The sequence below is a fragment of the Panthera tigris genome, chromosome B2, assembly GCF_018350195.1.
Source record: "Panthera tigris isolate Pti1 chromosome B2, P.tigris_Pti1_mat1.1, whole genome shotgun sequence".
Taxonomy (NCBI): Eukaryota; Metazoa; Chordata; class Mammalia; order Carnivora; family Felidae; genus Panthera; species Panthera tigris.
The window spans coordinates 123392951-123465039 of record NC_056664.1 but is presented as its reverse complement, the minus strand read 5'-3'; the positions used below and the strand labels follow the sequence as shown (position 1 = coordinate 123465039).

The following is a 72089-nucleotide window of genomic DNA, read 5'->3' as shown; positions in this document are numbered from 1 at the left end:
CTTGCGGTTCATGGGTTCGAGCCCCACGTAGGTAGGGGTCTGGGCTGACAGCTCAGAGCCTGGAGCCTGCTTCTGATTCTGTGTCTCCTTCTTTCTCTCTGCCCCTCCCCTGCTCATGCTCTGTTTCTCTTTAATTTTTTTTTTTTTATTTTTACGTTTATTTATTTTTGAGACAGAGAGAGCTAGAGCATGAATGGGGGAGGGTCAGAGAGAGAGAGGGAGACACAGAATCTGAAACAGGCTCCGGGCTCCGGGCTCTGAGCTGTCAGCACAGGGGCCCAATGCGGGGCTCGAACTCACAGACCGCGAGATCGTGACCTGAGCCAAAGTCGGCGCTCAACCAACTGAGCCACCCAGGCGCCCCGCTCTGTTTCTCTTTAAATAAACATTAAAAAAAATTTAAAAAACCCTCCTGACAGCGCAAGACCATTTGCAGTGTGCACTCTTGCAAAAGTACGCTCACCTAGTCTGATCAAGAAAGAAACATCAAATACCCCCCACTGAGGGACATTCAAGGACACATCTGAGCAGTAATCCTCCAAATTGTGAAGGTCATCAGAAACAAGGAAAGCTTGAGAACCTGTCATAGCCAAAAGAAGCATAAGTGGACGTGGATACAAAATTGTGGTTATCTTGGGTGGGATCCTGGTACAGAAGAAAGACACTGGGGAACAACTGAGAAAAGAATGTATCCATATTGGTTCATTGGCTGTGACAAATGTACCATACTTACGTAATAGGATAACAATAGGGAAACCTGGGTGTGGTGTAGATGGGAATTCTCTATAATATTACTGTGCTAATTACAATAGTTCTGTAAATCTAAAACTGCTCTAAGATAAACAGAGTTTATTAAAGCAGGGCAGGGAGCGGGTGGAGGGGGGTGGGGGTGCTTCCTGGCTGTTATAACGCAAACCATTCCTGATGGCAGACGTAGAGTTGTTGTCTTTGAAAAGCACCAAGGAAAAAGAAATAATTTTTAGTTGAATGAATCCCTGTTCTTAATAAATTACGTAACAGATCTTTGCTTCCTTTTATTTATAGTTTTGTGACTTTCAAATGATTTTTAGAGCTGCACTTTAAATATATATGTATATACATATATAAAAATAAACACACACACAACAGCATATTTACAGCTAAAAGACAAGGTAACTGATTCCTCTTACTTTATTATACTGGAGCCATGCAATGGGAATACAATCCTAGATAAGAAAGTCACCTGTTGTAATGACTTACAATTCTTAATGGAAATTTTCGACATTTTGGATATAGTTACCTGGACACCATTTCAATGGTTCTCTCTCCCTCTTCCTGTTTTTTTTTTTTTTGTTTGTTTGTTTTGTTTTGTTTTTTTGTTTTGTTTTTTGTTTTTTCTGTTCTAACAGAATCTGCTCAAGGTGGTCTGGATAAAGCAGAGTGCCCCAGGCAATATTTTGCTGCTGGTTTGTAGTTATGGATTACCTTATATCATTGGCTTCAAGAGCGAACTGACTGGGGCACCTGGGCGGCTCACCTCGGGTTATGATCTCATGGTTCCTGAGATGGGACCCCCGTGTTGGGATCTGTGCTGACAGGTCGTGATCTTATGGGTCATGGGTTCGAACCCCGTGCTGGGCTCTGTGCTGACAGTGTAGAGCCTGCTTGGGATCCTCTCTCTCCCTTTGCCTCTGTCCCCTCCTGCTCACACTGCGCGCTCTCTCTCTCTCTCTGGGTCTCTTTAAATAAATTGATTAACATTAAAAAAAGAACCTTATCAAAATCCCCATATTCACTTGAGTTTTCTGTGGGCTCACAGTGTGTGTGTATGTGTGTGTGTGTGCAGGTGCGTGCTGGGGGAACAACCTGACTGACCACTCTCTGGTTAGGTAAGTATATTAACTTTAATTACCTAATATTGATGTTATTTCCCTAACTTGCCTTTAGGTCTTCTCAGCCTTTATTATCAACTCTTCATAGTCCCGACTGTAGCACCTGGCAAGGTGCTTTCACACCTGGAAATGAAACCATAATAATTCAAGGGCAACCTAAACGCCCCATATGCAGGCACCATTTATCTTTCGGTGTCAGGTTTGGACCATTTATCTTTTCTTATCAAGTGGCTTAACTATACATTTGGGGAAGTTAAGTGAGGAAATGAGAAGCACTCTTTGAGACTGGCAGTGGTCTAAATAATAGCTTTAAAGTGAAAGTTCAGCCACCTGATTCATCTTCCAACCGGGCAGGGGCTCCTAGGGAATAAGAGGGCAAAGTTAAATGTGAAACTCAAGGGGCGCCTGGGTGGCACAGTCAGTTAAGCGTCCGACTTCAGCCAGGTCACGATCTCGCGGTCCGTGAGTTCGAGCCCCGAGTCAGGCTCTGGGCTGATGGCTCGGAGCCTGGAGCCTGTTTCCGATTCTGTGTCTCCCTCTCTCTCTGCCCCTCCCCCGTTCATGCTCTGTCTCTCTCTGTCCCAAAAATAAATAAAAAACGTTGAAAAAAAAAATCTAAAAAAAAAAAAATGTGAAACTCAAAATCTGAGGCAAAGGACTCTCATCATCTGGACTTTCCTTCTCCCTAAATGGGGCAGCAGTACTGGAAATAGTGGTAATTAAACTTTAGAGAGTTTTTCTGGGGTACTAGGCACCAATGTAATGAACTCATTTCATCCTCACAGAGGCACAGGGAAGGGAACCACGTTGCCAACATTCACACAGCTTGGAGTAAAGCCAGGATTCTAATCTGGGTGATCTGGCGTCAAAGCCCATGTTCTCAACAGGCTCTCCTGCCTCTCTTGGGGAGGACACCACGAGAGGTCCCACTCTTGACTAGACTCGCTAGAGGGCCTCCTCCGGGATCTGGACTGGAACATCCCAGGGACCTCCACAACCGCCTAAGGCCTAGGAAAGAGAATGTCTCATCAGTGAGCTGTATACTTCTGTCCATTCTGGTTCCTCCACAACTGTCACCGTCACCACCAGCAACTAGTAAATATTGATCGAGCTTCTCTTCTATGCCAGGTACTATGGATACCAAAATGAAAAGGAGACTGTGATCCTGCCCTCAATAGACACCTAAGCCAACAAGATCGCAAACAGCCTCTGGTAACGTCCAAAAGAAAGCCGTGGGAGTCCAGATGGGCGGGGTCCCACCTTGCCTGGATTCGCAGTGCCATGATTTCCTTCCTCTCTCACTGAGTTTCTGTTACTTCCTTGATTTCTTCTACTTACAACTCACAAGCCCAAATGGCACAGATTTGAAGTTCTCTCTACCAGGTGTTGAGCTGTTCAGGAGGAAGATGTTCTGTTCATTTAATAAATAGCTTCTGGATGAATAGAGGCTCCGACTCAGCATATGTTTATCTGCTCACTGCCCCCCCCCCCAGGAAACAGAGAACATTTATATCTGAGTTCCTCCTTATCCGAGGTTCGCTTTCCAGGGTTTCAGGTGCCTGCAGTCAACTGTGGTCTGGAAACAGATGATCCTCCTGACGTATGATCAGAAGGTCTCTACTAGTCAATACGACGTCACAGTGCCCACGTCATTCACCTCATTTCATCTCGTCATATAGGCATTTTATCATCTCACATCATCAGTGAGGAAGAAGGGTGAGTACCGTACAATATTTTGAGAGAGAGACCACATTTACATAAATTTTATGACAGTATGTCATAATTGCTATTTTACTGTTGGTGGTTTTTAAAAAATTTTTTAATGTTTTATTTTTGAAGGAGAAACAGAGAGACAGAGAGAGAGACAGGGCACCAGTAGGGGAGGGACAGAGAGAGAAGGAGACACAGAATCCGAAGCAGGCTCCAGGCTCTGAGCTGTCAGCACAGAGCCCGACGCAGGACCTGAACTCATGAACCTCGAGATCATGACCTGAGCTGAAGTCGGACGCTTAGCCGAACGTGCCACCCAGGTGCCTCTGTCGGTGTTTGTTGTTAATCTCTTCTGGTGCCTAATTTATAAATTAAACTTTGTCATAGGTATGTGTGTAGAGGAAAAACATCATTATGTGTGGGCTTCAGTCCTCTCTGTGGTTTCAGGCATCCACTAGGGGATCTTGGAATGGATCCTCAGTGGACAAGGGGGACGACTGTACTCTCCCTTCTTCCAGGACAGGCACCTTTTCTGTTCCACGTGCAAGCTATGCTAGCAGCCTGGCCCACTCTTTGTATCCCTATCTACCACAATAACAAACAGTGTTGCTGAGGCATTGTTGTTGATGTGTTGCCTTTAAAAAACACCCTCTTGTCATGGGATAAGCCTCTTCCTGACGATGGACCATCCTTATCTGGCCTGCCAAGCAGCCCTGTTGCCATGGAGGGCCGATGGGATGAGGTGTGTTTTTCGCCTGCATCACTCCCACCGGGGTGTAACAAGGACTCTAGTGCACGTCATGTGTGGCTGGCCTGTGGCAGCCCGAGGCCAGGCTCTTCCGGTAGGTAAAACCCAATCAACTGATCAGCTGCAGATAATATCAAGACCTCTGTTTGATACGTTAACAGTGACAGACATGCTTCCACAATTCACAGCCCAGTACCCTTTGGCAACAGAGTCGTTGTGGGTGAAGAAAACACTCTAGTCACCAGCTTTGGGATGAGAGGGCTCGGGTTCATATAAACACAACCTCACGTCACTGCTCGTCACCACAGACTGTTTTGGGTCTTTGCACTCACCCTCTGATCTTGATTTCCTACATGACAACGTTCTCGGTTTATATGCCCTTTGGCAAGTGCAGCAAGCCTGTTTCCTGTTTCTAAACTTGTAGACAGCCATTCATGTGTCTCGCACTTGTCAATTTTAACCAGAAAACACCGGCCCCTTCTTGTCGCATTTTTACCTTTAGCCCAGGTTAAGAGGACCATAGGAGTAAAGCTGTTGATTCATTCGATAGAAAATTCTTAATTAATTTAAATTAACTTCCATAGGACTTGCAATTGCAAGAAGGAAGTAAGGGGAAATACACGCCTCCTTTCCTAAAGCCTAAAAAAATAAGTGGTGACAAGGCTAACGATTTGAAAGCATTGAAACAATACACGATTTAGTTTTTTTCTTCTGTCAAGAGTGAAGGAAAGAAGAAATGGTCGATGTACTTGTAACTGGCAGATGACCACCAAAATAAGAAAACTCTCAATACAGCAAGTAGGTCATTCGTCAGAATCAACAGGACCCGTGCACGCTTTGTAGGTCCAACACATTTTAATTACCCTAACGATTTGTGTATACCCTTACAATAAAGTTGATTAACCTCCTTCACTGGTGAATGTTACCTAAGTAGTGCTACTATGTGCGAGACCTTGAACTTTTTCGATCTTAAGAGAATCTTTAAAAAACTCTTTAAAAATCTTTAAAAAAAAAAAAAAGCCTAGGCTTTTTCTCTTAAGATGCTAACATTCTGTGGGCACCTGGGTGGCTCAGTCGGTTGAGCATCCCAACTCTTGATTTCGGCTCAGACCATGATCCCAGGGTCATGGGATTGAGCCCTGTGTTGGGCTCCATGCACACTTAAAGATTCTCTCTCCTTCTGCCCCTCTCCCCTGCTCATGCTCTCTCTTTCTAAAAGTAAAAAAAAAAAAAAAAAAGATGTTAACTTTCTGAAACCTTTGCAATGTACAATAAGCATTTACAAAAGCAAAGTATGCCCATCCAACAATTTGAAAAATACATTAAAGCAGAGGAAAAAAATGTTACTCAGAGGTAACCTCCATTAACAGAGTAGGGCATATTCTTGCTTTTTGCTGACTGAGTTTGTGTGGGTGTTTTAAGCAAAGCTGACAATATACCATTTATATAATTATCATTTACTTTTTCTTTTGCTTGGTTTTTGTTTTTTACAAACTCTTCATAAATAAACGTATTGGTTATGTGACAGTTATCTTTTTTTGTAATAAATATTCTTTTTTCCTATAAACATGTTGCATAGATCACAGATTTCTTAATTTCTAAGTCAAAAGTTTGTCTTGACTGCACTAAGATTCTTTGGAAAAGTTAATCTCATTCATGTTTGGGGATGACTCTACCATTCTTCGGGAGATATAAACACATACGCGCGCGCACACACACACACACACACATCCTGGAACCTGACGCTAACTAAAACTGGAGATATGGGGTTCTTCTGGTCTTCCGTCCAACATGACTGCCATGCCCCAAGCTCCCTGCTGTGCCCTTGTGGTGCCTCCAGAAGTAGGGGGGTGATCCTCCTGATGAGCAAGGCTTCCATGTCTTTTCTGGTGAATTCAAGACATGGTACCTAATGTTTAACTTCCCTCAGTTAAGGGAAGAGGAGAGCAGGTGAGGGAGAGGGGGCACACTGGACACTTCCTAACATCTCCCCCCTCCAATTTGGTGCCTGCTAGGTCCTTATCTTCCAGGTAGAGGCTTTGACTCTCTTTATTGCCACTTGGATATACAAAGACACTCTTACTTGAGTTGGGAAGGGTGAGAATTGCCTGAGTGGGGTTAGAAAGCAAAGCCTGGATCTGTGGACTCCCATGTCCTTGAGTAAGTCAAGAGAGTAAAATTACCTTTTTTACTCTTGGGAGTCTCCTCAGATGATAGAACAAAATAGAAACTATTCTCCTAATAGCTTGTGTTTTCATGTAATAGATGTGGCCTAATTTATCAAACCATTGCTCCCAGAGTAAAATCCGAAGTTCTAATACAATGTACAGAGCTGTTCCCCATTTTGGCTCCTGTACCCAGTTGGCTCCTTGCTCCAGCCCTGCTGAACTTCCAAGTTCTCCAGCCAATATTTATCTCCAGGTCTTTGCATGTACTGTTCCTTTTTGCTGGAACACTCTTCCCTTCTGATTAATGTTTTCCCATTTCGGTTTAAACATCACTTCCTTTGATCAGGTTCCCTCTGCCCTTGGTTTCTGTAGCAAATGTCACAATTGCTTGCTTAACTGCTTATCTTCTCCCGAACTGAAAGTTCTGCAAGGGTAAGGATCAGGTCTGTGTCGTATTTGACTTCTGTTCTAGCTCAGTTTTTCACACATAGTAGATACTCAATGAAATATTGAACTGAGTAGTGGACATTTAGGACACATCCCGTTTTTATAAGCAATGCTGAAATGAGCAGATATTATGCATGATTATTTGTCCATGTTTTTGGAAATTTTAAATTACTGACGATAAATTCTTGGAAGTAGGATTAGTAGGTCAAAGGATATAAACATCTTTGAGGCCTCTTGAGAAACAACAGATTGCTTTCCAGAAAGTTTTACACTCCTGCCAGCAGTGAATGAGATTTCCTGTTGCATTGTACTCTTATCAGCACTATTAGGAAAAGAAATTATTTTTGCTAACTTGATAGTAAAAAATTTTTCCTTCTGTTTGCCTCAATTTTGCTGTGGTTAAGTGGTGAGATGGATATTTTTCATCTATTTTAAAATTCATTTTTATCTGCTCTATTGTGAATTATCTGGTGTCTTTTGCCCATTCTTATTCTGAAATTTTCATGTTTTTCTAACCGATTTTTATAAGCTCTTTAAGGTTTTTTTTTAAATTTTTTAATGTTTATTTATTTTTTTTCAACTTTTTAAAAATTTTTTTATTTATTTTTGGGACAGAGAGAGACAGAGCATGAATGGGGGAGGGGCAGAGAGAGAGGGAGACACAGAATCGGAAACAGGCTCCAGGCTCCGAGCCATCAGCCCAGAGCCCGACGCGGGGCTCGAACTCACGGACCGCGAGATCGTGACCTGGCTGAAGTCGGACGCCCAACCGACTGCGCCACCCAGGCGCCCCTGTGTTTATTTATTTTTGATAGAGAGAGAGAGAGAGCGTGAGCAGAGGAGGAGCAGAGAAAGGGGGGAGACATAGAATCTGAAGCAGGCTCCAGGCTCTGAGCTGTCAGCACAGAGCCCAATGCGGGGCTTGTACTCACAGACCATGAGATCAAGACCTGAACTGAAGTGGGATGCTTAACTGACTGGGCTGCCCACGTGCTCCAAAGCTCTTTATGTTTTAAAGAGGTTAGGTTATGGGGTGTCTGTGTGGCTCAGTCGGTTAAGCGTCCGACTCTTGGTTTCGGCTCAGGTCATGATCTCACGGTTCCGTGAGTTGGAGTCCCTTGTCGGGCTCTGCACTGACAACTGCAGAGCCTCCTTGGGATTCTCTCTCTGCCTCTCTCTCTCTCTCTCTCTTTCTCTCTGTCTCAAAATAAATAAATAAACTTAAAAAAAAGATGTTAGGTTATAATCATTATATTCATCATAGACCTTCCTCTGTATTTAAATGTTCATGTTTTCATCTCATATCCTTCAGTTCAGTGTTTTGATGTGCTTGGGCTCTCATCATTTCCCTTGAGATTTCTTACATGACTCCGACTTAGGGTGCCCTTCACCATTAGTGATAAAATAAATATTCTGCTATTTTTTCTTCGCTTGTATGTAGTTAGATTCCTTTGCCTGTGTGTGTGAGTACTTGTGGGTGTGCATTTATGTGCATGTGTTTCACCATTGAGAATTTAATGGGGAGGTGGGAAGGATCTTCTTTTACCAAAAGGACTCACCAATGGTCTCAACATGATTTGTTAGATAACCTTTTCTTTCCTAATGAGTTAAGGTGTCTCTTGTCACTAATTTAAAAACAATTTTACTTAGGGGTGACTGGGTGGCTCAGTCGCTTGAGTGTTTGACTCTTGGTTTCAGCTCAGGCCGTGATTTCAAGGTTTGTGGGTTCGAACCCCGCATCGGGCTCTGCTCTGACAGTGTAGAGTCTGCTTGGAATACTCTTTCCCTCCTCTCTCTCTCTCTCTCTCTCTCTCTCTGTTCCTCCTGTGTGCTCTCTTCCTCTCTCTCTCTCTCAAAAATAATTAAGTAAACTTAAAAAAAAACCACCAATTTTATTTCACTTCAGTGTATCTTCCTGTAGTGAGTCGGGTTCTTCTTCACCCTGCTAGGACTCAGAGAGAGACTTTGAGGGGCAGGGTAACCTTCTCCTGCATTTGTTCTCTCCTGGGCTCTGCTATTCTCTCTTGTCTGCCTACTGGGAGCAGACTCACTGAGGCTCGACTCTGAGGCATTTAGGGAAAGTTGGACTCAATATCTGAAACTGGTCAAGGAACAATGCATTGGCATGAAAACCTACCAGGCTAATTTAGTCACATTAATAAATGTCTTCCTAGCATTATCAGAGTATAGCTTTCTTTGGTTTGTCTGGCATTAGATCTAAAAACACACAGCTTCTGAACAGATGCTCACTTAAAAAGTAAATACTCTGACAAGGACAGAATATCTGCAGCCTAGTATCCTAGTATTTAGAGACCTGAGTCTCTATGGTGATGGTTTCTTCTTTTACACAACACCGTGCATTTGTACAAAGGGGGGAATGCCAGTCTTAACTAACTAAGACAAGAGTCGACAAAATGTTTCCTTTACAGGAAGCCACTAGCCACACACTCAGAAAGGTGGTTGGGAGTAGACATCTCTATATTTAGTTAATGTGCTCTTTCTCTCTCTTTCATTCTTTCTTCCTTGCTTTTTTGCTTCCTACCTTTCTTGCTTGTTGGCATTCAACTCAGTTACACAGTGTCATAGTTCTTGCCAGTTGGTCCCTGACAAATTAGTCACAGAATTTAACATCTCAAGTTATGAAGCATTGTCAATATTAATTTTCTGCATTTTCCATAAATTGAGCATTGGAAATAGACACGAGATTATTTTTAAATTTTAAGAGGCAATGGGAGGAAAGGACTCTTGCTGCTTCAGGAAAGTGTTGTAATTTATACCAAAATGCTGTAGGATTTATTTTTTAAGAGTTTTTTTAATATTTATTTTTGAGAGAGAGAGACGAGCAGGGGAGGGGCAGAGAGAGAGAGAGAGGGAGACACAGAATCCAATGCAGGCTCCAGGCTCTGAGCTGTCCACACAGAGTCCAATGCAGGTTCAAACTCACCAACCGTGAAATCCTGACCTGAGCTGAAGTAGGATGCTCAACCAACTGAGCCACCCCGGTGCCCCAAAATGCTATGGGATTTAGATGGAAGCATTTAAAGACCTGCTCAAACCCTGCCCAAAAGTGTGGTCTGTGTTTTAAAATAAATTAGTTCAATATTTATCCTGAATTCAAATGCAACATTTTTTTCCTCCTTAGGCAAATCAAATTGACATTCCTTTTCTTTGTTATTTATTTATATATTTATGTATGTGTGTATTTTAGTCTATTATAATTTCTGCTTCTGGATGTGTATTTGGATGGTGTGGAGGTGTTACAAATATTCAAAATGTTCTAAAGTGTTGTAGTTTTATTTGCAAGTAGTAGACAGCAAGTAACAGAAAAACCAACTCATACCGGCTTACATGATAGAGAACCTGTCCCCCAGCTCCTACTCCCCCATCCTCTACCTCCTTACCTTGTACTTCTTTTCCTTTTTCCCACAGCACTTATCACTGTCAAACATACTATCACTTTACTTGTTATACTTATTGCCTATTGTTTGTCTCCTTCTCCACAAGGACAGGGATTTGTGGATTTGGATTGGTTTCATGCATTAGTGTATTCTAAAGGTCTTGTACTGTGTCCGGCACATAAGTAGATACTCAATAAATATTTGTTGAACTCAATTTCACCAACTGAAATCCCTGAAAGGTCCAGGTGTCTGGTGAGGTGGAGTCCTTTAGCTCAATGATGTCATCCAGGACCTAGTTCTTCATTGTTTTCATGGTCTACTTTGTGTTCCTTAGTGTTGACTCTATCCTAAGTCAGGCTCTTCCTGTGATCCACAGATAGCTCTATCTCTGAGGATTGTCATTCAAATACAGCAAGGGGGTACAGAAAAGGTTTATCTTGCATCCTCAGCAGGAGGCCTGAGAGTTACTCTGAAGTAACTGGCTTAGGTCACAGTCACAGTGGCCAGGAGAAAAGATGTGCTGATGGCTTAGCATCAGCTACATGTTCCCTCTTTACCACCAAGATGGAATTAGCCTTTCAGGAAACACATGGGTCCCCAAGCAGAAATTGAAGGGCTGCTGGAGAGGGGAAAGTGCAGAATGGATGTCCATGCTAGTCAGCAAGAAGCACGTTAACCAGTAAGGGTTTACCATTACAAGCAAACAGAATTTGGGAAATCCCCTCTCTGTGACTTCTTCTTAGTTTATGTGACCGGAGCTGAGATTAGTCTCAGTTTATGTGGTTAGACTGAGTTTATTTTCTCATTTTTTGGCGAGTTTGAGATTTCCTGAGTTGAAGGAATCTTCTAAAGGGATTCAGGAGAGTGAACAAAAAAAAAAAGCCGACTTTAAGGATTAAAAAAAAATGTTGCTTCTTCATTCTTTAAATTGATAGAACTTGACAGTGTTGTAAAAGAAGCAGTCACGTCACCCCTTTTCATTCTTATTCTGCATTGGCTCACCAGATGCTGGTACTTCTTCTTCTCCATCTTGGATTTATCATCCAAGTCAGGTAGTGTAGAGAGAGGTCCCAGGTTTGTAGCCAATGGCCATGAAAAGTGTGTCACCCAGAGCTGCTCCTGGCAAGACCAAACTCATTGCTGCCTGGAGAGGACCAGCTCACTGTGATAATGACTCCTTCCTTACCCTTCTGTGTCCCTGTATTTACTAACTCAGTATCCAACCACAAGTACAATGCTGTTTGATTTGGCTACCCATAATTCTTTAACACAGGTGCAGGTTACTACAGGGAGGTGCTGGATATGGTGTAATTTCCTAAGTTATGTACCAGGTCAGCATATGTGCCAGAAGGTGTAATTCAGTCTCCGGGATCTTGATCTCCTATCTTATTCATGAGGGAAGCACCCTCACTTTCTAATACCTCAGCTTACAGAAGTAATATATAGAAATATATATTACAGAAATATTACTTTCTAATACCTCAGCTTACAGAAATAATATATAGAAATATATATTACAGAAATAATATATAGAAAAAAAAATATATATATATAGAAATAATATAAGTGATCATTGTCTTCATTACTCCAGCTGGCTCCTCAGGACAATATTGTTCCTGTGGAGTAGTGTTAATCAAACATGAATTACGTGAGGACGAAATATGGCCACTTACCTGTGCGTGGTCCAGTCCCTGCCGGCCTCAACAACTCCATCTCACGCTGATTTCCCCTTTGTCATTCTATTTCAAACACACTAGCCTTTAAGTTGCTGAAATAATCCAACATCTTTCCTTCTTTAGGGTCTTACACTGCCTGGAGTCAAGTTCTGCCTTCATCACTTGCTAGCTGTGTGACGAAGGTATTATTTATCCTGTCTATGTTTCGTTTTACTCATCTGTGACGTGGAGCTAACAATAGTTCTACTTCACAGGACACTGTGTTAGCATTAAAGGGTATATATGAAGTTCCTAGAATGTTCCTAGTTCATAGTAACTAAAAATGTTAACTCTTCTCCCTCCTCTTCCTATTCCTTCACCATCTTCTCTTTCTTCTAGAAACTCCTTCCCTTCCTTTTTCCAAGTCTGTTTTTTTTTTACTGAAGTATAGTTGACACAAAATGTTACATTAGTTTCAGGTGTACAACATAGTGATTCAACAAGTCTACACGTTATGCTATGCTCACTGCCAGTGTAGCTACTATCTGTCACTGTACAACACTATTATAATACCATTGCCCATATGCCCTATGCTGTGCCTTTAATCTCTGTGCCCAAATCTGGATTTTCAGTGACTTAGTTGTTATATGAACTGTCACTACTTCAGAGGCCTTTTCTGACCACCCCATCAGAAGTGGTTCTTTTGTTCCTTTCTTGCACACCCCTCTGTCTTCACTGCATCTGTTTCAATTTGCAGTTATACATTTATTTGCTTTTATGTACTTGTCTGTTACCTTTCTCCATGAATAGACTGAAAATTCCATGATAGCAGCGTCCTTAGCTGTTTCATTCGTTGCTGCGTATATTACATGTGTCTGCACAGAGCAGGGAGTCAATACATATTTAGAAATGAAAGCCTGATTCCTCTGAATGGTAGAGGAACTGCAAGGGGAAACTGAAATTCTGAATTACGAGTAATTCTGTAATATACTGGGCCAGAAGCCACGCTGCTGAGTAACCTCCATGGGGTTGGGCATGGGGTTGGGGAAAGGAAGCATCCCTCCTATCGAAAAGAGAATGCCATGCAGGCTGAACATCTCCAATTTCCAGGGCCTCAGCTGCGGAAGTAGAAGGAAGTGCCAAGCAAGTGACAGTGTGATGGCCAGCAAATGGCCGGGAGAGACCTTAGACTAGCTTCATGCAGGGACCTGATTCACCAACACATGGAAGATACCTTCTAGGGACCTCCAGAAGTATTTGAAAGATGCCTTTCAGGGAGGGTTGAAGGTCTGCTATTCCCAGGCTACAAAAGAGCCAAGGAATTTGAGTTGGTGTTCTCATCTGCACAGTTGGGTAAGACCACAGGAAACTTGAATTATAGTATTAATGTTATCACAGCCAGGACTCATCCCCATGCACAGGATTCAGAGAGAGAAATATTCCAGTAAAGGGCCATAGTTTGTCCACTGAAGAATGTCACAGTAAGGGAGGAAAGTACACAGTTTTATCAAAACTCCCATATCATCACCTAGGTGACCTTAACAGGCTGTAGAACGTATTGATGGGGAAAATGGATCATTTTCCATTGTGCTGAAGCTTTTAAAAAATCACATTTCCAGCATTACCCAACAGAAAAGAATGTGGAATATGTTTATCTTATATTATCTGGACAGCGGGGAAAGGGGCAAGCTGATAAACATTTTTAGTAAGCTGGGAAAAATTTGCCCTGACACTTTTAATGGAGAGGGTGACCACCTGAGAGGAAGTCACACCTGTGCTCTTTTTACCCATTACCAGCTCCACTTTATGTCTATTTATTTTAAAAAATTAAGTTTCTTTCTTTCTATTTATTTATTTATTTATTTATTTTGAGGGAGAGAGAGAGCACAAGCTGGGGAGGGGCAGAAGGAAGGAGAGACAGAATCCCAAGCAGGCTCCATGCCATCAGTGCAGAGCCTGATGCGGGGCTCGAACTCACCTACTGTGAGATCGTGACCTGAGCTGAGATCAAGAGTCAGATGCCTAACCGACTGCAACACCCAGATGCCCCTTACCAGCTCCATTTTAAAAACTTGCAACAGGAGTGTATAACAAAAAATGTGAACAGCTTTCCTCCTCTGTTGCTTAGCCAATCCTATCCCTTAGAGATAACCACTATTAAGACAGGCTTGTGGACATTCTGTCACTCCTTCCACATATGCAATCACTTACACATGCCCCCATCACTTTGAATGATCAGCTTTTGATTGATAGACGTCCTCTTATTGATAGGCTGTTTCCAGTATTTCTTGACTACAAACAATGCTGTGACGCGAGCACTTGTACAAATATCTTTGTACGTATTTTAGAGTATCTGTAAACTAAATTTCTAGATGTGTAATGTCTGTGTCAAAGATATGGCCATTGAAAATTTCCAGGGCCTAATTTTTTTTTAATTTTTTAAATGTTTATTTATTTTTGAGAGAGAGAGAGAGACAGAGACAGAGCATGAGCTGGGGAGGGGCAGAGAGAGAGAGAGGGAGACAGAGAATGGGAAGTGGGCTCCAGGCTCCACACTGTCAGCACAGAGCCCGACACGGGGGCTCAAACTCACGAACCATGAGATCGTGACCTGAGCCAAAGTTGGAGGCTTAACCGACTGAGCTACCCAGATGCCCCTCCAGGGCCCAATTCTGACTGGACATCTACTGGTGAACGCTGATGTGGGCACCCTAACTGCTTTGAACTGAGTTTGGACTAGATCTTTAAAAGCCCTTATGGCTCTTAAAATGGTTTCAGTAATGGTTTTGAGCAAATGCAGCTGACAATGAGCTCATGTTTTCCATAAATGTCAAGAGAGGACAGAATCGATTCAGCATGGACTAAATACCCTTAGCTATCACGATAAGATAGAGCTGAAAGGAGGGCTTCTCCCATGAGCAGACAACATAGATGTTTGAACTCAAGAGTCTTGAAATATAAAGAGATTCAATTTCTTTGTACCGAATGGAGGGCATTGCACCAGGATTGGCACCAGCCCAATCCATAACCTTTGAGTTGAAGTCCTCGTGACTGTGTCATCAGCTGGTTTCATAAGAGAACATGGTTCAACCTGCCCAGTCCTTGGCTGAGGATCCTTTTAGGAAAATCCAGCTTACTGCTGAAGTGTCGTAGGTGACTCAGGTAGTAGAATTCTGCCTTTGAGTCAGGACAGAATTTTATCTTTTCCCTGGTGTGGGGGTTTAGTCACTAGAGCTAGGCTCTAAAGTCATATTTCAGGACCTATAAAAATTCCTTACAGAATATGTTATCTTGAAAAGGCGGCCTCATTTTAATCGAAAGATTCATGAACTATTTCCTAAAGATTCTACTTCAAGTCTAGTTTAAGATATTATTCATTTCCTTTCTAGGAATAGTACGTTTGACCCTGGAGAATGATCACCATGTTTCCATTGGTAACTCAGATACAACAAGAGTATCCAAACCCTATGACAGAGGTTTTAGGGTGTTCTTAAATAAAAACCAATAGCTAATCTTACAGCAATTATCTCTAGATAACAGGTAAAGCTTCTCCTTATTACAATTTTGAGTTTTTTTCCAATTTAATTGAGTAGCACCAGATCCTCAATCTATATTACTGAATTTTCTTAAATTTTATGAAATGGACAATAGAGGAGTGCTCAAAAATCACCAGATTTTATGGGAAGGAATACAGAAAATTGAACCAATTTATTAAACAAGACATGTAAACATGCATGTAGGTACAGGAGAGAATTTCTCTAAAATAGCACACCAAGAATAACTTCAATGAATGCTCTAAAGATAAGACCCCGACCTGCACACATGTTTTTCTCTTTGGGGCTTAAAGGTGCTGCCCCCAAGATGTTAATAGCTACATTTATTTCTCCAACATAGATCTATATTGTTACCAACCAAGAAAGGCTGGGATAAAGAAGCAGTTAGATATACACATGATAAGATAGAGCTAATAGATGGTTATGTCCTGTTTAGAATCCCCAAACGATCCCTAAATTATTATATTGAATATAAATTACTATTTCTGTTTCTAGCCAAACTTTCACCCCAACACTGATGACTTTACTAGCATATTACATGGAAGTTTGTAGAGCTTGTTTAAGTGATAGATCATGCTCTTTGGTTCTGTGGCTGAGATGGCAAATTACCCCCAATATCTAGCTTTGCTCCATCCTCCGTGATGGACTTTTGGCTGGGTCCATGGCTGTGCAGAAAACGACTGCGTTTCTCAGGATCCCTTGCAGCTAGGTGTGTCTGAGTGATAAACTTCTGACTAATGGCTTGTAAGGGGAAGTGCCACATCGGTGGTAGCTTCTGGGAACTTTCCCTAGCAGACCAATGATATCTGTGCTCCAAGCCCTTTAGGCTTCTTCTTTCCCCTCTCTTTCTACTGGTAATGCAGGTCTGATAGTGGTACCTCCCTCCTGGACCAGAACTTCAGAACCAAAGCTTTGGGACAGCAGAAGAGAAACCTGGGTGGAACCTGGGCCTCCAAAAAATTTGGGAATGAGAGCTGCCATACCAGACCCAGGTTCCTACCTCCAGACTCTTATATGAGAAGAGCCTTCTATCTTTTCTTAAGCCACTGTTAATTTGTATCCAGTTCCCATTATTCATCACTTATTCCTTTGATGGACATTAGCCTGATTTTCCTCGATAAAAAAACCTGACACATTTTTTTCTGAAGTCAGTATCAGGCTATATGATCCAATGCATGGCCCAGCAAATGGACCAGAATGTTTCGAATTGAGATGATGTTGAATAAGATCCGGAATGGAAGACTGCCATGTGTTTAAACTACATATATGTCAGTAGTTTAGGTGGTGGCATTTTGGTTAGAATGGTTACAAGTAATTTAATCCCTAGTGATACTGAAATATGTAGAATGTTGATGGAACATTTTAGTGGGAGAGGCTTACAGATCTTCCCTTAGCTTTACTATGTCGGGGTCAGTGAGCCTCTCTATTTTAAACCTCAAAAGACCTTGGCTATCCAGTTCCTCTCCCCCCCCCAACAAACACACCTCTTGTTAGGAGCTGTGAGAGTATATGTAAACATATACTCTTTTATCCACATCTCTAATTTATCTGCTTTTTTTTCTTTTCCAAATAGTTTTCATGCCAGAAGTCCTTAGAAAAAAGAAAAGAATGAAACAAAAAGAACAAGGCAATATCTTGGTACTGCTAATGAGCCATATATCTGGATAAATCAGAGGCAATGACAAACGAACTGGATTATTGTTTTACTGGTCTAGTTAGGAAAAGCACATGTTTAATTTATTTACATTTTAATTTATTTACATTATCCCACTACAATCACACTTCGTTGGCTTTTTTTCTAAAGCAGCAGATGAGATAAGTTAGTGTCACTGCTCTCTTATCCTCTTTTAATGAGATGGGCCTTATTTTTTATTTTATTGTCATTTTTTTTTAATGAGAACGACTTTAAACCTAAAAAGCTAAATAATATGCAAGATATTTGCAGAAGGCAGAAGTGGTCCCCAAATTCCTCTAATAAAACCATAGATTATTCTTATTCTTAAGCCCCCAGCTTCCCCATGATTTTGCTCCAAAAGCTTCCTCAATCCAGGAAGTTTTATTGTTTGATTTCACATCCACCCTATCTACCCTCACAGCTACTTTCCTGTAATTTTGAAATTCCTTTTAAACTCGACTTGCATCATTTCAAATCCCAGAACTAGCCCTTCGGTCATTGCCATTTACCTCACTGAAGACATCCCAGAAATGTGGCTCAAAGGAAGGACCCTCTTGGAGAACGGGGTTGCCCGATAAATGATTCATTCACTACCGAGGTGGATTTTTTTAAATGTCATTTTCACTCTGGAAAGTAGGAAACTGGGTTTCCTGTCTTTTGAAGCATCACCACCCAGCCAGAAGCTGAAAAGCAGAGCTCCCAACTGTGGAAGCTTTAAATGACATGGAAAAAGGGTGATCCCAGAGGTTTGAGATCTGAGAAGGAGGTCTGAGAGCTCACGCCTATCTTTCTCTTTCCCTGCTTGCTGAACATGCAGAAGCAGCCTCACTAACGTGCAGCCGTGATGTGACTCACGGTCAGCTGACAGAGCAGGAAGTCACCTCAAGCTGCACTGACAGATGGGAAAGTCCAGAGCAGATTGAACGTACTTTTTAAGTAAAGGAAATAGGGCACTCTGTAGCTGATGGGCTGTGTCACAAGGTCAGAAAGCCCGATTACATTTGGTAGTGCTGTGCAAGGCAGTAGCCTGGGCATGCATTGATCTGTATATCAAGTCATTACTATAACAATTGCAAGCCACACATGCATGTTTCAGTCATTAAATACAGAAGAGAACTCTTGCTGGAAGGATGAAATCACCCAGTTTTTACCAGGCTGGATTAAATAAGAAATTAATTGCTGGGGTTGGTGGGGGTGGTCGTAAGCAAAACGTGAAGCGGGACATCAGCTCTCTCAGTGTGGTTGCCTGCTTGTTGGAGTCCTCCTCTTGTCCCAGGGGTCCAGAAATCTCAGGAGGCCCTTTTTCTTTGAATGAAAGGAAGTGAACTGTTTTGTCAATCAACAAATCTGGAAATATATGCAGACCTGTGGTGTGCCAAGTACCCTGCCAGGGAGTATGGAAAGACCAGATCTTTCTTTTTTTTTTTTTTTTTTTAACATTTATTTATTTTTGAGACAGAGAGAGACAGAGCATGAACGGGGGAGGGTCAGAGAGAGGGAGACACAGAATCGGAAGCAGGCTCCAGGCTCTGAGCTGTCAGCACAGAGCCTGACGTGGGGCTCGAACCCACAGACCGTGAGATCATGACCTGAGCCGAAGTCGGCCGCTTAACCGACTGAGCCACCCAGGCGCCCCAAGACCAGATCTTTCAAGAGCTCTGTCTAGTTGAGGCAATGAGATGTAAATATATTGATAGATGAGTAGCAGCTAAGAGGTGTTTGAGGAAGTATATGATGAATTACCAAGGCAATGTCAAGAGGACAGATATGCTGTGGGCGTTAATAGGAAGGTGAGGCCGGTGTGGACAAGGTTGGCCAGGGAAGTGTTTGTGCCAACAGTGGATCTGGAACTACACTCCACTTTGAAGTTATAAGTAGGGACGCCTGGGTGGCTCAGTCGGTTGAGTTTCCACTCTTGATTTAGGCTCAGGTCATGATCTCACGGTCTTGAGATTGAGTCCTGCATCAGGCTTCGTGCTGAGCACGGAGCCTGCTTAAGACTCTCTCCTTCTCCCTCTAGCCCCCACCCACCCCCGCCCGCTCAAAATAAAGAATTTTTTTTTTTTTTTTTTTTTAAGTACAGGTATCGGTAAGTGGCAAAGATCAAATCAGCTCTCCCAGGAATGGCAAAAGACAAGGTACATATTTGAGTAGAATGCTGGTGCAGGTATGAGAATCTGAAGATCTGGGTTTGTTCTGGTTCAGAAAGACTATTGAACAGAGAAGCTTTTATTTCCTCATCTGTAGAATGGGTGTAATAAAGGCCCTACCTGCCATTCAGATCAAGTGAAATAATGCGAATCATGGTGTAAACTATAACTCATATAATAAACTTAAGTTATTGCTAATGGTGATGATATATGATGAATTTAGGAATATAATTTTGCATATAGAGGTATTGCTTAACTTTAAGGGCTTAAGCGACAATTTAAACATCAATACATAGGTTACAAAGAAGAGTTAGAGGTGTGGAGGGTTAACTGTAGATATGAAATCACAATGAGCACACACATAACCTTGGTTTGAGGTCTTGGGTGAAGGCATTAAAAATATTATGACTAACGCAGATATTATTTTTCTAGGAATATTTCCTTTTTTCCCTAAGAGTGAGGATAATTTGCTCACAATGTCCGAACTAAACATTACATTTTTAATCTGAACTTATAGAGCTTGCACATTGCGTGGTGCATATCAAGAACCCAGTCTATATTGAGTGAGGGAACTTTCTGGATTTAAGATGCAATCTGGTAATCATTGCTTCTAATCTGGGGAGTGGGGGGCATTTTTTCCCCTCTTAACCTAGATGGAAAAGTGCTTGGAATATTTGTAGTGGGATCAAAATTCACACAAAATGAATCAGATAGTCATAAAAAGAAAGAGTACATCTTTCTTTCTTTTTCTTTACAAACTCATCTTGCTCAGAGCTCCTGTTTATCCTGATGAGAAGACGGGCATCTTTTCCTTGACAATTTCTGTTCTCTCCAGGCCAGCAAAGGTTCCGTGGGGTAAATACTGAATCCATTCAAAGTTTAAACCCTCATTCAGGACAGTTTCTCTCCTTTGAAGAACTTCCCTCCCCCTCTTCTCTTGCTCAAGACTAGAGGACTGTGTGGGGGTGGAAGGGTGAGGGGGTTCCCAAGTTGCCCTCTGCAGCCCCTATCCTTCTGTTGGGGAGTGGGCTCCCTGAGTTCTGCTGTTCATAGAGGGGTGATTAGCCCCATCCTTCCTGGATATTGTGCTGTTGTTCCTCACTGATGTTCAGGGACCTGCTCACAAGGTCTCCATGGGTCTGTGGATTGTCTACTCTGTCCTCAGGCCTCATCCAGTCAGATAGTCCCCTTGGCATGTATATCCTCCCTTCTCCCCCAGTCACATGTGCTCCTTGCCATCTTAGCACCATGCTGCTGTGTGTGAGCACTCCAGAACCCTGGGCAGCCCCAAGCCAGTCCATTCCTTCAGGTCAAGGGTGCTGGAAGTCTGCAAGAACTGACTGTTCTCCAAGCTCACGCTGTGTTCCCAGGTTCCCCCAAACCTCTCTAATTGACCCTATGCTCTGGTCCAGCCCTGGCCTTTCTCCTGTCCCTCCCATCTGGCCATCCAGTTCCTTTCTGCAGCCCAGGAAGGGTGCTGTGGGATTTAGTGAATTAGTCCCTTCTTGGGGTTAAGAACCACCTGTCTCTCCGTTCTGCCCCAGAACCAGTCCTCCAACATCAAGCCCATCAGACCACACACATTTCCTTTTTAACCCCTCCTTTTTTTTTTTTTTCTCAGCAAGGCTCAGCTTTTGCAAAACAGAAGTGTTTCTTTTCAGACATTTGTCTAACTGTAATCTTTTAAGATCCATTTTCAAACAAAGTGCCGTGGCAGCTCTCATTCTCATTGAATTCTGCCCAATGGATCCAATGGGTAGTAACTTGTGAGACATTTCCGGAAAAGGAATCACTAGAAACAAAACGATATTGACTCAATGCTTCAAAAATGTTAATTCTGTTACAGAAGTTTAAAGTATTTTGGTAGTTGTGACACTACTATGAAATGAGTTATGGCAACATCAGTCCCCTGGTTGGGACAGACTTGGTCATTCATTCTGCAACTTAAATGTTCCCAGGTTATGAGTCATTCACAAAATATTTGTTCAACAGCTACTTCATTCCCGACGTGGGAGAAGTGGACCATGTTTTGGCAATTGGTTGCTAAACACCAATAGGTAAACCACCCAACATGAAACAATTAATGGGATAGGAATAAAGGTAGAATTTTGGAGGCCCCAAACAGTGGAAAACCCTGGAAAAGTAGTGGAGTAGGACCTTGTCAGAATAGTGCGCCACAGTTTGAAGCCAAAGGTAACCAGAGAAAAGTGCCTTATGCTGTCAGGAACCAGAACAAACCTAAAAGGCTCAGGGGCAATTAGCCATATACAATAAAGGAGCAAGTCCCAGGAGATCCAGCCCTGGAGGGAAGGGAGGACAGCAGGGCAAGGAGGGACCTTACCTATTTTGAACCAAAGGATGTAGTAACTGGTCCAATTCAGAAGAGTAGATTTTTCTGCTGACTGATTGGACTCTTACCATTCTGGGTTTCTTCCCCCACCTTACTTTTGGTTTTTACAATTCTTGCTTGCTGAAAGCTTGAAGCCACAGGTGAATGTTCAAAGAGAAATGGGAGTCTCTAGGCCTTCAGTTATTTGTGGTGGCAGCCACCATTTCTATTCAGGATTCCAGGGAGATGTGAACACAGATGTGGAAAAGCTAGGCAGGGTAGGGTTAGGATCGAATGACGGCAGACGCTGTTATCCTTCCTGCTTGGATGATGCAATGCAAGCAATTTTAACAAAAGATCATGCATGTGCTGTGTAAGGTCTGTATGTTTTCTTCCTTAGAAACAGCAAAGCTCCATCAGCCCATCACGACCTGACTCTCTGCTGGTAGACGTGACTAATAATGTCATGCGGGCAAAGTGAACCCAATGCTAAGCTGCAGTATGTCACCCACACTAGACTAATATGGGGGAAAGCATTTTTAACTTAAAGTTTGGGGTTTAGAAGTCTTTGGTCCTTAATCTCAAGGAATCGATCTATATAGGCGTGCCCTGTTCACGGGTGTAGTCACTGCCACGTGTGACTCCCTAAACGAATTATAATTAAATAGAACTAAACGTTCAATCATATTAGCCACATTTGTAAGTGCTCAATAGCCACATGTGGCCAGTAGCACGTTATTATATTGGGCATTGCGAATATAGATTTACATCATCACAGAAAATTCTACTGAGCAAGACTAGTACAGACCGTAGTGCAATAGTGTGGCAAGAGGAGAACAGAGGTTCAGGACATCTGTTGATAGTGTTGCTTTTTTTTTGTTTTTAAGTTTATTTATTTATTTTGAGAGAGTGAGCATGAGTGGGAGAGGGGCAGAGAGAGGGGAGGGGAGAAAGAGAGAATCCCAAGCAGGTTACACACCCACCGTCAAGGCAGAGCCCGACGTGCAGCTTGATCTCATGAACGATGAGACCATGACCTGAGCTGAAATCAAGGGTTGGATGCTTAACCAACTGAGCCACCCAGGCCCCGCTGTTGCTTTTTAATAACATGGCTTGGGAGTGGGAGTAGAGATGAAAAGAAGAGAAACCCATCATCATTTTCCTCAGAAATGTGGCCCAGTCGCTCTCTTTACCCCAACTGAAGCTACGTGAAATAGCACTGTGAATTTGGAAACTGAAAAGGAAACTTGGAGAAATCAGCTGTATTTAAACACTCGCAGCCATGACTCAGCCCTTCGGTGCCTGGCTTAGCAAATAGCCACAGCAGGCAGGAAGATCTACAGTGCCCCTCTGTCCTATTATCAGTTCAAGTCCAGTTCAAGTCCAGTTGCTCCATTCACTAGCTGTCCTCATTGTGGGGCAAATTGGTGCTTTTGATATCTCTGATCTTGAATTGTATATCTTGTAAAGGGAAAATAATTATGCCCATCTACAAGCATTTCAAGCAGAGTCAATGAAAACATATACAAAATACTTGGCACATAGTAGGTAGTCAATAAAAGAAGTTTCCAGTTTGGAAATTTATCTTACTAAGAGAATAAATGTAAACATATTAGATTTTTAGCCTCATGGAAACCCTTAGTTATAAAAAGATCAGACCATAAACATTTTAGAAAGCATGCATGGGACACCTGGGTGGCTCAGTCTGTTAAGCATGGAATCCAGCCCCATGTTGGGTCTAGCTGACAGTGTGGAGCCTGCTTGGGATTCTCCCTCTCACTCTCTCTGCCCTTCTGCTCTCCCTCTCTCTCAAAATAAATAAATGTTTTTAAAAAAGGAAAAGGTACGTAAATATTTACCAGATCTTTGTATGTGGAAGGATCTTTCAAGTTTAAAGGTAATGAGAAACAGAGAACACTGATAAATTTCATAACATAATTTTTTAAACTTCGGTGCAACAAACCAACTACATATACCAAATTAAAAGGTAAATAAACTGGGGAATATATTTTCAACCAACATGACAAACAATTGTTATATTTGATTTTTTCAAAATAAATGATAAAAATCTCTGAGAAAAACTCCAATATAAGGAAAAAAATGCAACATTGCATGAAACTAAAAAGAAATAAAAATTGTTAACAAATGAAAAACATTTCGATGTTAGGAATTTAAAATATTGAAATTAAAATAACTGAAGATTACTTTTCTTCTCTCTCGTGCTCTCTCTCTCTCTTTTTTTGTCTGTAAATGTGGTGATTCAAAAAAATAAATAACGATTACACTTCAGAAGAGGCATATGAAGCAAGCACTCATGCTGTACCTAAAATAATAATTGTGAGATGAGGATCTAAAGTTTTAGATAGTACAGGATGAATTTTTGGGTGGGATATTTACTACTTGCTAGTTGTCTCCTGGTCCCATGTCAAGGGTTGAGCCTGGACTCAGACCATACAGTTCCTATCATTGCATAGAAAAGACTTCCTTTGAGCCTATTATAGTTAGACCATATGGTTTTACTACCTTAGGAAGAGGAGGTCCAGCCAAGGAGAGGTGATGTCAAGTCAATGCTTTCCCGCCTAGGGGATTGTGGGAAGGAAAAGGGAATAGGGCAATTATAGAAGTGTATTGTCAGTGTTCTGATTCTCTTGAACTTAGTTTTTTAAGCAGGATTATTTGGGCAGGAGTGAGGTGATATGGTAGAAACTTCAGAAAGGACTAGAGGACCTGGAGAACAGCCATACCAGTAGCAAATATGGCTCTAGAACCACTTTGTCACAAGTGTTGGTGTTGCCCTGGTAGATGGAATTGTCTAAGCCAGAGGGTCTAAGGTGGTGGCCCTGGTTGCTGACAGTTTGGTAAGGAAATAAAGGAATGGTCTGAGGGCTAATATACCAGAGGCCTGAGGCTGGGGCTTTGGGGCCAGAAGCAAATGACCAGGACTTCAGGGTTGGGTTGGAACACAATACTTGGGGGTTAGGCTGGATAAGAATACAAAATACTTAACACAGCGTTTGACAAATAGGGCATGTTAAATATCATAATAACAAGAATAAAGTCAACTTTTGCATGATATTAACATGTTTATAGTGTTTTATCATATGAAGAAGTGTTTATTACATTTTTAAGGAAAGGAGGTAGGGTGTGTTTCCTTAATATTATATATGCACAAAAAAACCCATAAAGAAACATACCATAGTTTTTACAGTGTATCCCTAAGAGATGAAGTTATATATACTTCATAAATCTACCAATATTTATCCATTTTACTGCTGATGGACATTGGGGTTGTTTTTAGTTTGGGGCTGTTATGAATCACGCTGCTACCAATATTCTTGTGCATGTCTTTTCATTCACTTACAAGGGCACATACGTTTCCGCTGGGTTTGAACCTAGAAGTAGAATATCTGGATTCTCCAGTAGGTACACATTTAGTTGCCTTAGCAGTGATGCCAAACAATTTTCCAAAATGATTGTATGAATTTCCACACTCATCAGCAGCTTAGGAGAGTTCCCATTGTTGCACATTTTAATGAACACTTGGGGTTATCAGTCATTTTAATCTTAGCCCTTTGGGTGGGTGTGGAGTGGTATCACAGGATGGTTAATTGCATTTCCCTGTCGACTAACGAGCCCCTTTTCATGTGTTGACTGGCCTTTCATGACTGCCTGTTGGAGTGTCTCACCCATTTTCTTCTTTTCTTTTCCCTCTCCTTTCCTTTCCTTTCCTTTCCTTTCCTTTCCTTTCCTTTCCTTTCCTTTTGAGAGAAAGAGAGAGGGAGCAAGTGACTGGGGGAGAGGGACAGAGGGAGAGAGAGAGAGAGAGAGAAAGAATTTCAAGCAGTCTCCACACCCAGAACAGAGGGTGGGACTCAATCCCATGACCCTGGGATTATGACCTGAGCTGAAATCAAGAGTTGGATGCTCAACCGAGTAAGCCACCCGGTAGTCCCATTTTCTTTTCTTTTCTTTCTTTCTTTCTTTCTTTCTTTCTTTCTTTCTTTCTTCTTTCTTTCTTTCTTTCTGTTTTTAATGTTTACTTATTTTTGAGAAAGAGAGAGGCAGAGTGCGAGAGGGGGAGGGGCAGGGAGAGAATGAGACACAGAATCCAAAGCAGGCTCTGGGCTCTGAGCTGTCAGCACAGAGCCTGACACAGGGCTCAGTCCCACGAACCGCAAGATCATGATCTGAACCTAAGTTGAATGCTTAACCGACTGAGCCACCCAGGTGCCCCTCCCCCCCCATTTTCTTTAATATTCTTTATTATTTATAGTATTATTTATAATTTTCTTTAATAGTACTTTAATAATCATAAAAAGTATTATTTCGGGAGTGCCTGCGTGGCTCAGTCGGTTAGGCGTCTGACTTCGGCTCAGTCACATCTCATGGTTCATGAATTAGAGCCCCACATCGCACTCTCTGATGTTGGCACAGAGCCTGCTTCAGATCCTCTGTCCCTCTCTCTCTCTCTCTCTCTCCCTGCCCCTTCCCCCCACTCTCTCCCTCTCTCTTTCTCTCTCTCAAAAATAAAATAAACATTAAAAATATATTATTTCAACAAAGAAAGGGAATTAAATCACATTTTTTCCCTGCCCTTAATCACATTTACATAAGCAATCTGACTGAGGGGTAACATCTTACCTGGCTATCCATAAATGGACCACCAACTTTTGATCTGCAGTCAAATGCTCGACCCCTGAGCTATAACCCCACACACCGGACCACCAACTTTAAACAGACATCGCTTTATCTGTTCTTTCCCAAAAGTGATTATCATTTTATACATCGCTTATTGTTATTTATGTGCTTATCTTATCTCTTCTTCTAGACCGTTAACTCTCAAACAATGGCCACTTTTCTGATTCCCTTTTGTGTAATGCACCTAGCACTGAACACTGCCCACAGTAAAAGCTTTTGGAATGAACAGGAATGCATGGCTTTGAATAGCCTTTTATAGGAGCTAAGCACTGGAATGCAAAATTCAAATAATCTAGTCTGCCGTTTCCTTTCAAAGGCAACCAAATTGAGGTCCAGAGACCTGGGTCTGAGAGCAAATGAGCAATGAAATAGGGCAAGTACCTTGATCCCTAGTCTCCCTCTGTTGCCCTTACACTACACTATTTCTAAGAGATTAGAAGGAGATAAACAATGAATTATAGCTCCCTCCAAATGTACATCACAGAAACTCTTCCAACTAAATAATTTTTTAAATTTAAAAGAAAAAAAATTTTTTTTTGAGAGACTGAGACAGAGAGACTGAGAGTGAGCAGGGGAGGGGCAGAGAGAGAGGGAGACACAGAATCCGAAGCAGGCTCCAGGTTTTGAGCTGTCAGCACAGAGCCCGACGCGGGGCTCGAACTCACAAACTGTGAGATCATGACCTGAGCTGAAATCGGACACTCAACCGACTGAGCCACCCAGGCGCCCCAAAAAGGAGAATATTCTTATCACTAGAGACAAGAGTTAATGCAGAGATGATTCTGCACAAACAGATCTTATGAAAATAACCCTATCTTCCATTAATTTCACCCATATATTTCCTAGTCACTCCCCGGAAGCCCAAACCCCTTTCCTTCGTCTAGTCCCTTTATAATTTAGTGCCCTTAGCTAAAATGATACATAAGCCTGAGTCTTCTTTGGGGGTTTTCATTTCTTTCCTATGCAGTCCTTCCCCATCACATTAAAATAGTAACATCCAATAAATTTGTATGCATTTCTCCTATGAATCTGTCTTCTGTCATGCAGGGGGGACAAAATCTCCTCTAATCTCTTTGGGTGTCTTAAACTGGGCCTAAGAATTAAACTGACATAAGACAGATTAACACCTTCAGGTAAGCCTTCACAAGAGAATGAAGAGCAGGAAGCTGTGATACCTTTTAGATAAAGAAACCATCCACTTGTGAAAAATTGACAAGGCAAAGGGATTGGGCTTTGGGTACTGAGTTGTGAGGAAGTAACCAGGAAGATAAGGGTGAGTTTAACAAGGTTTGTTAGTACAGCTTTCTTGGCCCCAAATTCCCTGTCTCTGGTGATAAGCATGCCTGCCTTCCTTCCGCTACAGGGAGGGCATCTTTCACATGGGGGCTTTATCTCCTACTTTCTGGGAGAAAAGGAGGATCAGAGTGTCCCTTTTGTACCTGCTGTTTCTTCAGTGCCTTGAATTCAAAATAACCAATATGCCAAAGTGGCATATTTTAGGCTGACATGCTCTGGTTTCCTTCAGTCAGGTTATTTCACAGCCTCCAGGAAGCAAACATGAAAGCAGAGGAAACGTTATTCCTCTCCTGCACCATACAATGCCCTCTAGTAATGTTGGTTTCGAGAAGTAGAGAGGTCAGGTCAGCCTACCCTTGTACTAATGTTGTGATGTCATAGTCAGTTTAGCAGGGATTTTCCCAAGGTTAGAAGCTTCCTGATTCCCGTCGTAGAGATTTGGAAGGCAGTCTTCATCCTTGGCGGCCGCGTAGTGGAAAGTACTAGAGGGATCAGGATCAAGGCCCAGAGTTAGGTTTGTAATAGCAGATATAAAATAGGATCCATCAGGCTACCCAGCCAAGGCATGGAGACTAGATACACAGTAGCCTAAGGTTAACGTAAGCAAGTCTAGTCTGCAGGCTTAATAACCTCAAACTCAAGCATGGTAAAAATGTGGTAAAAAAATGACTGAGGTTTTCATAAATTTAACATTTGTTGGCGTCTGCATAACTGTGGTTGCTAAAGGGATTTCAGAGAACTTTGGAAAGATCATCAAGTGAAATATAATCTTCCTCAATAGATCTTTATTTTAGTTGAAGCTGTTTTCTTTCAGACAAAAGATGCCTAATGCAACCATAAGGTATCCGAGTATAGAGAAAGAGCCTATGTCCAATTCTAAAACATGAAAGGAATCATTCCCACTTCTGTTTGGTGGAAATACATCAAGCAGCAAGACAACCGTAAACACCTTTTGGTCTCCTTTTACTTATAAACAACAAGCGGTGAGCCCACTTTTGCAACCTATCATGTTTGTGTGTAGAACTCGCAAATTGGAAATGTTTGCAAATGTTATTCCATTTCAGACCCAAAACTGCTTTTTCATAGCAGTGACCTAAACTTGAGAGTAGAGAAACTGGACCTGATGATTCTTTGTTCTTCCTACAGTACCCAGCGAGATAGCAGATCTTTGGTACATACTGATTATTTGCTGACTGCGGGAAAGGAATAGTCCTTTACACAGTTTGGGAGGAAATGGCCACAGAACAAAGACAGCATTGGTTCTGAAGTACATTTAAAGTACAGAATGTTCGGGCAAGAGGTGAAAGCACATTAGGCTGATTTTCAGTTCATAAGTTTTCTTGCTCTGAAATATGTGTGTATATATATATATATATATACACACACACATATATACATATATATACATATATACATGTATACGTGTATACATATATACATATATACGTATATATATACACATATATGTTTCTTGTTAGTAGAGGAAAGACGCAAAGTTTTGAATGTAGCAGGGAAATAATCCTGAAAAAAATTTTTTTTGATTGTTCCCGGGCTTTAAGTTGAGACTCTTCCAGGCTGAAGTCACTTTTGTGCTGTGGTCTGCAGCTGTATAAAATCTGAAGCTCAGTCTTAGACCAAACTCATTAACATTTTCCCCCCAAAGATCTTTTAGGGGACTTAATGAGACTTTAGTTTTCACTAAAGATAGAGAAATACACAATAAACCAGAGCTGCAAACATCTTTGGTAAGGAGAACAGTTTTTATTGTGACTTGCTCTTCTCAGGCACTTCTGCAACCAAACCAGAAAAAAGAATAGGGTGAAGAAATGAGGACACTGCGGCCAACACTGGTCTCTTCTTGTTTCTGAAAGGACAAGATTTACGAGGCTGCAGCCCCAACTACCAGACTAGTGGTCCTCAGCCATTCTGTGGAAGTCAAAGTCAAAGCCTTTCTTCCATATATGGTTCCTTCCCTGCTCCTGGCCAAGCACATGGGGTGTGTGTGTGTGTGTGTGTGTGTGCGTCCCCTACTTCTTCCACTAAAGGAGTGATTCTCAACCTGGAGTGATTTTGCCCCTAATCCTCCCAAATATTTGGTAATGTCTGGAGACACGTTTGATTTCACTACTGGGTGTGCTACTGGCATCTAGTGGGTAGAGGCCAGGTGTGATGCTAAACATCCTACAATGTACTGGACAGCTTCTACAACAAAGAGTTACGTGGCCTAAATGGTCCATATTTCTAAGGTTGAGGAACCCTGATCTAAAGGATCAGATATGGAGGCCTCATTGGCCATAGAACAGTGTATGGAGAAGCTTTAGCTAAAGAACATTTAGAAGCCACAAGCTATTGTTGGTAATACAACAGCAAGACAGTGAGGTGGGTAGATATGTAGACTACCGGTGCTCACGATCTAAACTCTGCCGCTCAGCAGTAAGGTGTCCCTGACAGGTTACTTAACTTCTCTGAATCTCTTCCTGACCCTGAAAACATCACTACAAAGGTAGAAAAGAAATAGGACAATTTTATTACTGGGAAAACATTAAACCAGAATGCGATACATCAGTTAAAGAGATTGCAAAGACAGAAAGAAATCTCACTGTCATGTAATAAAGGGATCCAACCCATTTCATCAGGTGGATTTTGCAATTTGGAATCAAGTAACCAGTAGGCCCTTCTCTTCCCAGGACATCAGGAGATTAGGTATTATCTTCCCTGATCATTACCTTTCAAAGAGATGGCCCCCAGTTCTGGAGAAAACATTCCTGAGTTGCTAGAGACTGGCCAGAGATTTGTATTTTTGAAAAGGCCAAAGAAAGAAATTGTGAGAGAAAGGGGAGAGGAGAAAGAGTCTTTTCCCTTGTTTTCAACAGGGGGAATTACACTTCTTAAATTTATTTGCTCTTATACATGCTGTCTATAAAGAGAAGATGGTAATAATAATGATATTTACTCCTTAGAGCTGTTGTAAGGATTATATGGGTTAGAACATGTATACGGTTATTAGATTAATTAAACTGGGGACCGTTAGACTGGTGGCTCTAATGCCATGGTGGCCTGCATAAACACCCCCAAATCTAACCCTGTAAATGCTTCAGGGTTACTAAATGGAAATGCCAAGGACAACCAACCGCAGCCAGTCAGCTGGACTTTAAGCTACAGGCAATCAAATAATTTCTTTCTTTTTTTTTTTTTTCTTTCCTATCTTCTCTATATAAGTCTTTCCCATAGTTCTAGTCCAGAGCATGCTCCTGGACACTTCAGATTTGAGGCTGCCCAGTTGGAATTAGTTTTTGCTTAAATAAACTCTTAAAATTTTCAAATTATGCCCAGTTCATCTTTTACCAAAGTTTAGACCCATGTTCAGCACTCAGTGAATGTTTGCTGCTTTAAGACCTTGTGATAGGCAGAAGTTTAAGCTGGCCCCAAGATTCCCACCCCTGGTACACACTTCTTGTATAATTCCCTCTCCTTGAGTGTAGGCAGAACCTCTGAACACGAGGGCACATCCCTCTCATGATGAGGTTACTGATCATCTGGCTTTGAGTTAACTAAAAAGGGGATTATTTGGTGGGTCTGACTAAATCACACAGGCCCATTACAACTGGATCTAGATGTCAGAGACAAAAACAAAACAAAACAAAACAAAACAAAACAAAACAAAACAAAAGACAACATCAGAACAATTCAAGGTGACAGAGGGCCCATGGAGGAGGCCACATGGCAAAGAACTACAGAGGGCCTCTAGGAGCCAAGAATAACCCTGGCAGACAACCAGCAAGAGAACAGAGGCCTCGGTCCTACAACCATAAGGAACTGAATTTGCCAGCAATCATATCAACTTGGGAAAAAGGACCCTGACCCACAGAAAGAAATGCAGCCTGGCCAATCCTTTACTTCAGTTTGTGAAACCCTGAGCAGAGAAGACCTAGCTCAGGTGGGCCTGGACTTCTGCTCTACAGAGACTGTAGGGGTAATAACTAATTGTTGTTTGAAGCCACTCAATTTGCATAATTTGTTATGAGCAATAGGAAACTAATACAATCCTCCAAAAAAAAAAAAAAAAAAAAGTAACATTTCACTCTGATGTCACTGATTTAAGTGTCAGAGGAAGGACCTGACCTAGAGGGCCACCTCTGTCACAAGTTACATGTAAGCAACACCTGAAGTCTGTTTTGGAGGAAGAAAACCTATGAAAAAATTCACTAAACAAACTGACCAGGTGTGAGGCTTTAGGCGAGTCCCTTCAGCTTGGTTTCCCTTCTATAAAGTTTGTTGTAAGTGGAACCAGATGGCTGCTGTGTTTACTGCTCTTCTGAATTCTCTCAGAATTCCAAACAGTGAGTGCAGGAGAAACAGGGGTGGCTTTGTAATAGGGACCATTTCGTGGCTGAGCAAACTGGACTGAACATTCTAGCTCCCTTCTAACAGGTGCGCTTTGAGCTCCTGAGAGCGTAGATGGGGATTCATTGTGGCAAGCCTCCAAACATGTAGTGGGTTTGGCTCAAAAATATCTTATTTATAGACACTTCTTTCTCTTAGAAGTTTAAATTACTTGAAATACATGTAATTAATCTTTGATTCATTCTTAAGAATAAAGAGGAGCTTTACCTGAAGGTTCTGGAAAACTACTGACAGGCCCAGGAACACGCTCGGGTGCTAGCCAACTCCAAGCAGACAGGAGACTCATATGAAGGTCTTTGGTTTTGGTGGGGGCTCTGAATGGGTTAAAATGAAGATAGCCTAATCTCCACTGAGCTCTCCCAAACATTCTGACTGGGAAGGTGCTGGCATGGGTCCCGGGACTTTGTGTTTTTAGCGAGCACCTACAATGATTCTGAAAGCAGATGGTCTGTGGAACACTCAAGGAAGTATCACAAGTAGTAAATTAGAGGTTACTAGAGTATCAGAGAGCAGAATCCAACTCCCGTCACTGAACAAAAAAAAATTTCAGTGAAGAAATTATGGAGGAATGGGCAGTGTAAGGGAAATGGAAATAAAGGACTCAGAGACTTGCAACAGTGAGAAGCCATCATCACCTACAGGCGGGCTGATGGATCAAGGGGAGTGTCACTAAACCCCACTGCGTGATGGGAGCTGATGAGGAAGCCCCCTCCTCCCCCACCCCGGAGAGGCTGTGGTCAAAGAGGAATGTAGCAACTTGCTAGAGACTCTGCATGGAAGTAAGGAGGGTGCAGGGAGGGAGGAAGTGAAATCCAACTGGAAGCCAGCAGCAAGAACCCTGAACGCGCCGTCTCAGGAATTCAAGGGCACGGAACAGGGGAGAGAGGCAGTAAGTGGATAGTATCGGCAGGAGAAGCGATGAAAGATAATCAGCATGTTCTAAATCTCAAGGACAAGATCACAGACATGAAGAATGGCTGGACAATTACAGGAGTGAGTAGATCAAAATGAAGCCGTCGATACCACGAAGAGAATCAGTTACAGGAGATGGCCCAGGCCAAGTGCCTGGGACTCATCAGGGGATGTGGAGTAAGAGGAAAGAAGATGGTCTGGCTGGGCTCTGCTGCTTGGGCTCCTGAAAAGTTCATCTGTTGCAGTCAAGACTGAAAACAGCAATAATTACATTTGAATGTACTGGAGCAGCCTTCCAGGGACATTCAGACTGAGTGGCATCATCAGCTTGCAGACTACCATCCAATGTCTTCCTTTGCTAACATTGCCAAAGCTCACTGCTGCCCTCTGGATAAAACAAGTCAATGTAACTCACATTTAGAGCACTCATAAACGGCCTTGTCATCATGATTAATGAATGAGGGATTTTCTATTTTTCTCACTAGGTTATGACCACAACTGAACAAATTAAAAACTATGCGTGTGTGTGTGTGTGTGTGTGTGTGTAATTGGACCATATATTTCAGCTCATAGTACAGCTGAGATATACTGAGAGAAAGGAATTTCCTTATCTTCTAATTAGATTGGCACTCTTCCTGAGCCCCCACCCATTGGTAAGTAACTGGGAGAAAAGCTAACTGTTCAATCTGATTTAAAACCCGAGTAATTTAAAGAGTCTCTTAGGCCATCTCAAGTCACTACTGGATAAAGCTGCCCAGTGGCTCGGTTAGCCTGGCTTTCCCCACCGTGTTACAGTCTAGTTGAAATGGAAGAGTCTGGGTGTACTCTTGGAAAAGAGCATGGCTTACTGGTTCCCTGTTGTGTTGCTGGGGTACAGACAGACCCCTGGCCTCCTGAAGGCTCATGAGTCCTACTGGCAGGAATCCGCACATCTCCAGGGGGCAGCCTCTGTCCAGGTAGTTCTGTTGCCCTCCAGAGCTGAAAGCTGCAGCTGGAGAACTGTGGCTCTCTCAAGTTTGTTTTCAAGAATATGTCCTTCCTTCCTTCTTCTTTTCTTTTTCCTGGTTGTTTTTTTTTAAGTTTTTTTTTTTAATTTTTTTTTTTATTTTGAGAGTGAAGGAGAGAGAGAGAGAGAGAGAGAGAAAGCACACATGCAAGTGTGAGCAGGGGAGGGGCAGAGAGAGAAGGAGAGAAAGAGTCCCAAGCAGGCTCCATGCTGTCAGCACAGAGCCTGACGCGGGGTTTGAACCCACGAAACGTGAGATCGTGGCCTGAGCCAAAATCAAGAGCTGGACACTTACCCGACTAAGCCACTCGGGTGGCTCAGGACTTGCAGACTGAGGAACAGGAACATTTCCTACTCACTGACTCTGCTTCTCTTCAATTCTGAAGAGCTACAGAACCCTGAGTTTCTGCTGTTTTTCCTTAAGCTGCTTGGCCTCGTTGTCTACTTGCAGCATTTGCTGGAGGGTCACCTTGCTTTGCCACAGCCGGCCTGTGGCAGGTCCTCTGGCTCTAAACTCAACATCCTGTGAGGAAAGAGAAAAGGGAGATTCCAGATTGCCACCTAGACCTTTCCTGTCTACTCATGACCTTCCCCCCTCGTAAATACCTAGATGACCATGATGTGTCGGCATAGGCCTCCTGTCCTAGGAACTTCTTCAGATCCAAGTGGGCAGGTTGAGCAGCCCCTTACTTGAATGATACCTTCGACTTATCTAAAATATATGCAGTCAATCCTCATTATTTGCTGCTTTTACATTTGTGAATTTGCCTAATCACTAAAACTTGTTTTAACCCCCAAATCAGCCTCTTACACATCCATGGCTGTTTGCAGAGTGGTGAGAAATTTGAGTTGCCTGTTTTGCCCCTTCTCAGCTGGGGTCAAATAGGGTGACACCCGGTCTTACTTCAGGACTCACACTGTCAGCAAGTATTCCTTACATGACCTATTTGGTGCTCAGCTTTTCGCATTTTCGTGCTTCGTGTTGGTGATTTTGCTGTTGACAGTGGCCCCTTGAGTACAGTGTTGACGTGCTGTGGATGGCTCGTAAGAGTGAGAAGGCTGCGAAGTGCCTTATGGAGAAATCATAGGTGACAAGGGCTGAATGTTAGTGCCTTCCAAAAGTTATATGCTGAAGCCCTAATCTCCCGTGTGTCTCTATTTGAAGATGACACATCTAAGAAGGTAATCAAGGTCAAATGAGGTCTTACGGGTGGGCCCTGATTGTTATCAAAAGAGATGAGGGCTTTCTCTTGTGCACTGTACTCGGGCGAAAGGCTAAGTGAGGGCAAAGTGTCCATCTAAAACCAGGAAGAAAGCTTCCACCAGAAACCTACCATAACCTTGGTCTTTGACTTTCCTGCTTCCAGTACCGTGGGAAATTCAATTTCTTTAAGCTACTCAGTCTCTGGTATTTTGTTATGGCAGCCTGAGTAGAAGCCTGGGCACACCAAGACGGCAATGTGTCAGACTAGCTTCCTCCAGGCGTGTTTTACAGAACCGTTGTCTGTGAGTTCAGTGTTAATGAGTCAATGGTGTCTATTAAATAAGGTGTTCTTAAACAAATAGATACACACATGAAACAGGGTTATATGTTGATTATTTAATGAAGTATAAACTTCTGCTCTGTGATAGATGCTGTCAAGAGAATGAGAAGATAAGCCACAAAGTGGGAGAAATATTTGCAAAAGACATTAACTGACAAAGGGCTAATATCCAAAATATACCAACAACTCTTAAAACTCAACGACAAGGGAATGAACAACCTGATTTAAAAATGGACAAAAGACCTGGACACCTCAGCAAAGAAGATACGTGGAGGACAAATTAGCCTATGGAAAGATACTCCACAGGTTATGGCATTAAGGAAATGCAAACCAAAACAACCCTGAAGGACTACCGCATGCCTATTAGAATGGCCCAGATACAGGACAGTGACACCATCAAATGCTGGTGTAGATGTGGAGCTATAGGAACTCTCATTCGCTGCTGGTGGAAATGCGAAACGGTGCAGCCGCTGTGGAAGACAGCTTGGCAGTTTCTCATAAAGCTGAAGCTCCTCTTACCATATGATCTAGTGGTTACACTCCTTAGCATTTACTCAGATGAGTTGAAAACTTACAGCCACACAAAACCCTGCCCGTTGGCTGTTTATAGCAGCTGTATTCATAATTGCCAAAACTTGGTAACCAAGTTGTCCTTCGGTAGGAGAATAGATACATAAACTGTGTATTCATTAGTCTGCTCCAGCTGCTATCACAAAATACCCCAGACTGGATGGCTTACACACAGATGTTTTTTCCACAGTTCTGGAGGCTAGAAATCCAGGATCAAAGTGCTGGAAAATTTGCTTGCTGGTGAGAGATTTCTTCCTGGCTTGCAGATGGCCAGCTTCTCGTTTTGTCTTCACATGGCTCTTCTTCTGTGTGAGCATGTCTCTGCTTCTTATAAGGACAGTCCTATCGATTAGGGCCCCACCTTTATGACCTCCTGACCTTGTTTAGCCTTAATTACCTTTGTAACTGGCCTTGTCTCCAAGTGCGGTCATACAGGGGGTTAGAGTTTCAACATATGAATTTCACGGCGGGGGCGGGGGAACATAATTCAGTCCATTACCCCGAGGTATATCCAGACAATAAAATAGTATTCAGCATTAGAAAGAAATGTGCTATCAAACCAAGAAAAGATAGGGTGGAGGGGAGACTGAAATATATATTACTAAGTGAAAAAAGCCAATCTGAAAAGACTACAGGCTGTATGATTCCAACTATATGAGATTCTGGACAAGGCAGAACTATGAAGGCAGTGAAAGATTAGTGGTTGCCAGGGGGTCGGGGCAGGGAGATTTTTAGGCAATGAAACTTTCCTGTATGATCCTATAATGGTGGATATGTGTCATTATTTGTCAAAACCCAGGGAATGTACAATACCAAGGGTGAGCTCTAATATAAACTGTGGGCTTCGGATGATTCTGATGTATCAATATAGCTTCATCGATTGTAACAAGTGTACCACTTTGGTGGGGTATGGTCATAGTCCAGGAGACTATGAGTTCGTGGCGGAGGTGGGGGGGAATATGGGAGCATTCTGTACTTTCTGCTTTCTGTTCAATTTTGCTGTGCACCTAAAACTGCCCTAAAAGAAACCTATTTGAAAGGAAAAAAGATGTTACCAGAAACCTAACCATGTATGTCCCCAAAGAGCAGTGGTCCAGTATTTGCTAATTCAGTGTTTGCGGTGATGTTATAGAACAGTACAATGAGTGAGGAGAAGTGACTGGACGCAGTCCCACTCCAGGCCCAAAGCCAGGAGGGGCAAATGGGACACTCATCTGGCTATCGACCTCCCACACCTTCCTTCCTCCTTTTCTTCTTCCTACTTCTCTGGGGTCAGAGACAGACCCCTTCCCCGCCACACAAACTGGCCTTCGCTAACCAACTTCCTGTTTTTGTACTTTATGTAAAACTCTGGGATCTAGTTGGCCAGGCAGGCTCATTACTAGGCTATCGGGTAAAGACACGGGGACAATCCTTTCTCAAAATGTCGGGCAAGTTTATAAAGCTAAGGTTACACGGCAAACCCCTATCATGCAAGGCTGGAAGGTGATTATTATCTCAGCTCTCTTTGAATTCCTTCCCTACTGAACTCCCTAATCTCCTGCCCCTCCCCACTGCCTTCCTCCTCTCTGGATATTCCAGGCCAATGGAGAAAAAACTGACCTACTGAGAAGGCAGAAAGAGCAAAGTTCATTAATCGTTTGTAACAGGTTGTCCCTGTTTCTCTTGAAAGCCTCGTAGCACAGAGCTCTGCACCTTGAACGTGATAGGTGTTCGGTGACAGACGACGCCTGAGTCAGAAGCTGTCAAATAAGAGCCACCGTATGGTTGCCCCGCCTTCAGACTGCAGGCGTTGATTTATATCGTTTCCCTTCCTTCTTCCTCCTTTGATTGTCACACCTTGGTGATCCTATAACCAATATCCCCTTAAGGATAAAGACCCCCAAATGCACAGCCATCTTGGCAACACCTTTCCTATTTGAATTCTCGGGCACTGCCTCCTTCCAGGAGCTACCAGCTCTCAAGGAGAGCTTTCCATTTTAAGGTTTTCATCAAATATCTTCACATACTTCCTTTCACAATGTGGATGGCACTTCAGTAGGTGCCCCTAACTACTTGAAAGGAGAGCGCCCTGTATGGCTTAAATGAAGGAATGGGCACGCTAGAGGCGCCTGAGGAGCTCAGTCAGTTAGGCATCCAGCTTCGGCTCGGGTCACAATCTCGTGGTTCGTGGGTTTGAGCCCCGCATCAGGCTTTCTGCTGTCAGCACAGAGCCCGCTTCAGGTCCTCTGTCCCCTCTGTGTCTGCCCCTTCCCCAGCGCACGTGCACGCGCTCTTTATGCTCTCTCTCAAAAATAAACATGACAAAAAAAGAAGGAGAAGAAAGAAAGAAATCAGCACGTCAGACCAGCACAGCCATAGAAAGTAACTCTGTTGAATGCCTACTGATAAACTTAAGGGAAAGTAGAAAAAAGAAATGTCAATGAGGAAAGGCTTCAACCAGCATGGACCCCGAGAAAAAGTAGACTCGCAAAGGCGTGTGTCCCAGAAGAAGGTACTCTCTCCGTGACTATGTATTTGGTCTGTCTGGCGGGTGTATCTCTGGTATGCAGGTGGGTAAAACAGACTGCAGAACCCAATGCTACTGTGCTCCCGTTACCTTGGTTGTTGCCCGTGCCCGCCAAACAGTTTGGTGATAGTATAGCTTGTCAGAAAGGAAAGAGAGGGCTACTCAGGCCACCACGAATACCACACTCTAAATTATCATTCTAGCTTTGTACATCATGTCTTCCAGGCTTTGTTTAAATGAGTCAGCATCTCAAGTCTGGCCAACCCTGGGACACTTACAAAATCATTTCTGCCCCCCAAGACTGTGAACCAGATTTGGGGAAGTGGTGAGTTCTCCAAGGTCAGTGCTGACTTGTGGGGTCCGTCTGGGGGCCAGTCTCCATCCACATCACTCTCTAGAGATTCTCTACCCTGGGGCGCCTGGGTGGCTCGGTTGATTGAGTGGCTGGCTTCGGCTCAGGTCACGATGTCACGGTTCGGGAGCTCAAGCCCCACGTCGGGGTCCGTGCTGACAGCTCGGAGCCTGGAGCCGGCTTCGGATTCTGTGTCTCCCTCTCTCTCTCTGCGCCTCCCCTGCTCACGCTCTGTCTCTCTCAAAAATAAAAAGAAAACATTAAAAAGAAAAAAAAAGAGTTATCTGTTATAAAGATTCTCTACCCTGCTTCAGCCTGTTTGGGCTAAGCAACAATTCTTGGGTAATGCACGAGAATGATATTTCCTTTGCTAGATGATTAGAGTGCTTCTCACCGCTGGTTGGAAATACCCGGGGGGCCTTGTTATCCCACAATACTGGACACTTCTGCTTCTGGTGAGACAAAGCTCTTAAGAGCAGTGTTTGTAAAACATTGAGTAAATTCATTAAAAATTTACCAATACTATTACAACTTCAGGCCAAAAGTTTCTGGGAAGTTTGGGTTTAAGGGGAACTTCTACCCCATTGCCACCCCTCCCACCCTGTTTCCCTGTCTAGATCACCCTGGGGGCTGAAGGCTGGTAACGTGGGATTTCTTTTCTAAGTTCTGTTGTTATTACCTTGTACCAAACAGCAGTGGCATTAGTCAAAGGAGTGGGCTGAAGCTGTTTCACTTCGAGAGTTGGCAGAGGCTGCCATTTCTACCATCAAATCGTACCTATTAATGAGTTTAAAATATGCCTGAGGTCTTGGTGGACTGCCTTGGCCATTTTCTAGCAACTTCTCTTCATTTCTGGACACGTACTAGTGCCCTGCCTACGTTTCCTTTACCCTGGCACCATGAGAACACTCGTACAGAAAGCAGGCTAACTGTTTTTGTTTCCGGAAAAACAGTGCATCATAGCACCATAGCAGCAAAAGTTAACCATGCACGTTTTAAACAGGATTTGGTTTGGAATGTGACAGTGACCCTATAACAAGCTATCAATACTGTGGGGTCCTTCATTTATTATATAACTCAAGTCTGCCTTCTCCTTTTTTTTTTTTTTTTTGATGTTTATTTATTTTTGAGAGAGAGAGAGAGAATCGAGAGCAGACTCCAGACTCTGAGTTGTCAGCACAGAGCCCGACACAGGGCTTGAATCCACAAACTGTGAGACTATGACCTGAGCCAAAGTTGGATGCTTAACCAACTGAACCATCCAGGTGCCCCTCAAGTCAGCCGTATTCTTAATATTATGACTCTGGTTGTGACGTTCAACCATTCTCCCCAGAGATTTTAGCTGGCCCATTTCTTGTTTTATGCTAGAAATCAGGACCCTATTACATGGATTTCCTTCTGTGATGTAGATGACAATCCAATCCCATGAAAATTGTGAAAACCATTGGAAAAGCTGAATTGTATCTACCTAGCAACTGGCTGTAAACTCTTGTATATTTGTAAACAAAAAGTAGCATTTTCAAGAACATTATGTGACAAGTCCTGGCTAGGAAATTTGACATGGCCTGGAGCCATTTTAATAATGGATGTCTGATGTACTCAAACACATATTTATATGGGTCACAGTTAGCATTTGGTTAATTAAGAAGTTTTGCCTTATCAATCTCTTTGTCACTTCAGTGGGGAGCTGGCACACAGCAACTTCTCTTAGTTCTGGGCTAGTTATTTGTTCATTTTATTCTTGCTGCCAGTACCCCTATTTCAAACTTCGAGGAGGTCTGAAGGATCTACCTGCTATCCAGTTGATAACTGGATTAGATGGGGATTAGAGTGGGGTTCCCTTCCCCTCTCCCTCCACTCCTAATAACCCATCGGTTACTCCAGGACTAGATCCCAGCTCACCGTCAGGGTAATGTTGAAGGTAGTGGTGATATCGATGCACATTATTTTTAAGAAAATGCCGAACATCACTGGGGAAAAAGTAGCCGACAACAACCCTTTTATGTTCACAGCTGCTGCCACCTGCAATACCATTAATGTTTAGTCTGATAATTTTCCTAGGCAGGGAAAATCACTTGCCTTACTCTTCTGTAAGGCACCTAATGCACTGTGCCGAGAGGAGACGTTTTTTCCTGCTTTATGAAGTGAACGTATTTACTTATTCTTATTTTACGTAGCTTTAAAAGTTCTTTCTCCAGTCTTCGTGGGAATATATGTTTATGAGAGATTGGGCCTATTTAATTAGCTCATAAAATGATACAGAATTTATCATTTCAAAGCTAAGGTTTCATATCAGATGCCTCCTGAAGATTAAGTAATTTTATGCTTGGTGTATTTAAAAAATAAAACTTTATTTTAGGCAATACAAGGAATTTTTAGAAGACGTAAATGTTTTCAGAACAGGCAAGATTAGATTTTTATCCAATATACGGTCTGACAAATGAAACACCTTACATGTTTTCCTAGCCAAAGGCTTACCCAACAGTATAAGTAAGCAAAACAGTGCATGATACTTTTCTTTTGATAGATAGATTTAAAATTTATTTCTGACTTTTGGTTCAGTTCAGAACATGATCAACATCTTCGGGCCAGCATTTCTAGGCGCAAACTAAATTCTGCTGCAATGAGAGAAAATGAACTTGGGTTTCAGATTAAATTTTATATCTTTGAGTTTTCAGACCGAATGTATGGGTCTAAGAACGAACAGTTCATTTGTCTGCCTCTCTATAACCAGTCTCAAGAAGACCGAGAGGGAGAGGGTGTTGGAAATGATTAAATGGACTCAGTTTTGATTAGTGAGTCAGAGGTCTCAGAAGTCAAATTCAGATCCCCAGCTGAAAGCCATAGGCTGGCGTAGAAGCCAGATCAGATCAGATCAGTCCAGATCTCTGTATTGTTCATCTGGCTGTGTGATAGGCACACTCTCCACCCTTGACTCAGCCTCAGACGGGGAGACTAGTGTTTCTCATAGGACACAATGCTAGCCCAAATTCTGAAACATGGGAAAAAAACCCCAAAAACAAACAACTCAATTCATGCCAGCTTGTTTGGTTTGGGGAACCATTATTGAATATTTAGGATTAGGCATGATATGATATTTGAATGATAACATGTTATGGATCAAAGGAGTAGATATAGTCAATATTAGTCTAGTACGCAATCTCTATATAAGTGACAGTTGAAAAAAAACAAGATGTTCTGTGATTTCTGCCAAGCTCAGTGGTTTGTAACATCTGGCAAGAAGTAGCCCATGTGATTCCAAAACTTGGAATATCACATACGACCACTTAAAAGAAGTAGCTTGTGAAGAAGATGTTTAAGAAGCAGAGGTAGGTAGCTTCTGGGTTCTACAAATAGTTCTACACGGAAGAATGAACAGAAGCAAACCAGAAAGGCTGCTGGTGAGGCAGAGCCCAGGATAGCTTCTACTGCCTGCATATGTCTGCAGCAACACAGGGCATGAACCAACTTCTACTTGGAGAAGCCCGGCCCTGGCTGCTGTCTTTGGCAGGGAAACTGCCAGAGAGATTCTGCCTAGCCTGCTCCTTGGCATTGGTTTGCTGAGCAAGAGGTTTAGGCTCAGGAGAGATGACCAATGAAATGCAGTAAAGTCTGCGATCTTTTGCCATGGGGCCAATACTCAGAGAAAACAGGGCTGTCTTTCAAAGTAGGAAACTGTCTGGGCACCATCTGGGGACAGTTTTTGAGGTCCTTCCGCTCTCCATTCTGGCTTCTGGCTGCTGGTGGCAGCCCTGTGTTCTCTCAGGCTGCAGGCTGCAGAGGAACTGCCAGACGTAACTAGTTCAGACTGGGTCTGAATTCCCCCAGGAAGTACAGCATTGAGTGTGTGTGTATGTATGTGTTAGGGGAGGGGTGAGGAGGAAGCAGTTATTACCCATCGATATGCCTGAAAGACCTGGTTCCTGGAAAAAAAAAAAAAAAGGAATAGGATGGCTTGTCATTTGGGAACTTGGAGAGAGAAATTCTCACTTTGTAGTAAAGCATTGGTCTGTAAATTATGCACGCGTGAGAAATGTGCTTTCCTGCAGCTCTATATGGGTAGTGGTATTTAATGGAGAGAACACAGAAGGCTACATTCTTCTTATTGTTGACTGAATTTCTGTGTTGTAAATATGTAAATATGTACAAATATGTACGTGATGTTGGAAAATAAGCCTTAGCAGAGGAAGTGAAAGTGAAGAAGGGGGTGCTTCCTTTGGAGCAGAATGGTGGGAGGCAGGCAAATGAGCCACCCATCTTCTACCACCATCAACACACACACACATGCAAATATAAACACAAACATGCATCTTTGTCCAAGTGTCTACCTTCCCTATACCACCATCAACATACTTGGTTCATAAGAACCCAAGATTACATGAATATGTCCTTCAAGCTTACAGTTTAATACTCCTCATGATTATTCATTTTATTTGCAATAAAATTCACACATGTTGAACTCAATGAATTTTGGTAAAAAAAAAAAAGAACTTCCAAGTAACGACCATATCAAGATATAGATCATTTCTATCACCCTGAGAAGTTTTCTATGCTCTCTTGTACTCAGTCTCTCCACCTCACCCCAAGAACCAGGCAGCCATTGATCTACTTTCAGTCCGTGTAAATCAGATTTGCCTATTTTCGATTTCCATATAAATAGAATTATACAGTGTGTACCTCTTCATGTCATTTACATAGCATGATGCTTTCAAAATGTTAAGATCCATGTTGCTACTTAAATGAGTAGTTCATTGCTTTTTACTGCAGATTAATACTCCATTGAATGGATATACCACAATTTATCCACTCACCTCTTGATGAACATTTGTGTTGCTTTCAGTTTGGGGCTATTGTGAATGAAGCTTATATGAATATTAGTATTCCAGTGTTGTGTGGACATACATTTTCATTTCTTTTAGATAAATACAAAATAATAATAATAACAATAATAATAATAATTGTGGGTTATTTGATTTCATTGATTTTACTATGTTGCTTCTGCGTTTTCTATTGTGTTAATTTCTGCTCTTTATGCTTTCCTTATAATTACTTTGGATTCAATTTACTCTTTGTTTTCCAGCTCACAAGGTAAAAATTTAGAGAACTGAACTTGAGAATTTTCTTATTTTCTACTCCCAAGCTTTCTTAAGATATTATTGATATATAACATTGCAAATTTAAGGTGTACGATGTGATGATTAGATACATGCATATATTGAAAGAATTTTCTTATTTTCTAATGTAAGCAAATAAAACTACAACTTTCCTGTTAGAGACCACTTTGACTTTACCTCGCAAATTTTGATACACAGTGTATACAAAATAGTGAAGGACCATAAAAATGACCATGCAAACTGAAATCCTGCAAAGTGATCTTAATAATCAATGGAAAAATTCCAACTATTCTGTGACCTTTAAGATTTTTTTGTCATGGCATTAGAAACTCTATGTTTCTATATAGTTTGCTATAACTGTGTAGGAAAATGAAAAAAAAATAATGAAACGAATATTTATTTAGTACCCTGTAATTTAAACCCTTGGACGCATTAAACTGTTTATAGTGAAACGCTTTGAGGATTAAAGTGTTTTCCTTCTTTATAAAAAACTTAGGAAGTGGATACAGACTTTCAATTTGGGAAATGAAAAAGTTCTGGAGAAGGATGGTGGCCATGGTTGTACAACAATGAGAATGTACCTCATGCCACTGAACTGTCCCCCTGAGGTGAAATAATGAATTTTGTATTATTTATATATTGCTACGATTGACAGAAAAAGCAAATCAAAAGAGTTTGAACGGTGTTTGCTGCCTTGTCGTTGTATAATTTATGACGAGGAGTGATCACTTTTTCTATGCCTCTGTGAATTGTCATTCTCAGAACTTTATAACTTTGATTCAGCTTCCAACATTTGATATTTTGCACATTCAATGGTATGAAATATCCAAGAGTCCTTTAATGTAACATTTTTTGCCAGGATCCCTTCCTCTGGGGCATGTTTATCCTTTCCATTGTAAGTACATTCCTCATTTATGTCACTTTCACTACATTCCTCGGACTATAAATCTAGAATCTCTCAAAAAGCTGCAATATTAAGATTCCCACGTTAGCGATTTCTTCTCTAATCCCATTTGCATTTGATTCAAATTATGCTTCCAACATGATCACGTTTTGTTTGTTTGATGTACTTTCATCTCTGTTGGCCATTTCCTTCTTTGGGTCATCCATTTTTGTAAAATGTCATGTGATTTATCAGGGGGGACCAAGAAGGAAACAGCATTACTCTATGTGTGTGCACTGAGTAATAGAGGCACAGCAATAAATCACCAAAGAATTTTGGAAGAAGTGATGTGATTGGCCACTGATCATTTGCATAGTGATTCATGGACTGATAATCTCACAATGAAGTTTATTGAATTACTTACAGTTAATAAACTATGATGACCAAAATGTGGTAACTGAAATGGGAACCATGTTGATGAGGGACCAGTATTATTTATGGTAGCTGAAATCTGTGCATATTAGAACCTGTGCAATGCAAGGATTGCCTGTACTATGTTCTTTCTTTTGACCCATGAGTTATTCAAAAGTGTGTTTCATTTCCAAATATTTGGAGTATTTTCCAGATATCATTTTATATTGCCTTTTATTTTAATTCCATTTTGAGCAAAGGGCATGGTCTATATAATTTAAAACCTTTTAAATGTATTGAGATTTGTTTTATGGCCTAGCATATGGTCTATATTGGCTAATGTTCCTTGTGCACTTGAAAAAACTATGAATTCTGCTGTTATTCAATGTAATGTTCTATTAGGTCAAGTTGGATTATGGCACTGTTAAGGTTTTTAGAACTTTAATGTTTTCTTTTTTTTTTTAATTTTTTTTTTAAGTTTATTTATTTTTGAGACAGAGAGAGACAAAGCGTGAACGGGGGAGGATCAGAGAGAGGGAGATACAGAATCTGGAACAGGCTCCAGGCTCTGAGCTGTCAGCACAGAGCCCGACGCAGGGCTCGAACTCACGGACCGCGAGATCATGACCTGAGACCAAGTCAGCCGCTTAACCGACTGAGCCACCCAGGTGCCCCGAACTTTAATGTTTTCTATTGACTTTTTCTGTCAAGTGCTGAAAGAGAAGTATTGAAATCTTCAACTGTGGATTTGAATGTTTCAATTCTCAGTCCATCAGTTATTCTTTCACATATTTGGAAGCTGTATTGTAAAAGTATGTAGTTTTAGGATTATTAATGCCCTTTTGATGATAAACCCTATCATTGTTATAAAATGACCTTCTTGACCCCTGATAATATGACTTTTCCTGAAGTCTATTTGTCTGACGTTAATACAGTTACTCTAGCTTTATGGTGATTAGCATTGACATAGTATAATTTTTTTCCATCCTTTTGCTTTTAATCTATCCTTGTCTCTATATTTAAGGGTATTTCCTATAGCAGCTTGTAGTGGGTCTTGCTTTGCATCCAGTCAGGCAATCTCTGTAGAATCCAGATGCAAAATAGAGACTCTTAATATTTAGTGTAATTATTGACACCCTCATTGCATTCATATTTTCCTTTAAATATATGAACATATTTAAACTATTGTTTTAAAATTCTTATATGCTAATTTCATTATCTGTGAGGACTCTTTCCAGTGACTGATTTTCCTCCTGGTTTTAGGTTTTGTTGCTTTGTTTTGCCTATCTAATGACTTTTCATTGAATGCTACAGGTTATGAATGTTGTGCTGCTGAGTGTTTAGATTTTGTTGTCTTCCTTTAAAGAATGTTGAATATTATTTAGTAGAAAATTAAGTTACTTGTCATCAATTTGATTTCAGACACTATCTTTGAGCTTTATTAGAAAGGATATAAAGTAGTTTTTAATCTAGAGATAATTTAGTCTCACTCCTAAGACATGACCGTTCTGTGGTCTCTACTGAATGCACTGGGTATTCAGTGAGGCCTCTTCACCCCAGCTGGTAAGAACTCAACTTTCTCCCAGATCTTTATTAGCTCAGGAAATTGTTCAGCTTATAGTATTCAAGCAGCTGTTCTAATAGCAATCCAACCTACCCTGCGTAGATTAGTATTCAGACAAGGGGTGTTAGTATTCAGGCTTAAGGGCATCCTTGAAGCTCTGGTTTAACCTCTTTTTCTCTGGAGCTTTGACAGATACCTCAGTCTTCCCAATCTCCTACATCTGTCTCCTCTATTCAGAGAGACCACTGCCTGAATTCCCCCTTCCTGTGGTTTGGAAATTGCTTCCATGCAAAAATCTGGAAGAATCAGAGGGTCACCTGGTTTGTTTCTTTTCTCTCAGTGGCATCTAATATTTATAGGATAAAGTTCTAGCTCCTTTACATAGTGGCATCGTAAGTAGATTTATTTTTCCTCCCCAGTGTTTCAGACTTTTTCCTCAGTAGCCTTTATATTATGAAGACCCAACCCCAGGGAAGAAGAAAACATAAACAGTTGAAGTAAAAAATAAATAACAAATAAAAACTTTGCTCAGCATTGAATTTAGATGCTAAACTTGGTTAGAAGACAAGAGTCTTAGAAATCAGGCTTTCAAGAGACAGAGTTTCCTGAGAAACCCCACAGTTTGCTTTCTACTTGTCAAGAACTAAACTTAGAGGGTTTACTACAAAGTAGATCATAGATCTGGGGAAAATGTGGGATAAGAGGAAGTTCCCTCCTCACAGTAGAAGAAAAGCCCTGATGAGGTTGGGTCGGGGGATAATGGGGAGAAGGCCAGGAAAGAGGAGAATCCTCTGGCTTCTTGCGTCAGGGTCAGAACCTGGGGTGGTAGTGGGGGTAAGGGAATGCAGGCAGTTGTGAGGGAACGGGAGAATGTTCTAGAACTTTGTTTTCCTAGGGATACCTAGAGAGAACACAGTCCTTCCAGACAAGCAGGTAGTGGGACTGATGTTCTACCTGCATGACTGGGTGACTGAGGGAAGGGGGAGGAGAGTGAACCTCATAACAGCCTTACGGAGCTCTGCACACTTGGGCAAAGTCAGAGAGCACTACCCAGGTTCCGAGATAGAAGAGTGTGAGGTCACCGAAAGTGTCGGCTGCTAGAGTCTGATAATGCCCAGGACGTCAGACCCCAATACCTTCATAGATCTTGGCACCCTGTGACAAGGACCGTCACGTTGCACAGCAGCAAAAGCCACCAGTAAAGAGGTTTACACCTGGAGAGGATGCAGGGGAGTCTGCAGTGCGTAGGGGACAGGAGAGTCACCTTCCTTAATACAGGACGACATATGATTCCTGTCCCTCCCCCTAAAAATTAGAAAAGAGTCAGCGAAGAGGGATGTGGACAAGAATCTCTCAGTAACCAGATATTTACTCTTAAGAGGATTATGTCTGAGCAGGACAGTGACGGAGATAAAATATGTGACTTTGGGTGAAAAAACCTTACATTGAGCTGAGGAATGTGGAAAAGGAAAGTCTCTTCCTCCACCCTCTTCGGTTTTTAGCTCTTCTTGCAAATTAGACTAACAAAAAACACCAACCAAAGACAAATTAGACTAACAAAAGACACCAACAGTTCATGCAAATTTTACCTGACAGTAGGAGCCTTCCCAGAAGACAAACAAAGACCCAGAGAAATAAATAGGCCCCAGAGCTTACATAACATCTTAACAAAGAACAGTAAAGTGGTGGAGATGGGACAAAACAAAGGAAAGAAGTTTTGGGCTTCTGGGGGTGGTAAATTGTGAGAAAGTGACTAGGAAGTATCTGAGGATAACTAATGGAAAATAAGGGTTATTTTAGTCAGGGTTATTTGTACGGAAGTATCTTGGCATGGACTCCCCATCTCCAGTCACAAGAATGTTCTCTTCCTGGTACAGCAAGGGTACCTTTTTTGCTGGAAATTTCGACTTGGATTTTAGCCGGGTGAGGCGGGGTCAGAGAGTCCTTCCTGCATCCGCTGTTTCTAAATTGCCTTCAGCTCAAAATAGTCACTATGCCAAAGTGGGATATTTTGGGGTATTCTGATCCCCTTCAGGTACATTGAATATTATGGAACAAAGTCTCTGCTCCAAATCGAATGTGAGATTTATGGCAGCGAGTCAATTTTAGAAATAAAATCAATTATGTTCCTGCACATATCTGCCTTGTAACTGCGCAGTTTTTACCTGTTATAAAGGTCAAAAATAACACAAGCAAAGCACTCTTTGTGATGTAGTTCTTCTTACCACCTGTCCTTTTGTCTCCAGTATCACTAAACTGCTGCCTACCATTGTCTTTGGTTGACCTGTGTCACCACTCTGTGATCTGCGTCTGCTACCCACAGTAGTAGTCCGTTCTTCAAAGGCTGGAAACAAATCTCATTCACCCTTGCATTCCCAGAACCTAGCACAACGTGTCTGCTGTGTGACTGAAAAAGACCTAAATACCTTCCTCTGGAAACTTGTCCCAGGACCTGAGATTCTTCCACCAGAAACTCTGCGTTGAGTTATAGGGCAAACTCCTTAGTGCTCATTATTCCATTGTTAGGTGTGATAGTGCCTTATCACAAATAAATTCAGCTGAGTAGGGGTGGAGACCAGGGCTCCACAGGAAGGAAATAAATGAAAAGGGGCTCTATGGGGCACTGAAGGGAAGCCAGTTTCTCTGGAGCAGCCAGGGTAAGGCTGCTTAAGGAAGCTCAGGGCAGCGTGAAGACACTGAAGCTACTGGTAGGGAGTGGGAGGTGGGGTAAGGATGGCTTCATCGACATGTGACCAATACATTTGCACAGGCCCCCACACTTAAGAGACCCCATCTTGCTTTAATCCTTTACTATGTCCATTTCGAAATACTTAATAATTTTTACTTTAAAAAAAAATTTTTTTTGACGTATTTTTGAGAGACAGAGACAGAGCATGAGCAGGGGAGGCACAGAGAGAGAAGGAAACACAGAATCCGAAGCAGGCTCCAGGCTCCAAGCTGTCAGCACAGAGCCCGACGCGGGGCTCGAACTCACGAACCGGGAGATCATGACCTGAGCTGAAGTCGGACGCTCAACCGACTGAGCCACCCGGGCGCCCCAATACTTAATAATTTTTAAACAAAGGACACTGTGTTTTCATTTTGCATTGGACCCCCTAAATTACGTATCTGGTCCTGGTTGAGGGATACCAAATGGAAGGAAAGAGCACAGAGAGAGAAGACGAGAAGAGGCATAAGAGGCGTTATTCCACCTTCATGGCCTGAGGTCAAGCTACCACCCAGTGAGATGGCCAAGAGGGCTGAAGCGGCGGAGAAACTTGAGTGGCCACCCACCAGTGTTTCATGTATCTCATACTTAGAGGCGGGCTTCTGAGCCTTCAGAACCCGTGGGACTCTCTCACTTGCTTCATTTAGTCCTGGGTTTACAGCCCCTTTTCCTGTGGTGGCACTTCCGTAACACCTTCCAGGTTGTATCACTGGTGGCTCAGGCTTCCTTCCTTTGAAGGACACCCAAGAGTCGGATGTCGTTTGCTGTCATTATCAGTGACCTTAGTGACACTCGAGGAGGTAGCCAGACACAAAGGTTCTAAAGACTGTAGTGTATATCAAGAAACAGTGGCAGGAGTGATGCTGGAGATCATATGATAAATTAATCATTAAGCAGGGCATCTTCATTTTTGTTTGTTTTTTGAATAATCAGTGGTTACAGCCTGCTGAGAAAACAGTCACAATCATTACTAGTGTATCTGAGAACCTGTAAAACACCCTCCTGGTTGACACACTATGGTCAGGAGTGGGCCCCTATCCCTTTTGCATAATTTGAAACGAAAGATGACAATCTGATGTATCTAATGCATTTCCTCAGTGAATTCATCATTGGCATTATCATCTTCCTTTCCAGGTAAGAGTTCTTCACGTACAACTCGTCAGACATTTATGTCTTTATGTGTCTTTTTTTCTTTCCTTCAGTACAGCCTAGACTGAAAACTGATTGAATGCCACATTCTTCATCTATAGCTAGAGTTAAACTAGAAAATGACAAGCCTTGCCCAAAGGAAAGTCCCCTCTTTGTCATTTTTATGAACATCTTTATAAGCCTTTAATGTATTTGGCTTCTGTGCTAGACTTAAATCTGAAGATAATCCTTGTCCTCAGGGCAGAAATATTATATCTAGAACACACAGGAGAACACACACAAATACCTCCTCACTGCTGAGGGGAAGCTGTCAACTGCAGTTACAGAATACCCGGGAATGGTGTTATAGAAATCTGTTACGCTACAAACATAATGCACTGAAGATCAAATGAGCCTTTAGTTTGAATCTGAAGGAGCAAGACAGGGACTGCGATTTTGCTAATGTTCAAATTAACCAACGAGACGTCCGAGTGACCTAAGTGAGAACACAGCACTGATGTCCGAGGGGAACTCCTATCATCGCTTACGTACTGCTTTGCACTATGTCCTTGTGAACAGTCTCCGATTTAGTCTGTACTAAACAAGTCGCATCACTGGCACTGAATTGATATCTGTTTAATGGTAAAGAATACAAATTTAAATCCTGTGCTCTCAAATAGAAATGTCATTTGGGATATTTTATTTTATTTTTTGTTTATTTTATTTGAAGGAGAGAGAGAGAGAGGGAGAGAGAGAGAGAGAGAGAGAGAGAGAGAGAGAGAGAACATGAGTGGGGGAGAGGGGCAGAGGGAGAAAGAGAAAGAATCCTAAGCAGGCTCCATGCCTAGTGCAGAGCCCGACACAGGGCTTGATCCCATGACCCTGGGATCAAAACCTGGGCCAAAATCAAGAGTCTGAAGCTTAATGGACTGAGCCACTCAGGAGCCTCTGGGTTCTTTTAGTCCTGTAGAAATCATTAAGTAAATGTCACCAGAATGAATGATGTCTTCTTTCATCAGCCTTCTCCAGTCACTATCTCCCTCTGCTCAGGGTCCCTCGCTTTAGATGGCAAGGGAGGAGGAGTCGCTGCAGGGTTGCTCCAACCTGGAGTTGGGTCTTCGTTGTCCAAAGAGGTAACTGGAAACGTCAATGCTTAGAAGCTGTTTTATCCATCCTCTCCCACCCCAATAGGATGGTCTTTTAGCTTTGGCTTAAACAGTACAGGAAAAGATAACTCACCATTTCCTGGAATAGCCTATTCAACTTTTGAAATAAACATTTTAAGAGAGTTATTCCATATGTTGAATTAAATATATGTCTCTCTTTTTAATTCCTATACACTGGCTTTCAACTTCTGGAGGGCATTCTATATCCTTTATATCTTTCTCTTATAAATGTTTGTTTATTTGGGGGAGGGGGGAAGACAGAGAATCCCAAGCAGGCTGTGCACTGTCAGTGCAAAGCACGACATGAGGCTCGATCCCCCAAACTATGAGATCATGACCTGAGCGGAAATCAAGAATCAGATGCTTAACCAACTGGGCTACCCAGGTGCCCCTCTGCTTTATATCTCTAGCCCTGATCACTGGCCTGACAAAAAACAATGTTTGTGGAACAGTGGAAAGCTGGAAAGGGTCCAGGTTATGAATAAGCGGGGAAGTTGGGATGCCGTACCAGTCACAGAGATGATGCTTAGAACAAGAGGTGCAGATTGTGGGGGAGGCTGAAAAGTTTGGGTTTGATAACATTGGTAATCCCAGTTATGAATCACAAACTGGAAAAATCCAGTAGGCTATGAGGATTGAGAAGAAAGGGACAAAAACCAAGGAACAGATTAAATCATTCATGACAAGCCTATAGTGATAGGAGAAAAAAATGAGAGAATTTTAGTCCAACTGCAGTCATGTTAATAGGTTACAAATAAGTTAACAGGGTTATGACATTATATTAGTTAATGAGATAAAGGATATGTAATAAGATGAAGGATGGTGTTATGCTAGCAAATCAGTGAGAAAGAGCTGAAATGTAAAATCTGCATGAATGGCTGATGTGGAAGTAAAATAAGAGACTAAGTGGGAGGAACAGTAGGTGTTAGCAGCAGTCGGCCTGAACCTGACGTCTAGCTGCATGATGGACATTAGCAGGTTATGAGATGATGAGAGTTATGTCCTCATATTTCACAGATGATAATAATTTGCTTGAAGCGAGAGAGAGAGAGAGAGAGAAAGCTAGTAAGGTGGGACTTCTTTGACTCTTGCACTTTATTGCTTCCCTGAGATGTCATGCTATCTTCCTGGAACCGGAGTCAGAACACCCTGGAAAGGCATCAGTTGACAGGATCTAGGAAACGTCTACTGATTTGCAATAAGCCTCGCCTAGTGCCTGCCTGGTATGAACAACTGGAAGACTGGATGGATGGATGGATGGATGGTATCCATCCTTTTAAGGATGTCTTTTAAGGCTTTTAAGATTGTCAAAGAATTAAAATATGGACTTAATGATCATTTCCCATCACTCAGATAGCCCTTTGGACCAAGCCACAGATCTTTAGTAAGCATCCTGGGGAGAGGGACTCCAAATAAAATCTCAAGGACAGTTCTCAAAAATGATGCAGGCCTGGAGAACATGGCTTTGCATCTTTTCATGTGAATGAGGCTGGCACTCAAGTTGGGGAGAAGGGTTTTTCTCATTTTATCAAAGTTCAGACCCTGGCAACTTTGGCTTAGCGTTCCCTGCACACGAACACTGCAGGTTCTTAGAGTCTTTGGCTCAGTTTGTCACCTTTTCTTCTACAGAGCATTGATGAAGGATAAATCAGAGGGCCATTACTGGCAGATGGTCGTAGTGTCTCTGGAAGGTGACTTCACAGAGTTGCAAAATGTACACATTACTTCCAAAATATGCAAAGAACATATAACTTCCATTTCTAGAACTGATATGAACTTTCACAAGAGTCCCCACTCCTTGGTAGTAGATACCGGGAAAAATTGTGAAAGTCTTTGAAAAGGGCAAAAAAGATAAGTATCCTATTTAGTAAACTCTTCTGGGTTATATCTGCCTTTCGTTGACCTTGAGCTACTTTACAACTCTGGCAAACTGTAGAACACCGATGACAATGCTTATGTTTTTTGCAAGTTGTGTCTGGTGGAGAGGCACTTACCTATTGCCCTGTAGATGTTGACCAATTTTTGGCATTCGTTTCATTCGGTATTCATATTCATCAGTCTTCCTGATGGCCTGTACTTGTGTGTGTGAATTCTCTTTTAAATCAGCTGTAAAATCTTACCAGTTTCCTCATAACTTGAGTTAATAAAATCTTTCACATGGGAGAATCATAGTTTTATCCTTTAAAAATAATCTTTTAACATAAAGGAAAACTGACTAAGCTTGACATTTTATGACATTGCTATTTCTTCTGGCTTAGGCTGTTTTAGGCAGCTGCTCGGTCTTTTTTTATATCACGTTCCACCTCTTGCTCCTTGCCATCTTGAAAGCGCATCATCTTGATGTGAGGGGGACAAGGCCCATATGACTTGTGGTGGGGGAGGAGAGACAAGATCTGAGGGCCACGTGGTGTCTGTGTGGTCATTTGTCCACCATCCTGTCATCTCTCACAGAATACTGTGGACCCAGTCATATACTCTGTCTTCATCCTTAACGCAGGTCTTTGCATCCCTCTACATGGCACATGGAAACTTCTAGTTGCAGTGCATGTTTGGGTAGTCCGTGAGAAATGTGGAGTGCCATCCTTTATTTATTTGCCAGTTCTGTGGTGTGGTTCCTTCTCCATGCTGACATGACTATATCCCAGACCCAGAATGATCTCAGTCTTTCCTATTCTCATGTGTGTATTTCTACCACTAAAGCATTGACTTCTAAGTCTGAACCTTCTGCCCTTCCTCTGTCTTTCTTCCCCTTCCTATCATCCATGAAGACCAAATGAACAGGCATTCTACTTCCTCTTGCTGTTTGATAGACCCTTCCCCCACACTGTGCCCTCTGAAGTGTCACTCACTCTCCCCCTTTTTCCCCTGAACTGTCATGACAGAATGGTCATTCTATGCATGACATATGGAGAAAGGGAATGAAAAACCCATTCATGTAGTAGCTTCAAAACATCATCACTCTTGTATAGGATGTTGGGGTTCTCAAAAGCAGAAGCCATCACTGAAAAACAGAGCCTGCTGAAGAGAGAAAATTTGGAAACCAGAAAATAGATGAGAAGGTTGCTTGAACAAGGACAGCTAAAGCACTCTCTGGACACCACCTGTGAGCTTGAATAATGCAATATCTTTATAAATACATTGGCATAAAAGGCAATCATTTTGAACCACCATCAAAAAAAGTATCACTTTTATTTTGGGACTTTATGCTTCTAAAAACCCATAGTGGCCCCTAGGGATAACTGCATTTAAAAAAATCTGCTTTCAAACCACATGCTTAATAATAGGTTTAGGAAATTTGCCAAGAGTAAACATTAACTCACTCATCTGTATAACTCAGTTTCTACCTTCTCTACATTCAAAAAGAGAAAACACACATTTTAATACTTCAACTTTTTTCAACTCCTCCTATTGCCCCTAACACCAAAAAAAAGTGTGAAACAATAATTTTAATATTATATGGATTCTCAAAGGGCAAATTGTATTCTCAAGAAGTATGAATTTCCATGAGCTTTTGACCACTCAGAAGAAGTATGAATTTAAATGCAATGTGTTGAGAAGGCTCTAAGATTTCTGGAGGGTATCTTTTTCTTTTCCTCTCAAGCCAGGGCAGACATTGTGACCATGGGACAGGAGTTTTTGGCTGTGGGCAGGAGCTATGACAGCACATCCTCAGACAATTCTGTCCGTATGTGCAGGTTAAATAGCTCCTTATAGAATTTGACAGCAAAAAAAAAAAAAAAAAAAAAAAGGTTGTGACAATGGAAATACATAATTGAGACAGTATATGATTCTTCAGCGTAACATAATCAGTATTAACCCAGATATAATTTCCTATGAATTATGTGACCTTATAAAATAAACTTTTATACACGCACACATACACACTTAGTCATCCTGGAAATAAGTGCTTGGCTGTCTCTTCATGTAGAATATACATGTGGGACTCATTCTCAGAGGAAGTCCGTGGCTAATGGTTCATACCATTTTTTTTTTATGGTTCTTACCATTAATGGTAGACAGAGACACAAAAGTACTAGTTCCTCAGTAGCTCATGCTGTACCAACAAGCTCAGTCCCGGTCCTATAAAATATATACAAATTTATCTTTATTGATTATATCCACATATGTTCATATATATCACATACACAACTGTCTCTCCATATAAAAACAGTAATTCAGAAATCTTTCTTATTTGAAAACATGGAATATCTGTCATCATCCTCTAACATTTATGAGAATCCACTCTCTGAGCCAAAGATGGAAAGGAGGGAAACCCCGTGATCCAGGAGAATGTATTCTAGTTGGACATTGGCTTATTCTCATGGAATTTGGGTCAATGCATATTTTTTTATTTTTAAATTTTTTTTTTAATGTTTACCTATTTTTGAGAGGGAGAGACAGAGTGCGAGCAGGGGAGGGGCAGAGAGAGAGAGAGGGGGAGATACAGAATCCGAAGCAGGCCCCAGGCTCTGAGCTGTTAGTACAGAGCCCAATGCAGGGCTTGAACTCATGAGCCATGAGATCATGAACTGAGTCAAAGTCGGATGCTTAACAGATTGAGCCACCCAGGCACCCCTGGGTCAATACATATTTGTAGTTCTTTGACCTCAGATCTCTGATCCACTGCACCAAATACAAAATAATCTCAGCCCATAGGCCCTGGTTGAGCTATGTCTTCTGGAAGCCATGTTGGGATTGCTGATGTTTTGCAGTCATCGTAAATCGCTTTCCTTTTTGAGACACTTTGTCAATTCTGTTGAGTACACTCACTCTTCACAGCTCACTGCTTTGTATGCCAGAGAATGCCGACTCTAATTGTCTGTTCCTCATCCAACGATGTCTTTACAACTTGCCAAACTTAAGAAGCGCTCAATTTGAACTCCCATGAGAACTCTAAATGTCATAATCCTTATTTTCTCAAACACTGAGCTTGCTTCAGTGTCATCTTCAGGGAAACTCCGTGGACTCCCTGCTGATCACAGTGATATTAGTGTTGGTGATATTAGTGGTGGCCACTGTTATGGCTGTTGTTCGGCTGTCATGAGACCAGGGTCCACTGTGGCTGAACACTCCTCCTTAGACAGCCTCATGTTGAATCCACAGGAGATGTAGAAGCAAACAGGTGAAGGAAGCCCCGGATTTGGACACGTATGCTACCGACCTTTGGGACCCATATCACTTCAGGTGTAGGGAGTATCTGTCTCCTGACGATAGTTCAGAACTAGAGTTGTCTTGGATGACTGGTCAACTGTGGTGGAGGGGGAAGAAACAAAACAAAACATCTTTTCTCAGTCCTCCTAGGTTTTCTGGCCCCAACCCTGCAAATTAGAGTGACACTAAGAAAAAAACAGAGTTTATTGAGGTGTGCATGGCACCTACATGTGGGAGCATCAGTGATGGGTCACTCAGAGGGGTGGTTGGAACTGGGGCTTCTCTAGCATCTTCATAAAGAACAATAACTTTGTAGAGAAGAGATAGGCTGAAGGAAAAAGGGTTTAGACGATTAGGGGTGGCAAACTGTGGTGAGGTTAAGTTTTTTCTTGTGTCTGCTTCTTCCCAGCTGCCTTCAGCTTAAAATAGTCCTTATGTCAAAGTGGCAGATTTGGGGACGGCATATTCTGATCTCCTGCACCACCGAGGAGGAGGCAAGCAGTGTAAGGACAGTTCTGTTTTGTTCTGAGTTTTATGTGAGAAGCACAAACTCCAGTGGGAAAGGAAATGAAGGTGTTGCCTTGAAGATTTCTGCTCTTGTGTTGGCAGGCCATGTAGACAGCATGACGCTGACTAGCATTCACTGAACGTTTGCCACTTGCCAGGGCCTGTACTCAGGACTTGATACGCATTAGATCACTTAATCCTCAAAATAACCCTTGAAGGCAGTACTGTTCTCAATTCTTTTTGTGGATGAGCCCCTGGAGCTGCAAATGAATTCATTTGTCCAGGGTCCAGCGTTGGGGATGGTGCTAGGCTTAGAACCCTGATGGTCCCTGCATGAAAACCCAGGCAGGTAAGGCTCCCAGAGCATGGTGTCACGGGCACTATTACAGCCCCTTTGTGGGCACCGGTCAACAGGGCAAACTTGGAGGACTGTGACCAGTCCCGTGCAGGGAACTGCAGGGTGGAACTCAGGTATGCCAGACTCCAGAACCCGCTTCCTTCTTGTCAGCTCCGCACTGCCCCTCCGTGAGAGGCCTCAGCCCTTCTTGTGGTGATGTCCTTCCAGACTTGGAGACGGCAGCCATCTTAAGCATGATACTACCCCCTTCCTCCTCGCAGCTTAGGAAACTGATGATGTGTTTGCTACGGGATGTTCTCCTTTGCCACCCCTCCCCCCGTTGTCCTCTATACACGATCTGTACTTGCTTGTTTCCATCTTGACATCCTTCCACTGAGTTCCTGACTTAAGCCCTACTGAGTCTTGTGTTCCAGGCGCCTAGCACTGCCTGGCGCGGAGCGCGCTCTGAGGACGCAGCTGGTGACCGAGGAAGGAATGACAGTGGATCACGTGTTGCCCTCCCAGATACCGGCCGTGGTCATAAACATGATAAACTAGAGGAGGGACTGAGGGTGATGTGTCAAGGGAAAACCTTGGACCCTGGGGCATCTCTGATCGTCTCCCGCCTCAGAGAGGCATTCTCTAGAAAAGCAGTCAGGAAGCCTCCTTGTAGGGGCCTGACGCTGGTGCAGCCGCGCAAACAGAAGGGGTCTCATGGCTGTTTTGTGTCCCAGAGCGACTCTGGCTGCAACAACTCCTCGGGCAGGGCAGGTGCCGGCCTTCTCCTGCTCTCTGGCTTCCCCACCACCGTTGGAACCTCTTCCTTCTGTAGAAAGAGCATAATAGTAGGAGTCCAGAAAGAAAAGTCTACCCACACACCCCTGGCTTGCCGTGGGAAATTAGAAGTCACTGTGTGCTTCCCTGAGCATTCATTCTGTCACCTCTACAGTGGAAATTGTCATATACAGCCTGCCTACCCCATCAGGTTCTACAGATGAGAGAAGACTGTAAAAATGAAAGTCCTTTGTAAACCAAAGCGCTCTGCTTGTCTAAGGTATTATCCCCATCTGCACACTCAGTCTTCCCGGGATGATTTAGGTGCACAGACGCACCTCTGGTACATCTCAGGAGATTCCTGCCAGACCTCGTACTCAGGTGCCATTTACTTGTCCCCGGGTCCTAAGACACCCTAGGAGATTCTCCTTATGTAAAGCCTCTTCTAAAATCTGTCTCTCTGAGGCTTCCAGTTTTTGGCATCCGTAAAATGAGCGTCTGATGTGCCTCTAGGCCTGTAAGTAAAAACCACATCCCTCTTATCTCTGTTCTGAGAAGGAGGTCAAGTTACAACTCCTGTGAGAAGGGAACTTCTTGGTTCCTGTTCTCGCTGAGGCGTAAACTGCTAAACCACCTCCAGAGGTACACGATGGGGCTAACCAAGGGGGTCACCCCGGTAACACACATGCAAAAGAGCAGGTGGCTGCATTGCCGTTCAGTGATTTGGGAGCAGAGAAAGCAATTCCTTTACGACAGCGCGGGGCGAAGGGGCCTGGAAGAAAGGGCCCGGGAGGCTAGAGAAGGGGCGGGAAGTGAGAGGAGAGAGAGGACGAGAGGACGAGGACGCCGAGCCAGGAGGGAGGCTTGGTGGTGTCGTGGGGCCTGTCTGGGCCGGGATCCTGGGAGCAGTCAGTGTCCGAGAAGGGAGCGTGGCTGCTCGGGTTTTGCTTGTGCCCGTTTTACTCCTGATTCCCGTTAGTAAGGACTTCCTCTCACTGCTTTTTCTGCCTTTAGGTGTCATGTTTCAACCGTATAAAAATTGATATATTTTTTTTTTTGGCTAGTGGGATGGGAGGCAAGCAGAAGCATCCTTGCTCCAAATGGAGGCTCTACTGCGAAGAAGGCTCACGCTGCGTGTTACCACCTTTGGGTTCTCTGGGTGGGGAGAGGTTGTTGGAAGAGCGCTAACTCGTCCAGAAAGTGCAAGCCTCACCGGCTATGTGTTTGACAAGGGCTTTGTTATCCGTCCCCGTCCCTGGGAACCTGAGATTGCACTGTGTTTGGTTCATTATTTCTCCTTGGCCCAGTATAAGGCCCTAGGCTGCGATGAGGTCTCTGACCCTGAAGCCAGTCTGAAGATGTAGAAGAAAAAGAAAAAACCCCGCTAATATTTCAGTTTTATGAGGGGTTTTGGAAAGTTCTAAACCAACGACTGATTTTTTTTTTTTTTTTTTTCACAAAAGGGATTGAATCTCAGAGAAAGGACTGTCACATAAGGCTGAACAGGTTGTTGACTGCTCAGTTCTAGGGTCATTAGAGACTTTTTTTTTCCCTACTGGGGTTAGGACAGTGTCCCGAGGAAGGGAAGCCTCTGCCTGGTGTGCCTGGGGACACTGTGGGGACTAGAAGCTGTGTTGCTCTGGGGGAAGAAAACATCAGTTTATTCAAGTATTAAAAAGACGGGAAACATTCCCTACACACTGCCTTCTTCTTAGCTGGCTGAGGTCGTTCAGACTAGGCTTTAGTAACATTTACTAAAAATTTTCAACATAGGTACCATTGTCATTCCCATTTCACACCTGGGGAAAATGAGATGCAAAGAGACCCAAGCAATTTTCTAAAGGTTACGCAGCTAGAAAACGGCAGAACCCTAATTTGAACCTAGGTAGTCTGGCTCGAACGCCTACAGGCTTAATCGCCTGGGTTATCAAGACCGTATCTTCGTCTTAGTAAGGACATCATTAACCCAGAGGAGCCTCTGGTGAAATAAGTGGGGAGGAATGTGGATAATCCCCGAGGACTCCTGCCTTATTCTATGTTGTCCGGCAAAGAGAATACAATAAGGAGGCATGTGGGACTGTACCCCTTACCCTCACTGCCTTACTTGTAGCTCCAGACTTGGTCTTGTTTTCATGTTTTATAAGCACGGCCATAGCATCAGTGAATATAGAGGTTTCCCCCCTTACACTCAGTTTTCTTACATTGCTGGACACAACAGTTCTGTCTAACTATTGAGTCTCCAAAATGCCTTCACACTGATTTCCACATTTGAACTTTCATAACAACCTAGGTAAGGAGAGCATTCTTGTGCCACATTACAAACAGGAAACTGAAGCTCAGAGAATTTCCAGGGGGACAGAGGTCAAGGTAGTTCTCAGTCCTGGTGTTCTGGTTCTTAATTCTATGTTCTTTATACTATATTCTGTAAGGACATCAATACTGATGGGTATGTGTATACGCAACTATATGAGCCTTTTAAATTTTATTTTGATTGAGAACTGTAGTTTTGAAGAACACAAGTGAGGATCTCTGGGTGAGTTTTGTCATGTTTTGGGGGGTAACGCAGGTCCAGCCTGTGGGGACTTGTTGGTGACACTGGCTTTGGGGTGATTTGACATTGTTGCCATCAGGACCTACTGGGAAGTGAAATTTCCCACTCTACCTATTCATTGATCTTATGTACTTATGTGACCATTTCCCCCAATTGCAAGGCGCATTATTTTGCAGCCCTGGTGGGACCTTTGTGAAATTTCCCCATTTTCTCTCAAGGCATTTCGGGTTAGTCACTACCCTTTGCATTGACTTTTGTGATTGCATATACATTGTTCTCAATAGCACTAAGAGAAATTTCCACAGAGGAAGCCTGCAGCCAGACGGCAAATGCCTGCAATGCCCGGGCATGCGAGTGACTAAGCAGTCAAGATGTGTTTAAAATATAATCTTCAAGCAGGAACTTGAAACTCCCTGGAGACTTCCAAGTCTGTGCTATTTCTGCACACCCCTCCAATTTGCTATGGTCATTTTCGTTAAAAAGCTGGAAGGCTTAATATTAGAAAGCACACATATTATTAGGGATGAAAAAGCAAACGTTGTTACCTTCCCAGTTGGGAGTGTCTTGATCATTAACTGATCTTCCCCCTCACCCCCCTCAATTTTATGAAATGCGCTTGGCTGCCTACTTTTTGTCTCACGTCCATCCACATATTCCTGAAAAAACAAACAAACAAAAATGCCACGCAGTCCTTTCGTAACGTCATTTCTTCTCCAAGAATTCATTGGATTGGGGCTTATTTGTACTCCAGTGGAAGATGTCCAAGGAAACTTCCAGAGAATTCAGGAAATGCTGTTTTAGTTACTAAAGAAATACTAATTCAGCATTACGTGTTTTTTGTTTGAAGTGATTTATACATTATTTAGTCACCATAAAAGAGCATGTTTCTTCTCTGACAAGGACGCCTTTTTGTGACCCAGAGTAAATCACTTAAGTTATCTCCCTCCAAAGTCCTCAGCTGCAAAAAAAAAAAAAAAAAAAAAAAAAATGGTGCCAGGCATGTTGAATTGATTATGTGATAAGGAAGGTGACTGAGTTCTTGGGTATAACATATCCTGAATCTCAAAAGCCATATACGTACAACATAATTAGTAATACTCTGTAGCATTTGGTGTAACCTAGCGAATTAATGACCTTGAATTATTATGACTCATCTGCTGCATTGTTTTCAGTAAAGTCATTCTCAAAAATGAAAGTAACATGAAATAAAGCGTTGGCCCAACATTTTGACCACATAGCAAACTGAAAGAGGACTAAAGGAAAAATCTTCTTCAGTGGTGGATGTGGTTTCAGTAGACACAAAATAACCAAAAGGGCAATAGGCAGGGAAGACATTCTAAGTGCCTCCGAGACTCCACTTCCTCGGAGAGCCCCACTTTGCCCAACTTATGCAAGTTCTATGAGGTGGACCAGCTTATCTGCTCGGACACGCAGAAAACCCTGAGGAGGCATGGGTGGGAAATCTTTGGGGGAGGAGAAGTGCCAGGGACCAGGAAAGGAAATGATTTTAGGAATCCAATATGCTGAGGAGAGGAGCTGATGCCTTAGGGCAAAACTTTTGTTTTGTTTTCTTCCTTCAGAGCTTGATGTATCCATCAAGTTCATCCATCAAGTTCATGACGAGCAACCCCTGAACTCAGTCGCGTGCCCCATGGACCCGAATATCCTGTACTCTTGCGTCTAGGCAACGATTCTTCTTCAAAAAGGAGATTTAAAACCCAGAACGCATTGAGCATGGTGAGCGAAAACAAACAACACAAAGTGTTCTGTAGCAGCCCTGTGACCCACTGTTAAGGGAACCAAAACCCACAAGCACAAGACACGAGTCATTATGAGGCAAACAACAGTCGGTGACCTCAGAAGCTATTCTTGTGTAGTGGCAGCTGGCCCACTGCCCACTGCTGTGAATGACCCAACATGCTCAGTGCCTGTTCTTGCTTCCCCAGCTCTTGTCATGAGTGGGGAAAGCATGTGGGTGTGCACATATGTTTGCTTTGTGTATTAATTCCAATTTCTTCCTCATGTTGTACGTCAGGAATGAGAAATAGTCTAGGAAGCGTTCCTGAAACCCAACTCTGCCCCCCCCCACACACACATACAGAGTAAATCAAGAGAGACATCAAGTATAAAATATTAATACTTGTTAAAATCCAAGAGACTTGTGTGGAGAAGAATATTCATTACCATTTGCACTTTGTTGAGGGTCTAATGTATTCATCTTATTTACTTCAAATTAACTTCTTTGTGTTCTTTTTAGAGAGAGAGACTGCAAGTGAGGAGAGAATCTTAAGCTCCAGGCTCAGTGCCCAGCCCAAGGCAGGGCTCGAGGCCATGACCCTGGGATGATGACCTGAGTGGAAATCAAGAGTTGGACACTAGCCACGGACAGAGCCACCCAGGTGCCCCTAAAATTAACAAGTAGCATTCCTTTAAATATTCACATACTGGGGCGCCTGGGTGGCTCAGTCGGTTAAGCATCCGACTTCGGCTCAGGTCACGATCTAGCGGTTTGTGAATTCGAGCCCTGCGTCGGGCTCTGTGCTGACAGATTAGGGTCTGGAGCCTTTTTCGGATTCTGTGTCTCCCTCTCTCTCTGGCCCTCCCCCGTTCATGCTCTGTCTCTGTCTCAAAAATAAATAAACAAAAAAATTTTTAAAAAATATTCACATACTCACTGTCCAAATAAATAAAAATATAACTCCCTCAGCTGTTACACATTGATTATAAGCTTAAATGTATCTAAAATCACATGTCAGGTCTATCAAATTTTCTTAGTAACTCTTTGTAGTAGGCTTATTTTTGACCACCCAAAGATTTCAGGTCCTAGTTCCTAGAACCTAAATGTAACCTTGCAAAGAAAAAGGATCTTTGCTGACTTAGTTGAATGTCTTGATACAGGGAGATTATCATGGATTATCTGGCTGGGACTTAATCCAATCACAAGTGTCCTTATAGGGGAAGATAGTGGGAGAACAGACAGACACACAGAAGAGGAGGAGCCCATGTGACCACAGCGGCAGAGATTGGAGTGATGTGGTCACGTGTCAAGGAATGCCTAGAGCCACCAGAAGCTGGAGGGGGCAAGGGCTACATTGTCTCCTAGAGGTCCTGGAGGCAGCCAGACCTTGATTTCAGACTTCTGTCCTCCTCCAGAACTGTAAGCGAATCCATTTCTATTGTTTTAAGTTTGTGGCGATTTGTCATGCAGACACAGGAAACTAATATACTATTTACCACCTTAGGAAGCAAACAGCACAGTACAAAATGTCACTGTGGTTACAAAACTATTTAAAAACCTTCTTATTATTCCTGATTTAAAAAGTTCAGTAGATTTGATGTTGCTTCTTAATCTTATTATTTAAGGTTTTTAAGAAGTCTGCCTTCCTAGGTTTTCAGCTATTGTACTGTCCCAAAGATTTTCAGATCAATGGAAACTTTCTTCACTTGGGTGGGTCCTTGAACCTGGTTGTACAGGCCACGGTGATTCAAACCTGAGCCACTGTTCAGACTGAGATCCTTCTGTGGCAGTGATCTCTGGTTTCATCCGAGGAGTTTCATCACCTTTCCTATTGAGTTTAGTGGGAGGGGGTTCCTATTCTTTCCTTTCTCTTTCTCTTTTCTCTCTTTTTTTCTTTCTTTCTTTCTTTCTTTCTTTCTTTCTTTCTTTCTTTCTTTCTTTTTTGCAACTTGAGGTCTTTAAATTCTTATTGCCTATAACTATAATATAGTGACATCATCTATAGGATAACTATATATGTCTTACAGGTACTTCATTATACTAGTAAGGAAAATCCAGCAGATTCATTTTCTTGGATAGGCAGTTAGCTCTCTTTTTAATGATCTGAGAATGCCCCTGTTTTTTGCTTTTTGTTTCAACTTTTTTTAATGTTTATTTATTTTTGAGGGAGAGAGAGAGCGCGAGCAGGGCAGGGGCAGAGAGAGGGAGACACAGAATCCGAAGCAGGCTTCAGGCTTTGAGCTGTCGGCACAGAGGCTGACATGGGGCTCAAACCCATCAACCATGAGATCGTGACCCAAGCTGAAGCTGGACGCTCAGCCAGCTGAGCCACCAGGCACCCCTTGCCTCCGTTGAGATTGCTCCCGAGCTGATTATTATACATGCCTCCTTGCTCTCAACTATTTCTACCTAGTGGTTGGGTGAGACCAGGGGCAGTGAGTGATCCTCGGACTCCCTGGAAGGTCTGCAGTTTTATCCTCCTGGTCCTCGTTACCCTCCTACCAAGTCACTAAAGATGTAAACATACTCCACTGTATATATGCGCCACCCGCAAGGGGCGGGGGGGGGGGGTTGGGTCTGTGACTGGAGGCCTTTCTCCTGCTCTGCATTCTCAGTGTGTGGACTCTGCTTGTGGGTCTTGCTTCATGGATTACAGATGTCTTGCTCCAGATGTTGTGCAGGAAGAAGCGCAACGATGGGCAACTGTGCCCTGTGGCTACCCCTCCATCATGAAGGCAAAAGCTTTCCCAAAATGTGCTCCCCCAACAGAGCAGACTTCTGTGTACCTCTCACTGGCCAAAAGTTTGTCATATGACCTGCTGGTTTCAAAGGAGACCGGGCACAGGTGTTTAGAGTTTCTAGTCTCTACTTGAGTGAGGTAAGCAAGGAAGGAAGGGTTGGGAAGCGTGATGGGTTAGCCAGCTTCCCACCTGCCGCACAACTTCTCTGTGCATGTTGGCTTTATCCTTCTCTCTATAGACAGACCTCCTTCTTCTGCTTCATCATTTGTTTGGCTAAAAATGTCCACCTTAGCTCTAGAGAAGCCCCCAGCCCAGAGGCCTGCTTCTCAGTTTGTGATCTGTGGCATTCCCATCTTAGGCTCACTGGGGATACTTGTTAAAAGTATCCTGTAGGGGCGTCTGGGTGGTTCAGTCGGTTGAGCTTCTGACTCCGGCTCAGGTCACGATCTCGAGGTCCATGAGTTCAAGCCCCGCGTCGGGCTCTGTGCTGACAGCTCAGAGCCTGGAGCCTGTTTCGGATTCTGTGTCTCCCGTTCTCTCTGCCCCTCCCCCCTCTCATGCTCTGTCTCTCTTTGTCTCAAAAATGAATAAACATTAAAAATAAAAAATTTTTTTTAAAAAAGTGTCCTGTGCTTTAAACCTGCTGCAGATACACCCTGAAGATTACAGATCCTGAAGATCAAATATTTTTCAGCTCCAGACCCAAAGATATGGTTTTAGAGCTTGGGAATCTCACATGATTCTTATGTACATTAAACTTTGAGAGCCAATGAACTAGAGTCCTTGTGTCCCAGTTCCAGACCCGTGGGAGAGGGCTCCAGGTTGGCCTGTTTGGGTTCTGTATGTATAACCCTCAGTCCAATCAGTCAAGGGTGCCGTTAGAAGGCAGGTGGGCTCAGGGCCCACGGCACCAACCTCCCATCAGTGACCTTAGGAGTAATCTCTCTAGGGAGCATGGGCGGGGCAAGAAAGGTGACTCTGTGAACTTCTCCACTGTGGGGCTCCCCGTTCCCAGCATGCAATTTCTCCTTTCACAGGAGCCCTCTGCTGACCTCAGGTACGCGTCTCACCCAGCAGGTTTCTGCTTATGCAGCTCTGGCACTGCCTCTGGCCCAGCGTCCCACCCTCCCCTCTCTGCTGTGGCACCTCCCCTCCTCCCTAACCATTGCCTCATCATTCCTGGCCTCACTCGTTGTCGCTCAACTTTGAAATGCCGTGCAGCTTTCAGCCGGTGTATCATAACTCAGGCCACGCAGCCATTTCCAAATGTACAGCCGCAAATCAAATATGAAGAAGTGTAACATTTTGAATTCTTGTGAGATTAAACTCAGCTCAGTTCCACTTGTCAACTTCATTTGTCCTGATAACTGATAACCTAAAGCTGTTAATAGTTCCACATTAAGGTAGCTCCTTACTTCCAGTTTAAGATGTTGCCTCTTTTTGTAAGGAGGCAGTCATAGTCAGAGTTTCCCCCCCTTTTATGCCCTAGGAGTGACCTCAGTGTGTAGGGGGCTTAGAAATAATCTGGGTTTGGGGGTGCCTGGGTGGTGCAGTCGGTTAAGCATCTGACTTCGGCTCAGGTCATGATCTCGCGGTCCGTGAGTTCGAGCCCCGCGTTGGGCTCTGTGCCGACAGCTCAGAGCCTGGAGCCTGCTTCAGATTCTGGGTCTCCCTCTCTCTCTGTCCCTCCCCCGCTGCTCATGCTCTCTCTCTCTCTCTCGGTCAAAGATAAATAAACATTAAAAGTAATAATAATAATAATAATCTAGGATTTTATGCAGTCCTTTGCCTTTGATGGCCACTGTGCGGTCATGCTCTGGGCTCTGGAGAACTATGGCTGGAATCCTTAAGGCATCTCCCCTCCTGCCTGGCCTTTGATGTGAAAGGCTAGCTGTGCTGTTGAGGACTCTGGGCTCTGACCTGGCCCCCATCAACCATGAAGCCAACACTGCTGTGTCCTCCTGCCCTGCTCCTAGACCTCTCGTGACTTACCAGCTCCCATACTCCCTCTACACCCCTGCCTGGGTATTCAAAACTCTCAATTGCCTCTCCTTATTCTTCAGTGCCATGCAGGACTTTGCAAGGCTGTGCTAAGGCCTGTCTGCTCAGACACATCCCCTCATCATTGCCAATCTGGATCCAAGAGCCAAACTGCTCCAACATCTTTCAAATTCAAAGCTTTTCTATGAGACTCCCTGTCCTCTTGGGCTCTGCCTTGGAAGGTGCTGTTAGAAGTCTCCTAAACCTAACGAGTGTCTTTACCACATTCCACATAAGGTTTGACCGCCAGAGGGACCAGATTTTGCCATCAGTTACATTATTCTTATTAAGTACTCTGTCTTAATCATCTCTGAATCTCTTCCTCTGTCTCACTGGTAAATCTTCATTTCCTTTTTGGATGGAAAGGTAGATACATCGACTGGCATTCCTTACTATTCTGTGGAAGTTAGTCCAAATCAAGTGCTCGTTCCACCAAACTTGGTTCTTGATCCCTAAAGCTCAGCTCTTAGAATTCCATGGAACCCATTTGTTTGTTTGTTTGTTTGTTTATTTTGAGAAATCTAGTTCTTATAAGTACGTAGCCCTTTGGCTTTCAGATGATTGTGCATGCTCTGCATTTAAGAAACCCAGTTAGAAATTTCACAAACTCCTTTGACTTGGGATGATTTGTTCTCCCCTGAGAGTAGTTCATCTAGAAGGTGTCACCAGTGCTGGCAACATGTAGGAGAAAAGCAACCAAGAGCACAGATCAAAATGCACACACACTGTTGTCCCTTTCACGCAGTCAGTTACATTGCCTTTGCCTGTGTCTCATGTGTGTTAAGCGAGTCGCTCATAAACTAGATGCTCCCTGATGGCAGCACCGGGATCCTACCAGAGAAGAACAGAGGAGTCTAACTCAAATCAGTTTGTCATGATGCCGGCCAGACCAGCTTGGATAGCATTGGATATGTCAAGAAAAATAAAACTCCGTGGGTGTTTCTCTCTTTTTTCCTTCCAGAAGAAGGGATTTTAACTACACCTATCCCAAGACGTGAACCAGTGAAGCAGCACTTTATCTAGAATCAAGGACACTGTGCTGTATGGGTTTTGTCGGTATGGAAACCATGTTTCTGATACTGCAACGGAATCATCACTTGCTTCTATCACATTTTGCTGACCACAGGCAAATCATAGTTTTTACTGAGCCAACCCTTGTGTGCCAATAAAAGTAGCTTAAGAGTCAGTTAAATAAAAGTTTTCAAGATCTAATTTCCTGAAAACCAGTGAATATCTCTTGTTATTGGGCTCAAACTTTTTTTTCAATTCAGCAAAACTGAATTGGACACTTCACATGATGCACTTTACATTATACCTGATACAAATATTATCTCCCAGGAGTGCTCTTGATCTCCAGCCTGTGTGTCTACCTGTCTGCTTGGCATCTCTACTTATTGTTCGACGACCCTGACATCAACCATGCCAACCCTCCTCTTTACTGTCATAATAATGGCATTACTGTTCAGTCTGTGGCTCAAGTCTAGGATCTGGGAATCAACCCAGACCTCTTTCATTCCTTCACATCAATTCCTTGGAAGTCAGCTCTCCCTCCCAAATAGAGCCTTAGTTTAACCATATCTCACCCCCTCTACTGCTACTAGGCTAGTCCAAGAAGCCACTGTGTCTTAACTGAACTGCTCCAATAGCCTCCTAACTGGTCTGCTTGCTTTCACCCTCTCTCCACCCACAGACACCCCCCTTTATTCTTCATACATCATACAGAATCCTCTTTTTAAAGACTGTATTTAATAATATCACTCACCCTCCCATTTAAGTACCGCCCATAATTTCCTACTATAATTAGAATAAAATACAAACTTTGTTAGGGCCCAAGGACTTCCCTGAGATGGTCCTGCCAATATCTTGGATCTAATCTTGTACCCCTTGTCCCATCATTCATTGGCCTTTAATTTGTCTCTGGAAAATGCAAAATTTGTTCTCGTTTCACAGCTTTTCTTTTTGCCATTTCCTTTGGTTGGAATGCTTTTTCTCAAGATCTCAACGCACTCTGGCTTCCTTTTTCATCAGAAAAGACTCAGAGACGATGTGACCTCTTTAGAGAATCCTTCCCTGACTACTTAGCTAGACTAACTACCCTTTGCTGCAAGATACCCTCTATTACTCTGATATTTTTTTAATAGGAAATATCACTCCCTGAATCTCCCTCCTACCTCTCCTACTTCCCTCACTCCTTGTCTTCCTCCCTTCCTTCTTCTCCTACTTCTTCATTGGCTATTTGCCCCCACCACAACGCACATGTCACCAAAACAAAGATCTCTTCCATTCGTCACTGTAATTTTAGCACCTAGAATAGTGTCTGGAGCATTGTAGGTGCTCATTGTAAATACCATTTATTGAGTGACTTCTGTGTACTCGGCACTGTTGTAGTTTCCTTAGACATGTATCCCTATTTCTCAAAGCAAGCTTTCAAAGATTTAAATGTGAATAAGTTGAAGCACAGAGAGGTGATGTGACACAGTTAGTCAGTGTTAAACTAAGTTGAATCCAGGTCTGTCTGATTTCAAACTCCATGCTTTAAAAACAATTTTTTTTAATTCAACATTGCTTCACTCTACTTGATTTTCAGGTTCCGCATTGGTGACAAACCAAATCCTTGTGTTTGTTTTTCATATTTGATTTTGCCAAATGATTGCCTTTATACAGCTACTGATATCTGGTGTCATTTTGGCTAAGATTGATATGAATACATTTGTGCATCTTTTGGATTATTTGCCTTCAAAGGTACAAGACAATTTTTAATCAAATACAATGACACTGATGTTAACTCGTATGGAAATGAACTTTTTTTCTGAGATATTAGTAGATATTAATAATTGTAATTTATCTTCCTTAATCGATTTCTTTGGGGCTGGCTCTTTTACAGAGAGGATATCAGCTTGTATACTTGCTTCCTCCTTTCTCCACATAGTTTTTAATTTTCAATTTCAATGAATACAGAGCATCAACTTATAGACGTCAGGTCCTTTTTTTAAAAAAAAATGGGTGTGGGTAGTGAGAGGAGGTAAGAGTATCAACCAAAATGAGCACATGCATTTGGAAGCGTCCTGGCAATCGAGAGATGTCATTCTGAACGTCGTAAAGACAAACAACAAGGGTGGGAGAAATGCCTGTGGTGAGTCAGGAGGACAGCGAGCACAGGGCTGACTGGACCGAGGGCAGGCGTTCCTGACTGGGGTTTCGTGTACCAGGTGTACCTTTACATCCCTACGTGGTGGGGCAAATCCAGACGCTGCTGAGAATGACCCAAGATTGGTGGGGCAAAGTGCAGATTTCGGTCCACAGACCTCCTCCTGCCCCTCTCCCTGCCTTCAAATACCCATAGACTCCCCAGTATCTTCTCAGTTTACTGCTTTCTGCCACAAGCCGGGGGACGATACCCGGGACCCCGGGTCCCAGCTGCCCAGTGGTGCCTGAATTAGTTGTTGTTATCTCTTGAGGGGAAGGGGGACCAGAAAACATAGAATGAGGAAATATGCAAGACCTAAGACTCAGTCTTTAGTTTGAATAAAACTATGAGGCCACACCATGGGCTCCCCAGGTACCCCCACTCCAGCTTCTTGACCATACAGCTGACCCATTTCCTTTGCCATCTGTCTTCCTTCTTTAAGGTCATCTTCTTGGGACCAGATCGCAGTCTTTTCCCTGTGCTTCCGGAGGCTCCTGTGAGCTACCCTCGCCCTCTCCCAACCCACCCACCCATCAGCTTGTCCTGACTCTCTCAGGTTCCTGTCGCTTGGGACCTCATATCTCCAGCCTTGTCTCTTTCTGTCAGTGCATGAAAGGAAATCAGCCTGCCCATCTGCACTTTTTCAGTGAAGCCCACCTTCCTTTTATACCATGCCACTCCCATCCTCGCCATTAGGTTTTAAAAACATAAAAACTAGTTCCCTACCATCAACAACGTTTACGCACCTCCCTGATCAGCAAATATTAAAGGTCTACTGAAGTGGGGTTTCAGCGCCCTTTGCCAAAGAAATTTTATTTCATGCATAGGGTATGATGCAAAAAGAAAAAAAAAAAAAAGAGTGTGGGTAGTTCCCTATCTCTACTTTACAGTTTCAAAGCCTCAAGAAGTTAAAATTTACCTATATTTGGTGCTCAGTCTATACTGACAGAAACTCTGCACCATCGAAAAGTGTTCCAAACCGTGAAATTCTGCTCAAAGAAGTTTTTCTTTTTTCCTCCAGGTAGTTAGGTCAGATAATAACCTAACAAAAATATTTAACTACTTTCATTTTT

General features: G+C 42.7%; 1 long non-coding RNA gene across 1 annotated transcript; it reads right to left on the bottom strand.

Annotated features, from left to right (window-relative positions):
- Positions 1-29440: 29440 nt before the first annotated feature.
- Positions 29441-61043, bottom strand: LOC122238752. Its single transcript, XR_006217886.1, has 4 exons — positions 60864-61043; positions 55995-56070; positions 34317-34544; positions 29441-29563 (listed from the first exon to the last, which is right to left on the bottom strand). It is a non-coding gene; the product is annotated as an uncharacterized LOC122238752 (long non-coding RNA).
- Between the last annotated feature and the right edge of the window lie 11046 nt (positions 61044-72089).